The sequence below is a fragment of the Gossypium arboreum genome, chromosome 1 (genome assembly GCF_025698485.1).
Source record: "Gossypium arboreum isolate Shixiya-1 chromosome 1, ASM2569848v2, whole genome shotgun sequence".
Lineage (NCBI taxonomy): Eukaryota > Viridiplantae > Streptophyta > Magnoliopsida > Malvales > Malvaceae > Gossypium > Gossypium arboreum.
The window spans coordinates 44,270,502-44,342,590 of record NC_069070.1 but is presented as its reverse complement, the minus strand read 5'-3'; the positions used below and the strand labels follow the sequence as shown (position 1 = coordinate 44,342,590).

Genomic DNA, 72,089 nt, shown 5'->3' with positions numbered 1-72,089 from the left:
CTTAATGAATATCTGATAGCATTCCAAATGGTTCAATGGTGAGAGTTACAGTTTAAGTTAAATGAGGAAAGTATAACCATGTTGTGACTGGTACAGGTACCTATTTGAAATGTATGAGATGTGAGCTCAATATATGCTATGTGAAATGTATTGGATAGTGATGAGTAAGTTGTGCTTATGCCTACTTTAGTACTATGAGCATGATGATGAATGGTAAAGTTGTTGTTATATTTATTGCATGCAACTTACTAAGCTTTATGCTTACTCCCTCTCCTTTCCATTTTCTTATAGTGCCACCTAACTAGCTCGAGGATCAACAGACGTCGGAGGCATCTATCATACTATCAGCTAAAGCACTCTGTATAATTAGACTTAATATTTTGAGTATGGCATGTATAGGAACTTAGACTTTTGAGTTTTGTGTCATTGTTAATTGGCCAAATGTGATGACTTACTTTAGCATTTGATTCATATTGTATGAGGCCATGAAAAATGGCTAATATTGAAAGTTATTATATGAATGCAAGCCAGTCTGTCATGAATGTGAAATTGTTGGCATGGTTGAATATATGTAATGTATATAGGTCTTAACTATGGTTGTTTGGTTGAGAAATCATATTAAGTTAATCTTTGATATGTTGGTTGTTGTTAGATTGTGTTTCAGGGTGGCAAAGGCTTGGTAGATAGCCTTATGTTGTCCACACGGGTGTGTGTCTAGGCCGTGTGAGACACACGATCAGCCCCATGGGAATTTTGTTCAACCGTGTGTCCCCTGCACGTAAAATTTGCAAGTCAGAATGCATGGTAGTAAACACACGGGCAGAGACACGGCCATGTGTCTCAGTCGTGTAGAGGACACAACCTCTGGCCACGGGCGTGTGCTTTGGCCGTGTGACCCGAATAGGGTGCTGACGTCAGAAACAAAATGCAAAAGTTTTTAGACACGGGTTAAGACACATGCGTGTCATGGCCATGTGAGGGACACGGGCCATAGACACGGACGTGTGTCAGGCCGTGTGAAAACCTCTGTAGGTTCGAATTTAGAATTTACTTCACACGGGCATGGGACACGGGCGTGTCCCTAGATGCCTAGGCCTTGTGTGTCACACAGGCCATCAGCACGGCCATGTTATAATGATCACACAGGCGTGTTGCCCTTTCACACGGGTGTGTGCCCTGTTTCTAGAGTTATTTTTATTTAGTCGGTTTAAGGACCGGAGTTGGTTCCAAATGGTTTCCAATGAAAGTTTGAGCCCTAAGGAGTTTAAACAAAGTTCGAAAGAGCTTTAAATTTGATCAAGTCTTGGTGACTTAGAAATGATTGTATGCATGTGATTAAGTATGGTAATGCCTCATGCCCAGTCCCGGCCTCAGACTCGGGTAAGGGGTGTTACACTATATTGGCCAACAGAATGTTCCAAGTAAACTTTCTTAGTTTTCAAATATACTTTTTAAACCATTAGTGTGAATTGTTATAAACTAGTGAAATCAAATATTTAACTTAATCTCACAGAAACATTAAAATTAGAGAAATCGATGATTTCGAAATTTTATTTGTAAAAGCTTGATTGCAATCAAAACTTTCATAATTTCAATCACATTTCAAGATCATTTATCGTTTTCTTCAAAACTAGAGAACTTAGTTATTTTTCATTATTTTGGGAAAAACATATTAACTTCATAAATAAAATATTTTTAAAATCTCATTTATAAACATTACTAATTTTGAAAACTAAGTGTAATTTTCTTAAAACTCATTTCTCATAATCTCAATAGAAAAATGTAATATTGACATATTTTTATAAAAATCGTAATGAAAAATTTTCCTAAAACCATATATTGTTAAAAATCGATATTCTCTATAAATTTGATAAAACATCAATAGAAAATTTAAAACCTCAAAAACTAAGTCTTATCTTTGTCTAAAACTTATTTTCATTGTTGCGCATAATAATATTTTTTGTTAGGTTTTAATAAAAATCAAGTTTCATGCATAATTTTATCAAACACTAATTTATGTAGTTTTTAAAATTTAATGTCATGCAATCAAGTCATGCAAAATAGAATAAAAATCCCCAAAATAGTGTCCCATGTCCTATGCCACAGTCCCAAAATAAGTATAAACTTAAGTTAAAATACTCCGATAGCCGTATCCAAGTCCTAACCTCGTAGGTTATCTAAAAAGTAGAAAAATTTAAAAGGATGAGCTCTTAAAGCCCAATATGAATTCAACATAATAATATTTAATCCATACATTTCATGAATATAGCAACACTTATATTCAACATCATCTCACATATATCAAGGTGCATGAAAATGTCAATGTAGAGCTTTTGTTAGAAATCAATGCAAGTTTTTTAAAAAAATTCCTACCCATTTCCAATACACACCAATAAAGTGTTCCCTTGAACTTGTCCATCCAATCACACACCACATTGTGGCCAAGCCACTCAATATTGCAGTCAAGCTGCATCGTTGTGGTCAAGCCACTCAATAACATTGTGGACAAGCCACTCGATATTGCAATAACAAAGTCTTCTTCCTTTCATAATCATCCCAACCCTATGCATGTGATATGGCATATGAACAATATTTTCAATGGCATGCTTAACATGCAAGTAGGGTTTGTAATCAACATAGTTGGCATGCTTAACATGTGAATCATATCTCAATTATCACAATAGTGGCATGATTTATATATGTCATGCATAAACCAATATTGCCATAAAATCACATATCATGAGAGTTAATAAGTATACATAATTTCACAAAAATCATTAAGTATTATAACATACATTCAGAAAATAATCAGTTTGAGGTACTTACCTATACCTTCCCCTTATTACAAATTTAGCATCTTTTTATGAATACATAATGTATTCTCAATATTTCACATAATGCGGCTCTTACCAAGTTTTCAATCTTAAATAAATAAGTAGATAATATTTGACAATAAGTCCATATCCAAATTTTCTAATGAGTTAAATCCACACTTGATGATAAGCCTTTTCACTAGATCTAAACTCCAATCTTTAATGATGAGACAAAAAGACAAATCTCCTACTTGATTCTTGTGTTCTTTTTATGAAGAAATTTAATTGATTTCTTATTGGTATAGAGAATCTAAATAATCAAATCAACCTTTCAAAAATAATCACGTAAAAATCAGCCCTTATACACGATTATAAGTAATGGAGAAATTGATATAGGTTTTCCCCCTTGGATACTTGCATTACTAAGATTAAGTTGGAGAGATCAACAATCGTCAGAATAATCATTCAATAGAGGAGATTTATCTAATAAGTTCAACATCCAAATAAAACAAAATAATAGATTAGAACATAGAAATAATCTATGAACTTAAGAGAGTAGGATTAGTAGATCAATTATCACTAAAGAAGTGAAGAGAATATGAAAAATAGTGAAAAACGGTGTCTAACGATGGTGGTGGTGCGGTGATGCCATAGTAGCGGCACGATGGTGATAAAGTATAGAGGAGGCGTGGAAGAGATAGGAAGCTCTTGTGATGCCGTGGTGGTTGTCAGGTAAGAATATGGTGGCCGATGGATGTGTTCTGGTGGCAAATAGTAAAAATAATGGTGGTTGTATGATGAGGAAAAGAGAGAAAAAGATAAGAGAAAAGTGAATCCGGATAATCAAATAAACCTTTTAGCAATAATCACATAAAAATCAGCCTTTACACACGGTTATTGTGACAGCCTTAAAACGACCCTAGTCGAAATGTGGTTTCGGGACCACAAAACCGAGGCATAAAAATAATTTAATATTTATTTTATTGCCTATAATATGTGTTAACTCATGTGTGACATTTTTGATGCTTTAATTTAGAGTTATAAATGTGAATTTCACTAAAAAGGACCTAGTAGAAAACTTTGAAAGTATGATGGGGGAATGTGTGATGACTAATTAAAGCATGCATGCAAAACAATGGCCTTGCATGTCAAATACCCTCTTTTACAAGTGATGGCCGGCCATGACAAGGAGTATGGGCTAAACATGTCATGAAACATGTTTTGTTGGTGCATTAGGGAGAAACAATAAACAAATAAGTATGGGTAATAAAGAAAGAAAAAAAATGTGTGTGTGTGTGAAACCCCCCCATTGCCGTGCATTGTGGAAGAGAAAAAAAAAAATTGTTCATCCATCTTTTCATTCTCTCTTGACCGAAAATACTAGAGGAAGGAAGGAATTTTGCTTCATGTTTGTTTTGGAAGAGGATTAGGAAGAGGTTGGCTATACTTGCATCAAGATTAAGGTATGTTTGAGGTTGTGCCATGAGATTCATGCATGTTTTTAGTTGCTAGCTTGATGTTCTTGGTAGCCCATGGTTCAAATCTTTGCTATGTCATGGGAATGAAATTCGCCAAAGTAAATGTGGTGTTAATGCCATTGCATGCTAAATATCAAGCTTGATAATGATACATGTGATGGGGGATTGAGGACTCTTAGATTTTCTTTTAGCACCTTTGAATGAGATACTAAGTTCTTTGTTTAACCATGACCAAATTGAAACGGTATGGTGTTGTGGTGTATTCGGCCATGGTATATCCATAAGTATGATTCATGCATGTTGCATGGTAAGTAAGATTTAAGCTTTGGATATGTGTATATATTTGGATATAAGCCACTTGAGAATCGGCCCTTGCACCTACATGAATATATGTTTGCACATGATGTATTGGTATGACATATATACTATTTCAAGTGTATATTTGCTTGTGATGATGTTTCGGTTATGAAGTAAATGAGAGATGTGTATTGAGCTACGATATGTAATCGTTAGTTAGTAAAATGTATGCTGTTTTGTGTGGTATTAAGTGTATAATTGGCCTCAACATGGACATGCATATTCGGCCACATGAAGGGAAATTGGTGTGCATGCATTCGGTTAGAGGCAAGCATATTGATGCCTATTCTTGGCTTAGAAAATTCGGCTAAGAGGAATATTAACTAATGTGTTGAGTTCGATTCATGATTTCGTACATATGCGACTTTAATGCCTAATGAGTATATATATTGACTAAGTACCTTGAATTCCTCTTTCGATGCTCAAATGATTAAATCGAATTATTTGTTAAATTAAGCTCAAAAGCAAAGGGGAACTAGATCCGACAAAGGGAAGGAAAAAGTGGTCGAATAGCCATTGAAATCGTTCGACGACATCCTAGGTAAGTCTTCGAGTAATGACCCTACTTGAATTATATTGAAATCATGTTCCTTGTGTGTGTGGCTATTGAGCCGAAATTGTAAAGGTTTGATAAATATTTTGTGTTTGAGCCTTAGTAACGAAAATGAATTATGGATGTGTCGTGAATATTGATATATGTGTAAATGAACATTGGAATGATATCCGGCTAAGTCCCAAGGCAATTGTGCTAGTAATTATATCCGGGCTAAGACCAAGGCATTCGTGCGAAGTTGTTATATCCGGCTAAGACCAAGGCATTTGTGCAAGTTACCAAATCCGGGTTAAGACCAAGGCAATTGTGCGAGTCACTATAACCGGGCTTCATCCCGAAGGCATTTGAGCGAGTCATTATATCCGGTTAAATTCCGAAGGTACGTGATTCGAGAATAAGCAATCTTGCTGTAAAATTTCAGTTAATACGCTTGAAAATTCCAGCAATGAGGTATGTTCATATGAGCTTGAATTAGTTGATTCCTTGAATAATATTCGCCAATCGAGTAATGAGTTTCCGGTATTTGACTAAGGTGATCCCTTATGTATGAACATAGGAGTTGGAATGTGAAATGAGTATGATATTGAGAATTTGTGCATATGAAACTATCTGTTAGCTTTATGAATGCTATGCTTTTGTTGTGCTGGAATTTCTTGCTCAAACTTACTAAGCATAAATTGCTTACTCCGCTTTCTCTGTTTCTGCTTTTATAGATTTTGCTCGTTAGCTATCGGATTCGGGATCATTGAAGTCGAAGTCATCCACACTATCAAAGCCTCCATTTTGGTATAATTTTGGTTGAACTTTGAAATGGAATGTATAGGACTACCCTTTTGTTGAAGGTCATGTACCTTTCGGTTTTGTGTAAACTTGGATAGCCATGTGAAAATGGCTTATATACGTTTTTTAGTATAGTACTATAATCGTTTGTATGTCGATCATTATGAGGTATGGAATTGTTTTGAAACGATTAGCCATTGGAATGGTTAATCATGATCACACTTTGTGCTATGTATGCAAAAAGGGGCAATTGAATCATGGAAATCATGAAATAGGTAAAGCCTACCTTAAAGACAGATGCTGACTGCAGCAGTGATGTGGATGTGAAAAATCACTAAAAATATTAGGAATGGTATTAAATAGTGAATAAATTATGTAAATGAACCTTGATGAGTCTACCTTCATATGGAAGAAACGAAACGGTCATAGAAGTTACATGTTAAGAGATAGTAAAGTTCTTGTGAAACAGGGCCAGAACGGTTTCTGGATCCCCTGTTCTGAACTTAGAAATTTATTGTAAATTAACCAGAGATAATTAGGAGTCATGCCATATATGTATAGATTCCTCTCTGAATCTAGTTTCTATAGAAATAAACGGCATCAGTATTGAAGCCCTGTACAGGGAGATATCCATTTCGTAACGCACGAAGGTCAGTGTAGTCGATCCCTGCAACAGGGGAGACTTTAACTAATAAACTGTACCAATTGGCTCGACTAAAAATTCTAGAAAAAAATCTGTAGATGGACATATAAGTCTTGTTTCAGGGAAAAATTACGAAACAAATTTTCGAGCTCTGAAACTCAAGATATGATTTTTAAGGCAACAGTGATGCAGTAACCAGCTTGTCTGGAAATTTCTAAATGGACTGTGAAAATAGTTAAGTCTGTGTGCACCTTGTGTTCGATTCCGGTAACGGACTCGGGTACGGGGTGTTACAATTTTATTGGTATCAGAGCTACGGTTTAGTCGATTCTAGGACTACCGTAATGCGGTTGGGTCTAGCTATACATGCCATTTTTTTTGTGATTATTTGATAGTGTGGATATTTCTGACGTTTGAATTTGTGTTTATTATAGTAATGGATCCCGATCCCAACCGAGCGATAGCTGATGATGTGGAGAGTGTGGCGCCTGCTCCCGCACAAGGGACAGCGCTAGCGGACTCTCAACCTGTTGCTAGCAATCCGAATGATGAGGCTAGGCAAGCCTTTTATAGCGTGATGAATGATTGGTTCAACCAATACATTCGAACTAATACTGATTGTTCCACAACCTCCATTCCCAACAAACACAAACCCCATACCTACAATGCCTCCGATGAATCGACCAAATAAGGTCGAATAAGCCCCAAAGGGATGAAATCCAAAACATGGGGCTACTGAATTTAAAGCTACGGATAGCGACGATGCCGAGCAAGCTGAATTTTGGTTGGACAACACAATCCAAGTACTCGATGAGCTATCTTGTACACCCAATGAATGCCTAAAGTGTACTATCTCCTTGCTACGTGATTCTGCCTACTATTGGTGGAGTACTCTGACTTCTGTTGTGCCCCGAGAGCAAGTAACTTGGGAGTTTTTCCAAACTGAGTTTCGGAAAAAGTATATCAGTCAGAGATTTATGGATCAAAAACGGAAGGAATTTCTCGAACTTAAACAAGGTTCCATGTCGGTTACTGACTATGAACGAAAATTTGTGAGGCTTAGCCAGATGCAGCGAGAATGCATTTCTTCGTGTCGTGATGTGTAAACGCTTCGAAGATGGACTGAATGATGAGATAAAGCTGTATGTTGGCATTTTGGAAATCCGAGAGTTTGTGGCTCTTGTCGAGCGAGCGTGCAAAGCCGAGGAGCTCAGTATGGAGAAAAGAAAAGCTGAAGTGGGAGCAAGGGAGTTTCGTAAGAGGTCTTCGGGGAAGCCCTTCCCACAGTCATCAAATAAATTTAGAGATGGCTTAGGCCGGTCTAGAGACACTTCGGGCTTTTCTAGACGAGATCGCGATCGACCCCCTGTGACCACACGAGTCACTTCGATCGCCAATGGTGGGAATGATCGACGAGAGAGAACGGAGTGCCAGTATTGTGGCAAATGGCATTCTGGAAGTTGTAGATTCCGTGACCGCTCCTGTTACAAGTGCGGATCAGTTGACCACTTCATTAAAGATTGCCCGAGGTTGTCCGAATGAATGTAGATCGAGTGGGAAACCGGTGCTACCACCGCCGAGGTAGACCATCCGGAAATACGGGCAATGCTAGTGGTGGTCGAGAGGATCTAGAGATGTTACGACCAGATCCGAGGCTCGCGCTCTGCTAGGGCTTATGCTATACGCCGCGTAAGGATGTTTCCTCGGCGGATGTTATTACCGTACATTCACTCTCTTTGATACTAATGTGATTGCTTTGATTGACCTGGTTCTACTCATTCTTATATATGCGAAACATTAGCATCCAAGAAGACTTTACCTATTGAGTCTCATGAGTTCGTAATTCGGTGTCAAATCCTTGGGTCGTTACGTGTTGGTCGACAAAGTGTGTAAGAAATGTCCCTAGTAATTCGAGGTTCTGCTTTTCCGTGAACTTGATGCTTTTGCCATTTGATGAATTTGATGTTATTCTTGGGTTGGATTGGTTGACCGTGCATGATGTGGTTGTGAATTGCAAAAGCAAGACTATTGATTTGAGGTGCGCAAATAACGAGATGATCCGAGTTGAGTCTACGGACTTAAAGGGGTTGCCAGCTGTAATATCATCAATGTTGGCCCAAAAATATGTAAGAAAGGGGTGCGAAGCATACCTTGCGTATGTACTTGATGATAAGGAGTTAGAAATAAAACCCGAATTTGTGCCGGTGGTTTGTGAATACCCAGATGTTTTTCCCAAGAATTACGGTTTGCCACTGCTCGGAGATAGAGTTTGGCATTGAGCCTGTACTTGGGACCACACCGATTTCAATAGCTCCGTATCGTATGGCACCAATGGAATTAAAGGAGTTGAAAGCTCAGTTGCAAGAGTTGGTGGATAAAGGTTTTGCTCGCCCGAGTTTTTCACCTTGGGGTGCACCAGTGTTGTTTGTGAAAAGAAAGACGGAACCATGAGGTTGTGCATCGACTATCGTCGACTTAATAAAGTGACAATAAAGAACAAATATCCATTACCGCAGATCGACGATTTGTTCGATCAACTGAAGGAGCCTCGGTGTTCTCAAAAATAGATTTGAGATCGGGCTATTATCGATTCATGAATCCGAGATTCGGACATACCCAAAACCGCCTTGAGCGAGATATGGTCACTACGAGTTCTTAGTGATGCCGTTGGGCTCACTAATGCCCTGCGGTATTTATGGATTTGATGAATCGGATCTTCGACCGTATTTGGATCGGTTCGTAGTTGTGTTCATTGACGACATCTTGGTCTATTCAAGAGATGAGACCGAACATACGAGCACCGAGATTAGTGTTGCAAATTTTACGGGATAAGCGGTTATATGCTAAGTTCAGCAAGTGTGAGTTACGGTTAGCGAGGTTAGCTTCTTGGGCCATGTGGTATCTCGCATCGGTATTCGAGTCGACCGAGTAAAATTTCAGCCATACTTAACTAGAAGCCTCCGAGAAATATTACGAGGTTCGAGCTTTTTGGGACTTGCTTACATTACCGACGGTTTGTAAAAGGATTCTCGATGATAGCCACACCCATGACTAAACCGCTTGAAAGATGTCAAGTTTGAATGGACGGAAAAGTGTCGAAAAAGTTTCGACCAATTGAAAACTCATTTGACTAAGCTCCAAGACTAGTACAAATTTTAATCGGCAAAGAGTTTGTCATCTATAGTGACGCTTCCCTACTTGGGTTAGGTTGCGTATTGATGCAAGAGGGTCGAGTTGTGGCCTATGCGTCGAGACAATTAAAGCCACATGAGAAAAATTATCCGACCCATGATCTCGAATTGGCTGCCATCGTATTCGCCTTAAAGATATGGCGACATTACTTATTTGGTGAGAAGTGCCATGTGTATTCGGATCACAAAAGTCTCAAATATTTGATGACTCAAAGAGACTTAAATCTGCAATAAAGACGTTGGCTCGAGTTGTTAAAAGATTATGAGCTCGTCATTGATTATCACCTGGGAAAGGCTAATGTGGTTGCGGACGCCTTAAGCGGAAATCACCGCTTGCTTTACTGACGATGAATGTACACTTGTCTATCCTACCCGACAATGTGTTAGTAGCCGAATTAAAGGCCAAACCATTGTTGACTCATCAAATTCGTGAAGCTCAGAAAGTTGATGAGGAGTTGCTTGCAAAACAGGCTGAGTGTGTTTTGAATAAGGAATCGGAGTTTCAAATTGATGATGACGATTGTTTGAGGTTCAGAAGTCGTCTGTGTGTTCCAAAGAATTCGGAACTTATTTCGATAATTCTGAACGAAGCCCATTGTAGCCGAATGGCAATCCACCCGGGGAGTATGAAGATGTACAACGATTTGAGACGTCGGTTTTGGTGGCATGGTATGAAACGAGACATCTCCGACTTTGTTTCGAGATGTTTAATATGTCAACAAGTGAAAGCAGAACATCAAGTGCCTTCAGGATTACTTCAGCCGATTACGATACCCGAGTGGAAATAGGATCGAGTCACAATGGACTTTGTGTCCGGACTGCCATTGTCGGCAAGTAAGAAGGACGCGATTTGGGTTGTTGTTGATAGACTAACTAAGTCGGCTCACTTTATCCTTGTGCGTACGGATTTTTCATTGGATAAACTAGCTGAATTATACGTTTCTCAGATTGTGAGATTACACGGGGTACCGATTTCTGTTGTGTCGGATAGAGATCCGAGATTCACTTCGCGATTTTGGAAGAAATTGCAAAAAGCTTTGGGTACCAAGTTGCATTTCAGCACCGCCTTTCACCCCCAAACCGATGGTCAATCCGAGCGGATAATTAAGATACTTGAGGATATGTTGAGATGTTGCATCCTCGAGTTCAGTGGTTCATGGAAACGGTACTTACCTTTGATTGAATTCGCTTACAACAATAGTTTTCAATCAAGTATTAAGATGGCGCCTTACGAGGCCTTGTACGGCGTAAATGCCGTACACCATTGTTTTGGACCGAGCTCGGTGAGAACAAAATTTTGGAGTGGATTTGATTAAAGATGCTGAATGAAAGTAAAAGTAATCCGTGAAAATCAAGATAGCCTCCGATCGTCGAAGTCGACGCGGATCTCAAACGAAAAGACATTGAGTATCAAGTGGGAGATAAAGTGTTTCTTAAAGTTTCGCCTTGAAAAGATACTCAGATTTGGCCGTAAAGGCAAATTGAGCCCGAGGTTCATCGGGCCATATGAGATATCCGAACGAGTCGGTCCAGTTGCGTATCGTTTGATTTTACCCCCTGAACTTGAAAAGATTCACGACGTCTTTCATGTTTCGATGCTTCAGCGCTATAGATCTGATCCGTCGCATGTAATTAGTCCATCAGAGGTTGAAATTCAAGCCGATATGAGTTATGAAGAAGAACCGATTCGCATCCTAGCTCGTGAAGTGAAAGAGTTGCGAAACAAAAGGGTTCCGTTAGTAAAAGTGTTATGGCTCAAACACGGGATGGAAGAAGCTACTTGGGAACCCGAGAACTCTATGAAAGAGCGATACCCAAATCTATTTACCGGTAAGATTTTCGGGGACGAAAATTTCTTAAGTGGGGGAGAGTTGTGACAGCCTTAAAACGACCCTAGTCGGAATGTGGTTTCGGGACCACAAAATCGAGGCATAAAAATAATTTAATATTTATTTTATTGCCTATAATATGTGTTAACTCATGTGTGACATTTTTGATGCTTTAATTTAGAGTTATAAATGTGAATTTCACTAGAAAGGACCTAGTAGAAAACTTTGAAAGTATGATGGGGGAATGTGTGATGACTAATAAAAGCATGCATGCAAAACAATGGCCTTGCATGTCAAATACCCCTCTTTTTACAAGTGATGGCCGGCCATGACAAGGGAGTATGGGCTAAACATGTCATGAAACATGTTTTGTTGGTGCATTAGGGAGAAACAATAAACAAATAAGTATGGGTAATAAAGAAAGAAAAAAAAATGTGTGTGTGTGAGTGAAACCCCCCCCCCATTGCCATGCATTGTGGAAGAGAAAAGAAAAAAAAATTGTTCATCCATCTTTTCATTCTCTCTTGACCGAAAATACTAGAGGAAGGAAGGAATTTTGCTTCATGTTTGTTTTGGAAGAGGATTAGGAAGAGGTTGGCTATACTTGCATCAAGATTAAGGTATGTTTGAGGTTGTGCCATGAGATTCATGCATGTTTTTAGTTGCTAGCTTGATGTTCTTGGTAGCCCATGGTTCAAATCTTTGCTATGTCATGGGAATGAAACTCGGCCAAAGTAAATGTGGTGTTAATGCCATTGCATGCTAAATATCAAGCTTGATAATGATACATGTGATGGGGGATTGAGGACTCTTAGATTTTCTTTTAGCACCTTTGAATGAGATACTAAGTTCTTTGTTTAACCATGACCAAATTGAAACGGTATGGTGTTGTGGTGTATTCGGCCATGGTATATCCATAAGTATGATTCATGCATGTTGCATGGTAAGTAAGATTTAAGCTTTGGATATGTGTATATATTTGGATATAAGCCACTTGAGAATCGGCCCTTGCACCTACATGAATATATGTTTGCACATGATGTATTGGTATGACATATATACTATTTCAAGTGTATATTTGCTTGTGATGATGTTTGGTTATGAAGTAAATGAGAGATGTGTATTGAGCTACGATATGTAATGCGTTAGTTAGTAAAATGTATGCTGTTTTGTGTGGTATTAAGTGTATAATTGGCCTCAACATGGACATGCATATTCGCCACATGAAGGGAAATTGGTGTGCATGCATTCGGTTAGAGGCAAGCATATTGATGCCTATTCTTGGCTTAGAAAATTCGCTAAGAGGAATATTAACTAATGTGTTGAGTTCGATTCATGATTTCGTATATATGCGACTTTAATGCCTAATGAGTATATATATTGACTAAGTACCTTGAATTCCTCTTCGATGCTCAAATGATTAAATCAATTATTTGTTAAATTAAGCTCAAAAGCAAAGGGAACTAGATCCGACAAAGGGAAGGAAAAAGTGGTCGAATAGCCATTGAAATCGTTCGACGACATCCTAGGTAAGTCTTGAGTAATGACCCTACTTGAATTATATTGAAATCATGCTCCTTGTGTGTGTGGCTATTGAGCCGAAATTGTAAAGGTTTGATAAATATTTTGTGTTTGAGCCTTAGTAACGAAAATGAATTATGGATGTGTCGTGAATATTGATATATGTGTAAATGAACATTGGAATGATATCCGGCTAAGTCCCAAGGCAATTGTGCTAGTAATTATATCCGGGCTAAGACCAAGGCATTCGTATGAAGTTGTTATATCCGGCTAAGACCAAGGCATTTGTGCAAGTTACCAAATCCGGTTAAGACCAAGGCAATTGTGCGAGTCACTATAACCGGCTTCGTCCGAAGGCATTTGAGCGAGTCATTATATCCGGTTAAATTCCGAAGGTACGTGATTCGAGAATAAGCGATCTTGCTGTAAAATTTCAGTTAATACGCTTGAAAAATTCCGGCAATGAGGTATGTTCATATGAGCTTGAATTAGTTGATTCCCTTCGAATAATATTCGCTCAGTCGAGTAATGAGTTTCCGGTATTTTACTAAGGTGATCCCTTATGTATGAACATAGGGGTTGGAATGTGAATGAGTATGATATTGAGAATTTGTGCATGTGAAACTATCTGTTAGCTTTATGAATGCTATGCTTTTGTTGTGCTGGAATTTCTTGCTCAAACTTACTAAGCATAAATTGCTTACTCCGTTTTCTCTGTTTCTCTGTTTTATAGATTTTGCTCGTTAGCTATCGGATTCGGGATCATTGAAGTCGAAGTCATCCACACTATCAAAGCCTCCATTTTGGTATAATTTTGGTTGAACTTTGAAATGGCATGTATAGGACTACCCTTTTGTTGAAGGTCATGTACCTTTCGGTTTTGTGTAAACTTGGATAGCCATGCGAAAATGGCTTATATACGTTTTTAGTATAGTACTATAATCGTTTGTATGTCGATCATTATGAGGTATGGAATTGTTTTGAAACGATTAGCCATTGGAATGGTTAATCATGATCACACTTTGTGCTATGTATGCAAAAAGGGGCAATTGAATCATGGAAATCATGAAATAGGTAAAGCCTACCTTAAAGACAGATGCTGACTGCAGCAGTGATGTGGATGTGAAAAATCACTAAATATAGTAGGAATGGTATTAAATAGTGAATAAATTATGTAAATGAACCTTGATGAGTCTACCTTCATATGGAAGAAACGAAACGGTCATAGGAGTTACATGTTAAGAGATATTAAAGTTCTTGTGAAACAGGGTCAGAACGGTTTCTGGATCCCCTGTTCCGAACTTAGAAATTTATTGTAAATTAACCAGAGATAATTAGGAGTCATGCTATATATTTATAGATTCCTATCTGAATCTAGTTTCTATAGAAACAAACGGCATCAGTATTGAAGCCCTGTACAGGGACATATCCATTTCGTAATGCACGAAGGTCAGTGTAGTCGATCCCTGCAACAGGGGAGACTTTAACTAATAAACTGTACCAATTGGCTTGACCAAAAATTCTATAAAAAAATCTGTAGATGGAAATATGAGTCTAGTTTCAGGGAAAAATTACGAAACAAATTTTCGAGCTCTGAAACTCAAGATATGATTTTTAAGGCGACAGTGATGCAGTAACCAGCTTGTCTGGAAATTTCTAAATGGACTGTGAAAATAGTTAAGTCTCTGTGCACCTTGTGTTCGATTCCGGTAACGGACTCAGGTACGGGGTGTTACAGTTATAAGTAATCGATAAATTGATATGGGTTTCCCCCATAGATACTTACATTATTAAGATTAAGTTGGAGATATCAACAATCGCCAGAATAAAGGAGATTTATCTTATGAGTTCAACATCTAAATAAAATAAAATAATAGATTAGAACATAGAAATAATCTATGAACTTAAGAGAGGAGGATTAGTAAATCAATTATCACTAAAGAAGTGAAGAGAAAATGAAAATTGATGAAAAACGGTAACTAACAGCAGTGGTGGTACAGCGATGTCATGGTAGAGGCACGATGATGATGAAGTGTAGAGGAGGTATGGAAAAGAAGGAAAGCTTTTTTGATGTCGTGGTGGTGGTTAGACGATAATATGATGGTCGATTGTGGTTTTTTGGTGGCAAATAGTAAAAATAATGGTGGTTTTATGAGGAGGAAAAGAGAGAAAAAGATGAGAGAAAAGTGAATAAAAATAAAAATGAGGGTTTAGGAGTGTCTAGGTGCATTGGCCAGCCATGGTATGGTAAGGGGAAGAAAATGGCAATAGGGGGAACAAAAGCACAAAAAGTGGATCAAAGAAGTGAAAAGGGGGCTATTGGGGGAATTCTTACTAGATAAAAGAGGAAAGAATCTTCCCATACATGTTAACTAGGAATGGACGGTAATGGAAATTTTGACCAAGGTTTTATGAGCCAAAAATTTAATAAAAATAATAAGGATGTGAAGAATTGATCATAAGACCTATCTAATTATGCTCTTAACCACTAGGTCAACTCACTTGTTTATTGACATCCTACAACATCTATGTAAAAACATAGTGTGACATTTACTAAAGTTAAAGCAAAATTGTACCAAATAGAAAAACAATGTGAGGGAAGGAATTCAAACTCAGGTAGTCAAAGATAGCTCTACCATTACTTAATCACTATACTTGATACCTATTTATTATCAAATGCACAAAGGTCATCTTAAAAAATATGACCAGGACCACTCTCAGTTTATTAACCCAAATTCTACTAACTCAATTTTGGGGATGTAATACCCTTAGTCAAACTAAGGTATTACACCATTCTCCCCACGTGTTCCTTTGGTCCTGGCAGACCTCTCCATGTTTACTGTCTCGGTAGATTATTTGTTCTATATTCATCGTCCTAGCGGATTACCTTTGTGGATACCATGGAACCTCTTTACCATAGTCTTACACTAATCCGCCATCTTGGAGTACTATCTTATGATGCCATTGTAACGCCCAAAACTCGGCTAGAAGTTTAGTCCAAATGTCAAAGGTCACATTGATAACTGAAGTGATCTGGAAACCATTTTACAAAACGATTTGTTCAAAATTCATTATGAACCCAATTTGCTAATCTCGAACTAGATCGACTAATCATCCAGATTTCAATCAGAAACTTTAAGTTATGTTTAACATATTTGTGAACATAAGTCCGCAATTTAAGAAAACAATCTAAAATAAGAATTTCAGAAAATCCCAAAACGAAACTTAAACCACAGTTTTTATAAAATCTTATAGTCTAAAACCATTTATTAAAACTCAAAACTAGAGAAATAATTTATTAGCTTGTTTAAAACGTTATTGCCCGAGACATCCGGCATGCCATGTCCAACTACAGAAAACAAGAGTACCTGAAAGAGGAAAACGAAGGGGGTAAGCTACACAAGCATAGTTTGAGTTTGAAACACAACAAACGACAAAGTTACAAAACAGAATTTCAATTAGCAGCTCAATAGCTAAAATTACTTACAAAGCTATTACAAATCTGGAATGTAAACACTGAACCAACGTCCTAACCATACGTATCATAAAATGCACATCATATCTTTGTGAACATCTCTTTCAAACAAACAGATGGTCGCACAACCAGAAGTATGTACTGATGCAAAATAGATTAAAAACAAACCCACCCCACCAATCGAACACCACTCCGATCCCCATTCACACAACTAATGATCTAAAGATAGCCCAACCAACCATGCACACCACATAGGACCATGATAGGTCCACCCATCTTACACACCACGACATGTGGAACTAAGCCACGTAAATAACAATATGCAACTAAGCTGACATATGTATCATATTCTTCGGTAAACCGCTATACAGATGTAATGCAGTTGGAACTGTCGAATCAAATCAGACTTCTTTCTTTTTGCAACCAATCCCAAAAACTTTACGCAAATGCATGTATGCAAACAAACTTACAAAAACAGCATATAGACAAACAAACAGAATTAGAGGTGCACACATCCAATCGACCAGGTTCAGAATCAGATATCACGATACACAATTACTAGGCAACATCACATTAACAAATCATTAAACTAGTGAAATGATTACATATAACACATGTGTCCGAGCCAAAATAAAGTCTCTACTACCCTTACTAAGGTCTAGCCAAGGGTCGGAACACATAGACTTATGATCAGGTCAAAAATCTGACACAAAACAATTATTTTCGAAGTAGGGCCATATGGCCGTGTGGAAGTGTCTAGGCTGTGTGGGGGCTCTACGCGCCTATGGGAAGGAGGCACACGCCTGTGTGAAAGGAAGCACACGGTCGAGTACCTGTGACACACGCCCATGTGACCCTAGAACATGACCTTGTGGACAACCCGTGTAACTCTCTGTCCATTTGTGTTAAAATAAGGTGCAGGGAAGACACGAGCGTGTGAAAATCGACTAAAAATCTTCAAATCAGCCACACAGCCGTGTGGCACCAAAATTTGCTTAAAACCCTAATCCCCAATTTCACACAACCGTATGGACCGCTGTGTGTGGCACACGCCTGTATGGCCACCCGTGTGGTCACGAAGCCACCCTAAAATAGCTAGAAAACATGAATTTTGACATCAAATGATCCTTAACCTCTAATAGTTCAGAAACACATTGTAATTAATCAAATTTTATGCAATTTTACAGTGGTACAACATTACGATCACGTAATCACTGAAACACACATGAACTTACTAAACTCCACAACAATTTGATTCCAAGTTAAATAGTTTCCGAACACACACCTTAGATGGAAAAACAAGCATCCAAAATTGTTCGAATCACTCCACCAAGCCGATTTAAAAGCCTCAATTTAACATACCAATTTATAAAAACTTCAGCTTAACAGTAAAAAGAAAATGAAAAGAATTCTATCTAAACCCAATAACGAAACCTACCTCTTTCACTTCTGAGAAATTGAATATAGGTAGAAAAACTCCCTAGAAAGACAACAAATAACGGAAGAAGCAAAGAATTCAAAAAAATTGATTTATTTTAGGGAAGAAAGAAGAAAGTAAAAAAAAGGTTTATAGAAAACTCAAAAATAGGGAACATTCGTTAGTTGAGTTTTTTTTTCATCCCCCAAATAAAATAAATAAAAGTGATAAATTAATATCTCAAACTTAAAACAAATTTAAGATAAAAAGAATTAAATAATCCTTCAAAATACACACATGAGGATTTGAACCCAGAACCCAAAGGAACACTAACACACAACCCCATTCTGACACTAAAACATGGAAACCAACCCAATTGTTCGACCTAGCCACTGCCCCCAACTACAAATCTCAAAACTTCTAACCCCAAAATCTAAGGTGTTACAACTCACCCTCCTTAAAGAAATTTCGTTCCTGAAATTTCCCACTAACAGAACAGTTGTCTAAACACAAAACTTACCACTACTCTCCTGCTGCACACTTAATCCCGAAGCGCTGCCATACCAAACCTTTAAGTCACAAACCCATAACCCGAATGAATAACTCCTAAATCGGATTGACATACCTACATACACGGACGCTCGAACCCAAAACCTCAAACATACAATCAAAACACTTAACCACTGAAGCAAATACATATTTATCCATCTCACACACAAACATTACCCACCCACAGTCGAACGAATCATTCACAACAATAACACACAACGTCAAAATGACCTACACCCAGCCGTGTGGAAGTGCCTAGGCCATGTGACGGGTCTACACGCCTATGTGAATGAGGCATACGCCCGTGCAAAGAAGCATACGCCCATGCAAAGAAGCACACACTCGTGTAAAAATTGATTAAAAATCCCCAAATCAACCACACGACCGTGTGGCTAGACTGTGTGGCACCAAAAGTCCCCTAAAACCCTAATCTCCAATTTCACACAGCCGTGTGGACCGCCCGTATGGCCACCGTGCGGTCACAAAAACCACCATAAAATAGCTTGGAAAACGTGAATTTCGACATCAAATGATCCTTAACCTCTAATAGTTCAAAAACACACTATAGTTAATCAAATTTTATGCAATGTTACAACGGTACAACATTACGATAATGCAATCACTGAAACACACATGAATTTACCAAATTCTACAACAATTCAGTTCCAAGTTAAATAGTTTCAGAACACACATATTAAACGGAAAAACGAGCACCCAGAATCATTCAACTTACTCCACCAAACCAATTCAAAGACCTCAGGTTAACATACCAATTTATAAAAACTTTAATTTAATAGTAAAAAGAAAACGAAAAGAATTCTATCTAAGCCCAATAACGTAACCTACCTCTTTCACTTTTGAAAAATTGAATATACTTAGAAAAACTCCCTAAACAGACAACAATTAATGGAAGAAGGAAAGAATTCAAAGAAATTGATTTATTTTGAGGAAGAAAGAAGAAAGTAAAAAAAAAGTTTACAAAAAACTCAAAAATAGGGAAAGTACATTAGTTGAGTTTTTTTATCCCAAATAAAATAAATAAAAGTGATAAATTAATATCCCAAACTTAAAACAAATTTAAGATAAAAAGAATTAAATAATCCCTCAAAATACACACATGAGAATTTGAACCTAGAACATAAAGGTACACTAACACACAACCAACCACCAGACCAGTAGGCCCATTCTAACATTAAAACGCGGAAATCAACCCAATTATTCGACTAGCCACTACCCCTAACTACAAATCTCAAAACCTCTAACCCTGAAATCCAGAGTGTTACAGCTCTAGTGTCTTTCATCCATGTCTTACTCATCATACTTGGTTGCCATAGCATATTTCATCGACGATCTTACACCTTATACCTCATATCAGGTCACCATGGCGTCTTTCATCCATGGTCTTACGCCTTTACCAGTTTACTGTGTATCATGCTTTCGTGGTGTTTTTCATCCATGGTCTTACTCTACATACCACATACCAAGATGCGATAGCCTCTTTTATCTGTAGGCTTACGTTATATACCGTTGTCATGGTGTCGTATCAAAGGATTAGTGGATACCATCGTCATCGTAAATACCAATCCATATTTCTTTTTTCTGAAGCCTCCTCCCATTACCTCATTTACACCACATAACTTTGATGCCCGAACAGCGCAGTGTTCCCTTCGCAAGGTCTGAAGCTTCACCCGAGGTAATAACTACTGTTCTCTCCCTATTTCCCTTTCTATCTCCATCTAACCATTTGAGGTTTCCCCACAGTTATCATGCAAGCATGCACACAATGTCTTTCAACAAAATGGTATGAAGAACCTCATACCCCTAAATCACACCATGATCATTTCATGCTTATTGACATGCAGTGGCAAAAAATCATTTCATCATGCATACATGCCATACTGGCCTATTAGGGTTCATACCAACCATATTGAAGTATAGAATCTCACCTGGCTTTCTTATTATTAGTAACTCAACTTATAGATCTCGCCCATGTTTCCCTCGCCTTAGTTGCAGTTCCCTATTCCTTTACTGCCAAACTTGGCTCCTCACGATGGTAACAACATGCAAAGCATCCTACAGCTACCTTATATTTTTCATCAAACTATCTGAAGAAGATTATACTTGGTTTAGAAGATGATGAACAGAATTATGAAGAATTATGTTTCCAAATCATCCTATTTATACCCCTTTGGCATAATCTCCACAGACCATTGCTACCACTCAATCCTAATTATTGTGTTTTCTACTACGGAACCAATTGGTTCTAACCTAACGAAACTGGTTTTGAGATTCGACTCTTCCTCAACCAGCCATTTCAGTTTCTAAGTGCCTTATTATTGCCCGTGAATTTCTACTCCTATTCAATTTTATCCGGGTGTTTGTAATATTCGGGTGTGACAACTCCCCTGGCCTTAAAAGAAATTTCATCCTTGAAATTTCTACTAGCGGTATGTCTTGGGTAGCTTTCAAGAAATTAATCATTCTCACGACTGCTTACCTTAACTTAGAGGCAGGTGTCCTTGTAACACCCCTAACCCGTATCTGTTGCCGGAATAGAGTTACAAAACATTACCGGAGCTTTTAGAACATTTACAAATAAATCATGTCAATCGCTGTTCATTTTTTGAGATTATTCAAAATGTCCCTTAAATGGACCATCGAGGCCCAATATAAGCATTAAAATCAAGTTGGGATTTAATCGGAAAGTCTAAGAATTTTTCACAACATTTCAAAAATTTTCTAAGTTACAAGGCTCACACATGTTTTCAGAGGGATCCTCCATATGTTTCTATTATCATAGGCGGTGGTGAACCATATTTTCTCGGGACCAGTATTTTTTTAGGGATGCCACTGTACAAGTGTTCCACCACTCAAGAGGAGATGGTGAACCATTTGATAGCCCATGGAATCCATTTTCCCAATTTTGCATATCATTTTGAAATTGTCACTGGGGAAAGACGCCTAAACCATTCTAGTGAAGGCCTCATTCTACCACTCTATTTGTTGGAGGTTAACTTCCACCTCCCTTTTCATTTTTTCTTTTTTGGTGTACTCAAGGAGTACAAGATTACACCAAGGCAAATGTCTAGTTTATCTTGGTGGACCCTAATAGTGTACTTCCTACATTGTAGTAGTCGTAATGAGTCACCTCTTCTGAGTGTGTTTCAATGCTTTTACCAGTTGAAGATCATGACTCTAGAGCTTTCAGTTAGGATGGCTTATTTCAACCTTCACAAGGGTCGAAAGCCCATACTTAGAAATTGGATTCTAGACCTTTGTTTAGACCGTACGAAATTTATTATGGTGAAAAACACATTCCCAATGATTTTGATTTCCCTACAAGGCAGTCTATTCCTACCGAGTCCATTTGCCACCAGTCCCAATCCTTAGACATAAAAGTCATGGTGGAGAAACTTGAAAGGTTGAGTCCGGGACAGACTTTAGAGTTAAAGAAGCTCTTTACGGTTAGAAATATTTTCCCTATTTCTTAGAAGGTAGAAGCCTCAATGGTTGTCGTGCATCCGATCATTATCATGGCATGAATCCTAGAATTGTTCAACCTGTCGAAGAGGCATGACCATTTGGTGCTAATGACAAGTTAGTTGGGGTTCTTGTTGAGAGATAGAGGGAGCCCATAAATTTCTTCTATACCATCCTCAAGTCTAGGATTTAGGGATGAGTCCTTTAATAGGAATTTAGCTGAAGGCATTGCTAACCTAGTTGTTCCTCTTGCAGGTCCTATTCCTTCCTTGCCTCCATTAGCCTTGCCTCAACCCAGGGTTATGGATATTGAGGCCTTATTTGAGAATGCGAAACAAGCCATGGATGTGGTTGCCTCAAATGCACAAGCTGGTAGCAGTAGCCACAAGAGGTTGAAACCTGAGAAAGGGACTTTTAGTGCTAGGGAGGGTAGTGGCAACAAGTTGCCTGATCACCTCCTTTACACCACCTAACCTTAATGCTCAAACACCGCAGTATTCCCTTTGCAAGGTTTGGAGCTTCATTTGAGGCGGTAACTAATGTTCTCTCCCCATTTCCCTTTCTATCTTTATCTAACCCTTTGAGGTTTTCCTACAGTTATCATGCAAGCATGCACATAATATCACTCAACACAATTGCATGAAGAACCTTAAACCCCTAAATCATACGATGATCATTTCATGCTTATTGACATGTAGTGACGAAAACTCTTTTCATCATGCATACATGCCATACAAACCAAGTAGGGTTCATACCAACAATATTGAAGTATAGAATCTCACTTAGCTTCCTTATTATTAGTAACTCAACTTGTCTATCTCGCCCTAGTTCCCCTCGCCTTAGTTGTAGTTCCCTATTCCTTTATTGCCAAACTTGGCTCCTCACAATGGCAACAACATGTAAAGCCTCATACAGCTACCTCATCTTCTTCTCCAAATTGTATGAAGAAAATGATACTTGGTTTAGAGAAAAAGAATATGGCGAACAGAATTATGAAGAATTTTGTTTCCAAATAGTCTTATTTATAGCCCCTTAGCACGATCTCCACAGAGTGTTGCTACCACTCAGCCCTAATTATTGTGTCTTCCACTATGGAACCAGCCAGTTCTAATCTAATTAAACTAGTTTTGATATTTGACTCTTCCTCAACCAGCTACTTAAGTTTTTAAGTGCCTTTTTAGTGTCCATGAATTTCTGCTCCTATTCGATAGGATCCCTAACTCTTACTCGAGTTCGAGTATTTGGGACATCCAACTGTGACACAAACACCCATTTTCCATTTTCAATTGAACCATTACCTTTTCAGTTTGAAACCTAATAACATGTCATTCGCATCCTAATGGTTTACTAAGTTCACACAGGCACTATTATCGTTTCCGTACCATTTCAAATCTTGTAATATCATTATACACGCATCATTCAATAATATAACTATTTCACGTTCATTAAATATATTGCATCTATTCAAAATAATTATATTTTTCATACTTTATGATTTAGTCCTTTATATGCCAACCTTATCAAACTACAATTAGCATAAACTAATATTATAATATAAATCAAGCATAACATAAAATAATATAGTAAGTTCCATATGAACTTACCTAGCAAAAACAACAATAACGAAACATCAATGACTAATCCATAATTTTGTCTTTTTCTCGATTATCTTTAGATTGATTTAAATCTCGATCTATATAGTAATTAATTTCAATTTATCAATTCCAATTGCCTTACAACATCATATTATAAGCATATGTCGATTCAATTTTTTTTGAATTTCCATAAAGTTTTGCATTCTATTCTATTTAGCCCTTAAAACTGAAATTGCGACATCTTTCAAATTTGAGCTTCGATTTTGAAACCGATCTCAATTTTATCCTTCTATAGCCCTCTCTTCTATAATTATATAAATTTCATAAAAATTTTGAAATATTTTCACTTTAGTCCTTTTATTCAAAATTAACAATTTTCACTTTACAAAATAGTCATTTTTCATATCTAAGCTTGAATACACGAGAATGGCTTCTCTAGGTTTCTTTTGTCTGAAATAGATAAGAAAGAAGAAAAATAAAAAGATGATAACATAGTTTAACTTATATACTTTTTATTAACATTTAATTAATAACATTAGTTTAATTAAACTTAATCCTCATTAACAAACTTATGTTAAATGTCATCCACCACCGTTTGAAAAATTAAGAAGGGTCCAATTGCTCAATTGGTCCTTCAAGTACTTAAAAATCTATAATAATTAACTTTTTCCACTTTTACAATTTAGTTTTTATACCTTAATTAATTATTCAATTAACAAAATTAAAGGACCAAACTTCAATTAAGCTTTATACTAACCTCATAAATATTAAATAATAATATTTACGGACTCAATCATGAAAATGGGGTTCCGAAACCACCATTTCTGATACCACTGAAAAATGGATTGTTACGATACACCTCTTCTATTTTCTCTCCTTTTATCATTCCAATTTGGAACGATTGATATTTATGTATTATGATAGAAAATTATCATCTCTCATATTTTCTTTCTTCTCACCTTTCTTCCCAACCAACTGCACTTAAATTTTCTTTTCTTTTCACTTTTCTACTCCGTTTTCCCATCCCTCCACTTTTCCATCTAACCGTTAAAAACCATTCTTTTCATTATTTTCAATTTTACAAAATATTTTTAGCTAAAACAATAAAAAAATTTATTGTTTTCTAATTTTTATATATTTTATTTTCAATTTTAAAAATTATTTTTAAAATTTTCAACCAAACACGAAAATAGTCCCTATTTCTTGAAACCAAGAGAATAGCTATTTTATGCTTTCTACATAAGTGGATTGAAACTGAAAAATAAATGAACTTTTTATCAATGCAATTTTGTAAGGAAAAAAAAAGCGAACTTCACTAATGTATTGAGGAGAATATTGGATTTTAAAAGGAAAAAAGAAGAAGCTAAAATAGTAAGAAAAAGATTGTACGTTATCACTTTATTTACATAAAGTCTATATATTTATTACACTTAAATCAAAATTAATCTTCACTTCACATCCAAATAAGTATTTAACATCTAATTTATACTTTAATAAACTCTTAACATAAGTTAATTTGTCGTTAGAAATAAAAATTGTTAGTTTAGAACCCTTTCAATATTTTAGTCAAGCAAATTGATTATATATATGTTGGAGTCATCAAAATTGTTGGTATGCAATATAATAAAAAAAAAATCATATTACTCGTGAGGGTTAGCAGTATTAAGAGGGTCAAATTTTACTTTTGAAATGGCAACCTCCTTGAGTGCCCAATTAGTTAGCAAAAGAAAAAGAAAAACAATGATCAGACCCGGTACTACTACAAGAAATAGATCTTATGACTTACTATAACCAAGCATGCGAATATTAAGATTCGAAATTCAAATTTATTAAATATGTTTTGCGTACGTATTTTTGTTTTGGTCATTTAATTTTAAATTTTTTATTTTTGTATTAATATTTAAATTTATTTCTATTTTGGTTGCCCGTAGTTAAATTGATAGCGAAAAATCTTTTTTTAATTGATATAATAAAACATTTAATCCTCAATACTTACATATTCTATCGATATGATCCTGATTCCAAATGATTTAATAAGTTTAACCCTTAACATTTACAAATTATATCAATTTGATTCTGAAACTTCCTAACCAAAGCTTTCAACTTTTAAAATAGAGGCATTCCACATCTATAATTTTGTAAAACCCAAAAAAAAAAACTCTTCTCTCAATTAACAAGTTGTTTTCCGAGCTAATTCCTGATACCAATGAGTTTATCTTGAATCTCCTAAATATAATATTTTATAACCCTTTGATTGATAAAATTGGGGTAAAGAAAATAGAAATACCTTAAAAAACACTTTTAAATTTACTCATATTGTTAACAATATGATATTTCCTTCAAGGTACATAGAAATAGTCCTCAACGTTGATCCTTGAAATTGGAAATTAAATCTAAAGTTAAAAATATGGCATTGAAAAATCAAATTATTCTATCAAAAATTATATAAGAAAAATTCTGAACTTCTAATTTTTCATAAGAAAAATGTGATAATTGATTTAATTTTCTTTTGTTGCATTGATAATGGTTTTTTTTAATTCTATAAAATGATCAATAGATTACTATGTGTTCTATTTACTCATAATTTTTTAAATCTACAATAAGCAATACGTATTACTAATAATCCGATTTAGTGTCAAATAATTTACTAAAATACTTTAAAACAAAATTTATGCTAGTTAGAGTAAAAAATTATTATTTACAAATATTAAGTTATTCATATAGGTTTATTATGTATTATATTTTAAAATTTGTTTTTATATTGTTTTTAATCGTGTTTAGTTAATTTCTAACACTAACTTCTTAAAAATATAAATAAAAGGGTTATGTATCAAATTAGATAATTTCAACCATAAATAAAACATTTAATCGATGTGGAATGCCTCAGAATTAAAAGCTAAAAGCTTTGGTTAGGAAGTTTGAGGATCAAATTGATAGAATTTGTAAATGTGAAGAGTTAAATTTATTGAATTATTTAGAATTAGGATCAAACTAATAGAATATGTAAGCATTGAAGACTAAATTTGTTATTATACCAGTTAAAAAAAAAAGATTTTCCGTTATTAATTTAATGACAGGTGACAAAACAGGATCGAATCCAACCATTAGTGTCTAAATTAAAAAATTTTAAAGTTAGATGACTAAAATAGGAATGCAAGCATAATTGAGTGACCATTTATATAGTTTACCCTATATGTTTTTTATGTTTAACTTTATGCAGGGGGATTTAAAATTTATTTTAAAGGAGTTAGAATTGAAAAGTTTTGAAACATCAAAATATAATTTTATATTTATTAATTTATGATTTTATTAGATTTCTTAAAAGAATAAACATATTTTTTTAGTGACAAATACAATTTTACTATATATAAATTGCAAATTTATTTTAAGAACAAGACTCCTGCCTGCACTTGAATTCACCCTATACTACATGAGTTTTTGTTTTTTTGTTTTTTTTGTTTTGAGTTACTACTGGTACTTTTTCAAGTAGTATTGTCTTAAGGATAATTGTAGTGTATAAATATTTTTACTTTCCTAATTGCTTTGTGACAAATTTTTTATTTTTGTAAATTTAATTTTTTAAAGAATTTAAATTTTTTTTATTAAATTTTAAAATTTAAGTTCAATTATGAATGCTGCTAAAATTCTTTTGTTATGTTTATGTTTATTACAACAACTATTTTTATTACATGATTACTAAGTGATATTTTTATATATCACGTTGAATTTTAAAATTATTATTTTAAAAATATTTAATAGTACTGATAATTGAAACTGAAGTTAAAAAGAATGATTAAATTCTGAATGCACTTGAAACAATTTTTAACCTAAAATTTTGAGATATGAATATAATTTGTTTTTTATATATATATATATGAATATTAGTATATTGCACTGTATAATCCGTGAATGAAGCAGGGATTAGCAAATAAAATAAAAATGCAGTTGGGTGCTCAGCGTTCAAGGCACACCTATTATTTTTGTAATAAAATGATTCTGCCATGAGGCATCATCTACAAGAAAAAAAAAACAATAATTTACAAATCGTATGAGAGTAGGATTGAAGCCAATATATACATATATTATTCTGAAATTCAAAAGCTGCTTGGCTTAAATTATGGTATGATTTGGAGACCAACTAGTATCTTACTTCAATATACTAACCCTTTCTCTCTTGGCCATACATAGAAAGGCCCCATGTGGAATAATATAATAATTACACCAACGACTATACAACATATTCAACACTAATAATAATAACAACATCATGCATTATTCTATCAAAATGATAACAATAATGACAATATATAAGTGGCATTAAGCAGCTTTTTGGGGTATTGGACTTGCAATCCACCATTATCAAAAGAGGTCTTCTAAAGAATTTCATCTTTAATTCAAGTACATCTACCATGCTGCTTCTATGGTCAAAAAGATTTAAAAAAAAAAAAGAAAAGGAAATTTCTATTTGTATAATCTTTTTAATGATTTGTTCATATATTATAATTCAATTGTTTTGAAAACCTATTAAATCCAAAGGATCTATAGTGTGTGTGCGTGTCATAGGGTTTTCACGCGAGATTCGGTTAGATAGAGAGATTATGAATGTTGTCTTGTCTCCCAAAAGGGTTTAGCTGAGCTGCCCTAAATTTAATACTATAATTATTATTAAACATGTCCTTGGGTAGCAATTATAGTAAGAAATTTTATGATGAGAACCAAAGCATTATTAATATTTGAATCAAAATAATATTTTTAAACTATGGATTTATCATTTATTCTATCTCATTAAAATAAAATATCTAATATCCAATTTCTTTCTTTTTATTTTTAAATAAAGATATTAAAAAATTGCACAATTCTAGTTTCAGTAATCTTCTTAAATTTTTTTTCATTCAAAATCCAGATTTTAGACAATATTACACCTCAAAGATATCTTCCAAAATTAAAATTTTTAAAAACTAAATAAAAAAAAAAGCACACCAATGTTTTTGTACTTGGGATGGTTAGTCTACCTGTTTTTAATTCGACTAGTTAATCCAGTTTGATTAAATAAATTATTTCAAAAATCATAAAAAAATATTTTAAAAATAGACAAATAATTTAATCGGTTTATAGTGGTTCGCAAATCAACTGGTTTACCCTTTCTTCAGACTAGTGTATCAACCGGTTATTGATCCAATTGATACAATCGACCAATTTGATCCAATTCAAATAACCTTGTAGAACACATCATATTAATTTTCGTCTTAAAATTAACAAAAGTAAATAAATAAATAATGATTTATTCGACAAAAATAAAAAAATAACTAAGAGTAAAACAATCAGATAAGCACTATTTTTTTCAAATCTATACTCTATTTCTCTATTTTTAAATAATTTTAATGATTTTTCCATTATTTATTTAATCAAATTAACTCAACCAGTTAAACTGAAAATCAGTGGCCTAACCAGGCCAATTACAAAACATTGGCATGCTTTGTTTTATTTATTTCTCTCAAAAATGTTTTAATTTTGGTTAATTTTTTCCAAAACCTTAATTTTGAAAAAAAAAAACAAATTAAAGAAGATTGCTAGAAATTATAATTCAGTAATTTTATATCCTTATTTAAACAATAGAAAAAAATAATGAATGGGAGACAAATAGGATAAGTGATAAATCTATGGTTTAAAAATGTTGATTTTAATAAATAAATAAATAAGTTAATATTTTAAATTTTATAGTTGTCATTATGGTTTGGACTTTATAAATTGACGTGAAACCCTACTCTTATATTTTATTCATTACCCATGCTTACGTATATTTTGGTAATGAATGCTTAGCAACATTACAACTACATGTAGTGATGAATATATATATATATAGTTATTTTAAGCGACGTTAGAGTTGAGAGTAAAGTAAAATGCTGTTATAATTCCATGCATATTTCAGGGTTTGAAATCTGGTTTGTTAATGGAATTTTTATTGTAGTAAAAGTGAAACCATAGGTTGAATTATGTCACTTTTGTTTTTCTTTTCACCTTCCTAGGTTTGGAATCATTTACAGGAGGGATCAACAGTCTTTTTGTGACCTATATTTCAAACCCTTTGGTAGCAAATCTCTTGTTTCAGGCGTTACTATTATGATGATTAAATAGTATTCTTAAAATTATTTGAAATTTTAAATTAAATTAAATATTATGTTCAATGATGAACAAGTGAAATACTTTGATTTTTACGATTAAAACTAAAATAAATTAAAAAAAAAAAGTCAAGCAAGTGTTGTCAAAAAGGAAAAGTACACATATCCCGGTGAGGTTTGATAGAAAATACACATATACCTTTAAGGTTCGAAAATAATAATTTATTTTGCTCAACTTTTTTCTGAAAGTTCATTTACAAGTTGAAATTTAAATAAAAGGATGAATTTATCCTTTAATATTAATTACTATTACTTAATTTATTTTTATTTCACTGAATATTTTTAATTATATAAATAATGAAAACCTAATTGATTTATAATTAAAATTTTATTATAATATAAATATCTATAAAATGTCACGAAATGGATGAAATAATTTTTATTATTATAAATATAATTATAAAAATATTTAACAATATAATTTATTTATAAATAAACCCTCATCAATGTCAGGTTTAATTTCTAAACATTTGGTTTTATCTTCTTCTTCTTTTTTAACTTTTATAAAAATAAGAAATACAAAAACACCATTATGAGAAGACTCAAACACCCTATAGTAATGCTAGTAATAAGGGTTGAAATAGTAAACTTAAAAGCTTAAGATGCTTAGTATTTTAGATTTAAATCTTTTCATTTCTATATTTTTTAGATTTATTTTTTTATAAATTTTATATAAAGGTATGGAAAACTTCAAAACACCCTTTAATATTGTTTATTAATTGTTTAAAATTTAGTTTTTTTATTACTTTTTCATAATTGAGTTGATGTCAATAACACTTAAATAATAGTATAGATAGAAAATAAAAGTTTAAAGAAACTTTTGAACTAGCAAGAATACGCTTTATTGTTATTTATATTACTAAATTGACATGAAAATAATAATTTATTAGTAAATTCTTAATTATTATGTGATAATAATAAATATAATATTAATTAACTATTAATTCATTGAATAAAATTGGATAAGTTAAAAAATAAAACCACTTAAATAAATTATATAAAGATAATACATATATAATTATATGATAATAACAAAACTACTCTAAAACCATGCATGAAGTTTTTATTTTTCACATTCCCTTTTAGAAAATATGATATCATACAATTTTTAAATAATAACAATAATTATAATTATTTTATGAGTGTTTTTATATAAGCTATTAAATAATTTTAATTATATTTATTTTATTAATACTTTTTCCATTATTAATGTTTAATGTTACAATTATTATTTCTTAATTAGACTTTGGCTTCATATTAAATTAAGGTTATTATTTTAAATAAATTATTATTACTCAATTAGTGTTACAATTATATATAAATTAAAATTGAGATTTAGCACTATAAATAGATGTATTAATAAAGCATTTTCATTCAAGTAACATTTAGAGAATTATATATAAAATAAACATTTAGTATTACTTAATAAGTTTTCTTTTTTCACAAAAAAAATAGTTTTGATGTTTATAATTATGTGATATGTTTGATTTTAATTATTTTATTATTATTTGATATTTGATATTAGCATTACTTGTTTAACTTATTTATGATTTTTATCGATAATTATTTAAATTTTATTGAAGGATAATATTTTCACATCAAATTTAAAAATTAGTAGCTTTTACCAGATCTCTTACCTTGCTTATATTTTATTTTGCTGAGTACTACAATGTATTAAATAATTAAAATCTATAATTTTATGTTTATAGATATTAAAATTTATTTTAATATAATATAGTAATAATTTTGTATCTAAAGTTATAAGTGACGACATGACAGTAGAATTTTTCAACGTATAAATTGTACACCTCTTTAGAATATTTTATTATTTTATTCTTAAATATTAAAATTTTAAATAAATAAAATCATTAAATATATTTAACATAAAAGATAAAATAACTATAAATTGATAATTTTAAAATAATAAAATTCCAATTTCAATTTTTTTCTCAGGAAAATATCAACTTATTACATCGGCCAGTTGATTTCAATTTCTTAATAAATCATTTTCTACTTTCATGTTTCTTTTAGTAAATATGACAAAACACTATTAATATAATATTTAATTTAAAATATATAAATAATTATAATTTATTTATTAATAATATGAATGAAATTTTTTGAGAAATTACTTTAGACATAATTCTACTATATTAAAAAAAATCTTCATCGAATAAAAATTTATCTTGAATAAATAATTGGACTGGTTTAATTTTTATTAACAATAATAATATTGATAATGGTTTAATTAATAATAATTAAAATAACATATTAAAATTAATTTATTTATAATTCTACCAAAACATAAATATTATTAAGTCACTTATGACATTAAAATAAATAATAAAATGTTTGTTGATCGACTGAATAATGTATCTATTCAACTTAACATGTTTATACATTAAATATGTTTTATGAATAATTATGAATATTCTTATTATTATGGATATTAAAAGTATTAAGCATATAATCTAAATATGCATGTAGTCTTGTATTTTCAAGTTTCTTTTCCAATAAATACCATAAACTATTATTATACTAATTAAACTAAAACTATATTTATTTTATTAATAATATCAATTAAAATAATTTATTTAAAAATTACTTTAGATATGCTTCTACCAAAGCAAAAATATTACTCCACACTTACAACATACAATTTTTTATTTTAAAATTCAATATAATAATATTATTTAATGCACTTATAATATAATTAATTTATTTACACTGATTTTTCATATATATCAAAGATATAAAGATTGAGGAGTAAAAATATGGATTTGAAACATGTTTAAGTTTTATACATTATACAAATATAGATTTATAGAATATTTTATATATTTACTTATATTTTAATAATGATTACTTACATTAATTATGTAAAATTAAATAATTAAATACATATATTTATGTGCAATGAACATATGTAAAATACTAGTTTTTCAAAGTATGTTTTTTAAAATTCATGTATGGTAATTTATTATATTTTGCTTTTGTCATTTTCTTTATTTTTAGTTATAATTCATTAAATTAATTAATTATTAAAAATTTTAATAATAAAATTTTTTAATACAAACAATAATCCTCTCCAACCCTTCAATAAGAGGATAAATGCACTTCAATACGCTTAAACTCACATCCTTCGCATAGGTAATAGTGTCAATGCTAACTGAGATAAAACTCATCATAATAATAAAAGTTAAATAAAAATAAATAAAATGCTATTTTAACAATTTAAGTAAATTTTAAAAAAGATTGATCAACTTAATTAAGTTTATCTCGTACACATATATATATATATATATATATATATATATATATATTACAATATCTTAAGCTTCCACTGACAGAAAAACTATTAGGTGGACCTTTCCCACCACATAAGCAATGGTTCCATCCAATTATATAATGACATGTAAGATTATTTTTACATGTCATTGCTGATTAAGAAATTAAAAAAAATGTCCAGAAAAATTCTACTTTCTCCAACCTTCAACCATTCGACATCAAACTCTAGATAGTCATCAAAGTTTGGTTTTTTTTTCTTTATTTTCATTTATAAATCTTAAAGTATGGGAAGAAGCAAAAACAAAAACCACTACGATTAAGACCCAAAATAGTGATTCGGGATATATTAGACAAATTACAAAAATTAAGGATTTGGTCTAGGGTTAAAAGGGTTTTATTTGAGGCTTAAGGTTAGGAAATAATTGAGGATTTTAAATTTGATAATTTACATAAATTAAGGATTAGGGATTCAGCTTCAACATAAACAAATAACAAAATGAGATTCTATTTCTTTCTCAATTTCTACCATAAATTAAAAAAGATTTTCCATAAAAATTTCACTTTAATCAAAAAGATTGTAAGAGTATTAAAGGGTGCATGGATGAAACTTTCTTTTCATTTGATATTTTTAAAAACAAGGATTCTTTTTACTCTCTTTTTTTTTTTTCATTTTTGTTGTTTGGAAATGAGAATGGTTAAAGGAGAAAACAAAAATTTTAATTTTCTTAGTCATCAAATGACATGTAAAAATAATCTTACATGGCATTATACAATTGGATGGGAACATTGCTTATGTGGTCAAAAAGGTCCACTAATCATTTCTCCAGCTGACATGAAAGCCTAATATTTTGATACATGGCATACCTATTTTGTTAACATATGCCAAATCTTTATATACTTAATTTTGATCTCATATCTACTAGTGAATACCCTCTTACTTCACACTTATGCTATAAATAAGTGTAAAACTTTTATTATTTTTATATGTTCTTTAGAGTTTCTTGAAAGTTTATAGTTTAAAATTTTTATCTATTATTTATATATAATATATTATTATATGAAATAGAGGAATAATAATATTTCTATGGGATAAAAATAATTTAGAATTATCATTTATTTTTTATTAATATAAGATATTTTAAAAACATATTTAATATAATTAATTTATATGATGTTTTAAAATCCAACTTTCTTCACGGTGAGAAATAAAATAAATTACACTTCTTATTATATTAAAATATGTTTTTGTATTAATACTTTTAATTTATACAGAGAACTTAATTTGTCAAACTCCAACTGAATTAAAATGTGAATTTAATGATAATATAATATAATATTTTATATTTATTCACCATATTGTGTATTTATAAAATATAAATTAATTAATTAATTTAATTTCATGGGACAAATGTATATATTAATTAAAATATAAAAATATTTTTTAATTTTTAATAATTTTATGAACAGACTAAGAAAAAATATACACATAATTTTTTTAGAAAATTTGTTAAAACTAATAAGTGATATTATTGTGTGAAGTGTAAAATAGATACATAATGATAATAATAATAATAATAATAATAATAATAATAATAATAATAATAATAATAATAATAATAATAATAATAATAATTATTTAGACAGAATTGTTTAATATTTATTTTTAACAAATATTTCTAAACAATTTAAATTTTAGTAGCTCTTATTTTTTAAAATTTAACAGTTTGATTTTATTAAAAAGTACTTAAATAAATTCTTTTAAACATAACTGAAAATATGTAATAATATAATGTTTTTTAATTCATAATAAAATATTATACGTAATAATATGATGTTATATGTAATTTATTCTCTTTCATACGTAATAATACATTAGTTTGTATAATAAATTTTAAATCGTTATATAAAAATAAATGATTACTCTCATAACTCACTTATTCACTATTTTAATGAAAATCAATTTTAATCCCATATTGGTTAAAGAAAATTCTGCTGCTCACATTTACTTTATAAATAAGTAATAATTTCTTTACTATTTTCATTGAAAAAATTAATTTTAACTCCACATTAACTAGATAGCACTCTCATATCTCACATTTATCTTATGAATAAGTGACAGTTTTTTCACTACTTTCATTAAAAGATTAGTTTTAATCCACATTGATTAAGCAATACTTTATAACTCACTTCTTCGCTACTTTCATTAAAAAGTTAGTTTTAATTCCATATTGGCTAAGAATACTCACATAACTTACTTCTTCACTATTTTCATTAAAAAGTTAATTTTAATCCTATATTAACTAGAGAATACTCTTAATTCCACATTGAGTAGCTTACTCATCCACTATTTTCATTAAAAAATAATTTTTATCCCTTGAAAATTAATTTTAATCCCACATTGGCTAAAAAATACTTCCATGCTCACACTTACCCTATAAATAAGTGTCAATTTATTCACTACTTTTACTAAAAATTAATTTTAATCTCACATTAACTAGAGAATACTCTCATATCTATAGTCAATTAGTTAATCTAAGTGCCAATTTCTTTCACATGATAGAGCTTATAATTTAAAGTTATCTATATATTATTAATATGAATGGTGGTGATTCTAATATAATGCTAATACTAAGATTTTGTATAGTAGTATTAAGATTTTGCATATAAATAGTAGTAGTTCCATTACAATGCACTTAGTCACCAAAAGTTGACAATTGGTTATTGTAACACCCTAAACACAACCTAAACAGAAAGGCTAAGTTTAGAATGTCACGATGTTTCACCATAACACAATCATACTTAAAGCAAGTCTTTCACCATCATAAAGTTATAAAACATTCAATATCCAAAACATAGTCAAATCCTAGAAGTTTTAAAAACAATACAGAATTAAAACATAGGTTCACACACATATATAAGTCTGATAGATGACCGAGTCCCACGTCTGTCAACCGCTTATTCCTGAGAGTTTCTTGAAATTCATTCAAGCAATTAGTGTGTTGCATTGTAAAACTTAACATAAACAAACTAGCCTACTTACAAGAACTCAGATATTATTGATTATTCAGATATCAATTCGGTCTCCTTAGACAGATCAATGACCTAAACGGATCCAGACAGAACAGTCTTGATACGTAGCAAATAAATACAGATGCACGTATAACACTATTAGGATTAGGTGCACATGTCACACAGTACAGATATAGATGCAATTTTCTATTCCTTCCGCTACACACCATCTCCATCTACCCTACACACCAATAGGTACATAATACCCATCTATCCCTACACACCTCATAGTGTCAGTATGATACGTTGCAGTGTTTACAGTCTTACTACCAGATTAGATAATATCGTGGGTGGTTTGACCACCAGTTCAGTATAGAATACTTCCTTCAAACCATAACTCCCGCCCTATGCAGATGCAAAACATGTAATAGATATCAATATGTATTTTAGATGCAGATAAATCACACGTTCCAATACAACAAAGTATAAATAAAACTAGTTTATAACTACAATAAAGCAGACCATATAGCTCAATACAGTGATACCTGTCTTACATGTAGTTTACACTTATCCCGTACAATAATACAGTGTTACCAAAGTTAGCGATTTAGGCTCACACGCCCAAACGATGGCCCGTCTCACTCTATACGGCCTGCCACACGGTCGTGTGGTCACTCGTGTGCCCAATTAAGCAAATTAGTAAGTCACACAACTTGGGTACATACCCGTGTGCTAGACCATGTACCTCACATGGCTCAGCACACGCTCGTGTTCCCTGCCCATGTGACTCCACATCTTAACTCAAGGAGTTACACAGCCTGGACACACGCCCATGTGCCTTGCCCGTGTGACCCTAATACAAAGTTAGTAAGTTACACAGCTTACATACGCACCTATGTGTCTCACTCGTGTGACCACTATATCTCATTTTCCACACACTGCCTTTCACACTCCTGTGTGCTTTACCCGTGTGACCACAAATCCGCAATCAGGGAGTTACACGATCCGCTACACGGGCTCCCACATGGCCTTGTGGCTCACACGGCCTGCACACATGCCCGTGTGGCAACCCGTATATGCCATTCACAGTCTCATTTTGGCAAAGAAAAAACACAGAAAAAGAAGGGATTTTGATACCTACCTGTTACCCAACGCTATAGAAGCACCCAATTACAAAATCCAAGCGTAAAACAAGCCCCACACACTCAAATCAACAACACATTAGTAAAGCACGCAAGTATCGACAATTAAGTTCCATTGAAACCTTTGACTCACTACACGAAATGGGTGTAAGTCTACTTACCGCGGATTCCTGATACACGCTCCATTCCTAAGTAAAACGAAAGGCACTAGACATCCATTAAATCTCCCCTAGCATATTGAAACACAATGCCAACAAGATAATCAACTTCAAGTTTTAGGAAAAATTTACAATTCGCACAACAATGCAATATAGCGAAAACAATTGACTCAACTTACCTTAAAAGCACACCGAACAAGCAATAACACAACCCAATACAACAATCGTACAAGACGAGTAGATCAAACAGGAAAGTTTTAGGAAGAAATTACTAACTAGAAGAAAACAAATTTACAAGAAAAAGAATAAAGAAATAAAAAAAAAAAGGTTTAAGTAACAATAGAGGGTGAGAGCATTTAAAATTTCAGTTTTAGTGGAAAAGTGCAAAAATGTAACATTGTTGCATATGCAGAGACTCCAACACAGAACCAAAGACTAGACAGATGTTTAACCAGTTAACCAGCAGGCTCATATTCACTAATACAATCTAATAATTAAAACTCAAATTTTGGGGCATTACAACTCTCTCCCCCTAAAAGAAATTTTGGCATCAAAATTTTAAATAATTCAAATAGATACAGATACTGTTGACGTATCGAACCTTCAAGTTCCCAGGTGGCTTCTTAAGTACCCTGATTCTACCACAAAACCTTTATTAAAGGTACAGTCTTCCTCCGTAAAACTTTAACATCCCGCTCTAGAATTTGAATTGGTTCTTCCTCGAAGGTCAAATCAGGTCTCACCTCAATTTCCTCTACAAGTGATGACGTTACGAACTAACTAAAATCACGACAAAGGCAAGCGCACCTATCGAATGGTGGTATAACTATGGTAAGTCGGGAATATCGTATCCAGGAGGACTAAAAGTACTAGTAGTTACTATCTTTTTATTATCTAGCTGAATAAATTGAAAGGATTTATTTTAACCTAATCTTAGCTAACCTAATTACTAAGACGAAATAGAGAATAAAGTAGGAAAATATTTGAAAAAAAACCGATAAAAGAGACATTACTCAGGAAAGAATCCAACTAGACTTTACTTATTATTCTAAATCTGAATTAAACGATTTATTCACTTGTCTCGATCCATAGAAATCTCTAACTTATGTTAACATCTCTTTCAACTGACTCTAGGTTAATTAGTTGAAATCTCTTTCTAATTAAAACCCCTATTGTCGCATTAACTCAATCTATGAATTTCCCTATTAGATTTAACTCTAATCCGGTAGATTTATGTCATCCTATTTCAAGTATTGTATGCAACTCTACTTAATTATGCCAGATCTACTCTTAAACAGGGACTTTTACTCCACTGAATAAGCACATCAATCATGAATTAATATCCTGAAAACATAAACATGAAATAGGAACACATAATTGAGATCAAGAACAAATATTTATCATATAATTCAAAAAAATCAAATAATAAGATCTGTTTTAGGTTTCATCCTCCCTAGGAATCTAGGGAATTTAGTTCATACTTTGGAAGGAAAGCATCTCAAAATTAGGAAAACAACAAAACATAAAGAAACCCAAAAACTTCGAAAGAAATTGAATAGAGATCTTCAGTCTTAAAGGAGATCCTGCTTTTGAGTTGGATCCGTTGGCTTTCTTCGAGTCTTTTCTTTGTTCAGCTCTGCATGCCCCCTAGGTCCTTTTCTAGTATGTATTTATAAACTTTAGAATACTCAAAAACCCTAACAATTGGCTTTTTTTGCGTATTAGGGAAACAGGGTTAGAAATCGACAAGGGCTGGCACATAGGCTTGTGGCCAACCCATGTGGATCACATGAGCGTATGCTCAGCTCGTGTGAGAAAAGGCTTGGCCATGTGGATCCTTAAAATAGTCCGTTTTGTCTGATTTTGGCCCCTTTTTCGTTCTTTTTGTTCCCCTATGCTCTCCTAAGTATAAAACATGAAATTAAAAGATTAGGAGCATCAAATTCACTAAATTAAATAATAAATCATCCAAAAACGCATTAAGAATAGGATTAAAATATGTTACTTTTATGGCTTATCAACAGGAACAATATGGGAAGGGTCGGACTAATACTTTCGCAATATTGAGACATGAAACGCGTTGTAGATCCAATCAAGTTCAAGTGGCAACTCCAACTGATAAGCAACCAATCCCACTCGTTTTCAAAATAGGTAAGGTCTAATGAATCTCAGACTTAACTTGCTTTTACGTCTGTTATAGGCCAATTTTGGGCCATTCATAAATTACCCAACCCATTTACAATATGAACCCACCCACCTAACTTACCCAATCAAACCCACCACCCAAACAATTACCCATTTACCCCTTTTACAACCCAAACCCCAAAACAGATCAACTAAATCTACCCAATAAACCAAAACCCACACCCAAATCCCATTTCAGACCCAAGACCCAACCTAAACCCACTAATCCTTAAAACCACTAAACCCAATACAAAACAGACCCACTAACCCAATACTAACCTAAACTAACCAAGCCCAATACCCTAACCCTAATCAGCTCCCACTTGCACCTAGCCCCATACCGTCTGCCTCTCCATGTCAGCCACCATACCTCTGCCACCACCACATCCACCTGCTCCACTTGCAAAATCAAACAGAGCACGCAAGCAATAAAATATAGGGAAACAGATTTGTACAAAGGCTATAAAAGAGCCATCAAAAAAGAAAATGTAGGGATTCAGTAGTTCAAAAGCACAAATACAAAAAAAAAATGATTCAACAAAAAAAGGATAACATATATACTATATTGTCGAACACAAAAACAAATGATTCCAGATCACCAAAGCAGAGAATAAGACCAAAACAGAAGACAATCAAAAGTAAGAATAAAAATAAAGAAACAACACAAGGTGATTAGCATCATTTTTTTTCTTTTCCTCTTTTGAATTTTTTTTATTATTTCTTTCTTTTTTCGTTTTTTATTTCTTTCTTTTTATACACATAAATATATAGTATTAAAAAAAAAGGGTTGCCTTTTGAACTTCTAGCCACTGCGCGCGGTGGCTGGCGTAGGCGAAGGAGGGCGCCGGAATCCCACCTGAAATCGCAAGAGCTGAGGGGAGGGGAGAGCTCTCAATTTGTTTTTCAGAAACACAGAAAAATGAAATTTTTTGAAATTTTTTTGGGTTTTATAAACCCGTGAAACGACACCGTTTTAGTTCAAAGGCCCAGGGCACAAAACGACGTCGTTTTGCCCCGGGCCAATCTGATTCAACCTGACCCGCAAGGAGGATCCGCGTGTTTTTGCGGAAGGGTCTAATTGCGCGAATGACCCTTCCGCTTTTCCAAACTTTTGCAATCAGATTTTTATTTCTTTTAAATTGGCCTAAAATTTAAGCGCGTTTTTAATTTTATCCCGTACTAAACGCTACGTTTTGAGAGGGCGGGATAATTTCACTTTTAATCTCTCCCTTGTTTTGGCGTGTTCCAATTGGTCCCTTTTCTTTTATATATTTGTTTTCGAATTTGCCCCTCATTTTCTGTTCTGTTTCAGTTGTGCCCTTTCTTTTATATTTCACTATTATTATTATTATTATTATTATTATTATTATTATTATTATTATTATTATTATTATTATTATTATTATTATTATTATTATTATTATTATCATTAATGTTTCATTATTACTAGTTATTATTATTTCTAGTATTATTATTATTTAATATTAGTGTATGTTTTATTAAATATATATTTATACATGGTATTATTTTTAATTACTTCATTTTAATTTTTATTATATTTGTTTTTGATTATTAATATTATTACTATATTTACTATTAGTATTAATGATAGTGTATATTTTTATTTTTTTATATTTTATATGTATATGTATATATTTTTGTACATAGTATTATCTTTTAATTACTTTATTTTAATATTTGTATAACATGTTTACGTATATATAGCGTTATTATTTTTATTTTCCCTATACATATTGTCTTTTATATGCTCTCATTATTACTATATCTATTATTTATTAGTATTTTACTATTAGTATTAGAAAATATATGCATATATCATGTTTTCTTTATACTATATTTTTAAACACCATATGTATTGTGTATATTCTTAATACTATATATATAGTATGTATTTTCTTAATAACCATATTATATATATATATATATATTAGGTATGTCTTTTAAATATTACTATGTATTTTTAAATATATGTATATATGTGTATATTTATGTAATGTTATTAATGGTTGTTTCTTAATATTATTATTATTTCTCATATGTGTATACTACGTAAATATTAATACTATATAATATATATATTTTTATTATATATATTACGTATATGTATCTTTTCAATATCATATCTTTATACATGTCATGTATCTATTTTTAATGCTATGAATATACTTTTTATTTTTATTATTACCTATATATCTTAGTACATATATATATATTTACATATTATTATCATCGATTATTTTTGTTATTCCCGCTTTCAATACATATTGTATATACTTTTAATCTAGTATTACACGTTTTTGTATATATGTCCATTACCATTTTATGTTTACATTATTACTATTATTATCATGTTTAATACCATATGCATTATTATTGTTTTACACCATTGTTATAGCATATACATTGCTAATGTTTTGTATATTATTTGTTTCGGATATTCTTAAATTTTATTATTATTTGTCTGTTCCGAATATAGCCTATTTGTTCACATCCTATTTCAACATCGATATAGTTTCCTTTTACTTCCTTTATCTAGAAATATTTTCGTTCTTGTTTTTAACTAATCTCAATAAATAAGGCAACGCGCCGATTTAATATAAAGCCGTTGATTTCATCGCTATGTTCGGTGAATATCATCGGTTCATGTTAAAAACGGAACGCCCTTCTCAAAAGAAATTGAAACCTTTAAAAAATTTCTCGTGTTTTGATCAGATCACGACTAAATGTTACATTGAACTCGTATTTTTGAAAATCAAGATAATATTGAACTCGTATTTTTGAAAATCAAGATAACACGTGTTTATAAGATACCAATTTTGGGCGTCGTGAGGGTGCTAATACCTTCCTCGTGCGTAACCGACTCCCGAACCCTACTTTTTCTCTGGATTTTAACGTAGACCTAAACTCGGCCTTCTTTCTGTTTTAAAAATATACGATTTATTAGGTGTCCGATCACACCTAGGAAAAAGGATCGGTGGTGACTCCCCTTTTTTATTTTATTCAAATCAAACTTCAGTTTTCAAGTTTTCACTAAATCGCCACAATTAGCGACCAAGCCAAGCTAAAATTTTTACGTCGCTACAACGTCCAAATCGGAGGACCTTTTTCCACAACGATACTTTCAGAAATACCTGATCGCCCATAAAGTACTCAATATCCTTTCTTTTTAAGTCAACATATGACTTCTGTCAGTCTAAAACAGATTTTAAATGATCCCGAATCAATTTAACCGTATTCTCAGTTCCAAACACCAATTTAGGACCCAAAACCTAGCGTTCACCTAAATCTATCCAACACAAAGGAGTACGACACTTACAGCCATACAAGGCCTTGTAAGGTGCTATATGAATGTTAGACTGATATCTGTTGTTATACGCAAATTCGACTAACGGTAGGTGATCCTCCTAATTGCTCCTAAAGTCAATCATATAGCTCCTAAAGTCAATCATATAGCTCCTAAGCATATCCTCTAGTATCTGAATCACCCGTTCAGATTGTCCATTAGTCTTAGGGTGATACGTAGTACTAAAATCTAATCGTGTACCTAAAGCCTCGTGCAACTTCTTCCAGAACCTAAAGGTGAAACACGGATCCCTATCCAAAATGGTCAAAACTAGAATCTCGTTTAACCTCACAATCTCAGACACATATAGTTTAGCTAATTTCTGTAGCGAATAATCGGTTCTGATTGGTAGGAAATGTGTAGACTTGGTAAATCAATTGATGCTAACCCACGCCGAATCCTTCTTAGTTGGTGTCAAAGGTAAACCACTAACAAAATCAATTGTCACATGCTCCCATATCCACTGGGGAATTTTAGCCTACTGAAGCAACCCTGAACATAACTGATGTTCAACTTTAACTTTCTAACACGTCAGACACTAAGAAACAAAAGTAGTCACCTCCTATTTCAACCCAAGCCACTTGTACAGCTCTCGATAATCATGATACATCTTATTCCCACTAGGATGCATAGCGTAAGGGCTACTATGCGCTTCTTGCAAAATTGACTGTCATACGACCCTTAGGTACACAAACCTGACCTCTGAAGCACAAAACCCCGTCACTGTTCAAACTAAATTCAGAAACTTCACCAGACTTAACATGATGTAAGCACTAAATTAAAGACTCATTATCCAGTTGTTTGGCTCTAATTTGCTCAACCCAAGTTGGTTTAACTTGTAACTAAGCTAACAGGCTCCCATCATCAAATAAACTTAGTCAAGTGAACATCGCCCGTTAGTCAGATATTGCTCAATGACTAAGAGCGTCAGTCACCACATTAGCCTTTACAGGATGATACTCTATGGTACAGTTGTAGTCTTTAAGTAGTTCTATCCACCTATGTTGTCTAAGATTTAACTCCTTCTGAGTTAACTGGTACTTGAGACTCTTATGATCGGTGTAGATGACACACCTCTCAACGTACAAATAATGTCTTTAAATCTTCAAAGCAAATACAACCGTAGCTAACTCAAGATCGTGAGTGGGATAATTACCTTCATGCATCTTAAGCTGATGGGATGCATAAGCTATTAATTTATCGTCTTGCATCAAAACACAACCTAAGCCGACGTACGATGCATCACTGTAAATTGTAAACTCTTTATCCTGTTCAGGCTGAACTAGAATAGGAGCTTGGGTCAAAACAGACTTAAACTTCTCAAAGCTCATCCTCCTTAGCCAACTTAAATGGAGTATTCCTCAGACCACTTAAACGGAGTACTTTTACGCAGCAACTTAGTTAGGGAAGATATTATCAAGGAGAACCCCTAGACAAATCTCTGATAGAAATTTACTAAACCAAGGAAACTTCGAAGTTTAGATACATTCTTCGGCTATTTCCACTCGACTACGGCCTCAATCTTCTTAAAATCAACTCAAATTCCACCAGCATCATAACATGCCCTAGAAACGCAACCTTAGACAACTATAACTAATACTTACTAAACTTGGCATAAAGCTGTTCTTCACAGAGGGTCTGTAGTACAATTCGAAGATGCTCGTAATGTTTGGCTTCAGTCATTGAGTATATAAGAATATCGTCAATGAAAATGACTAAAAATCGATCCAAATACAGTTGAAATATTCGATTCATCAAATCCATAAATGTAGCCGGAGCATTAGTTAACTCGAAAGGCATAACCAAGAACTCGTAATGTCCGTAATGAGTCCTAAAAGCAGTGTTGAACACATCCGCCTCCTTAACTTTAAGTTGATGATAACCTGAATGGAGATCAATTTTGGAAAGTACAAAAGCTCTTCGGAACTGATCAAATAAATTATCGATTCTCGGGAGCGAATACTTATTTTTTACTATTAACTTGTTCAGTTGATAATAATCAATACATATTCTCATTGCACTGTCTTTGTTTTTGACGTACAGCATCGTGCTCCCCAAGGAGACATAGTTAGCCTAATAAACCCTCGATTAAGAAGCCCCTGAAATTGAGCTTTTAGCTCAGCTAGCTTCTTTGGTGCCATGTGATAGGGTGCAATCGACATCGAAACTTTTCCCAGTATCAGATCGATACTAAACTCCACCTCATGGTTTAGTGGTACGCCCGACAACTTATCGGGAAAGACGTCCAGAAAATCTCATACAGTCTGAAATCATAAAGAGATGCTTTAGCTGAATTAGAGTCAGAGATAAAGGTAAGGTAATCTTCGCACCCCTTTTGAACTAATTTCTCAACTAAAAGAGCAGAGATTACATTGGTAAGGTAATCTCGTCGTTCTCCTATCACGACTATTTCACAGTTCTCTTCTATTCTAAAAGTTACCATCTTTAAAGTACAGTCAAGACTGACTCGGTGCTCAACGAGCCAATCCATACCAAGAATCAGATCAAACTCCTCATAATGTAGTTCCATTAAATAAGCCAAAAACACAACTACCTGAATCTCTAATGGTACTTGTGGTAAACTTTGTTATCCATCATAGACTGACCTAAAGGACTAACAGCAGAAATCCTACTAACAGTATACTCAATAAAGATGTTCAGTTTCACAGATACAATACTGCTATGTAAGAATGAGTAGATCCTATATCAATTAAGGCAAAATAGGGTATAGAGTAAATGTAGAATGTACCTATAATAACGTCAGCATTGTCCTTGCCCTCATGGCGTCTAGCCGCATACACAAGTATAGGCTGCCTAGCCTAGCCTCAGTCTAAGTTGCACCTTTGTCTGGTGCTCATTGACCCCTACTAGAATTACTGCCACTCCTACCAGCACCCCAACCTCTAGGTGGTTGTGGAGTTCCCCTCGGAAGTTGAATAGTACTCACAACTGTAACTAGTATCAAAACTAGCACCTAATCAGGTCGACGAAGGCAATCTCGAACTTGGTACTCCATTGACTCGCAACAAAAACAAACCTCAGACTCCTCTATCTCTCGCTCGAATGGCATTTCCCATAATCAGCGTAGCGCGAAATCACATTAGAAGCAATCGACGCCTTATTCCTAGGAGGCCCATCGACTTGGCCAGTTTCTTGGGGTGCTGAATGGAACCAGAATGACTAAAATTTTTCTTCTCCTTACTTTGAGTCCTTTCTCGATCTTTTCTTCACCTGACTTACTTTACAATTTTGGTCTTATCAACTAAGACCACAAACACTCGCCCCTTCCGAAGAGCTATTGGAACATGTAGATCATATCGCAGTCCTTCCTCAAACTGCATGCATTTGTCCTCCTTTGTAGCAACAAGTGCTCGTGCATACCTACTCAACCACAGAAACTTGGCCTCGTACTCAGCTATGGACCTCTCCACCTAAATCAGATTCATGAACTTGCGTCTACGAGCTTTAGTGTAGCTTGACTCGACGTACCTACCCTGAAAATTGCCCTTCAAGTAATCCCAAGTGATCAGTTCAGACTGAGTACCTTGCTTGACAGTCAACTACCAAGGGTAAACCTCGTCTCGGAGGAGGGATACTGGACCTCTTAGTTTTTGCGTTCGTATACAGTCGATGTCATTCATGGTGTACTCGGTAGCTTTGAGCAAGTACTTAGCCACCATAGAAGCGACTCCAGTAACGCCCTTGAATAATTCAATGTCGTTCAATAACCGACCATCGAACTCCTAGCTTAGTACGGGTCCCAGCGACCCTTTCTAGAAATACGGGGTCATCCTCAATTAACGCAGTCTGAGACCCTGTCTTAATAATAGAAGTACCGACAATCTCGCTGGTCTCCAAAACAGGTATGCTATCCATGGAGGATTATTCGATTCGAGCTCCCCCACGATGCCCAGTTGCCTGCGTAACCTTTGTCTACGACTTCCTCGTGAACTCAAACTTTTCAATGTCCATAATATCAAAAATGCATAGTTTAATTCAATATTCCCATAAAAGTTTATTTCAAATTGTAGAATTAACCAATAGAATCAGTTATCACTGTATAATAAGCACGCACACATTAAAAGGAATACTTACAGGTGGCGTCAGAGACTCGATCATTTACTAAGCTTAGTTATTTAGTTCATGCCATAAAATACTTTATATATATATATTTAAACATCTTGTATTAAGCAGAGACCCAATTACACAGTCTAAGTGGTGATTACTCTAGCTCTGATACCACTAAATGTAATACTATAAACTCGACCTATACGAAAAGACTAAGTTTAGAATCTCAAGATATTTCACCAGAACACAGTCATACTTAAAGCGAGTCTTTCACCATCTTGAAGTTATAAAACATTCAATATCCAAAACATAGTCAAATCCTAAAATTTTTAAAAACAATATGCAGTTAAAACATAGGTTCACACACATATATATAAGTCTGATAGATGACCGAGTCCCACGTTTATCGGCTGCTTATTCCTGAGAGTTTCCTGAAATTCATTCAAGCAGTTAGTGTGTTGCATTGTAAAACTTAACATAAACAAACTAACCTACGTACAAGAACTTAGACATTATTGATTATTCAGATATCAATTCAATTTTCTCAGAAAGATCAATGACTTAAACAGATATAGGCACAACAATCCTGATACATAGCAAAGAAATACAGATGGACGTATAGCAGTACAGATACATATACAATTTCCAATTCCATCGGCTATACAACATCTCCATCCATCCTACACACCAATAGATGTATAATACTCATCCATCCCTATACACCTCATAGTGTCGGTATGACACGTTGTAGTGTTTACAATCTCACTGCCAGATCAGATAATATCGTATGTGGTTTGACCACCAGTTTAATACAGATTCCTTCAAATCATAACACCCGCCCCATATAGATGCAAAACAAATAACAGGTATCTATACATATTTCAAATGCAGGTACAATCACACATTCCAGTACAACAAAATATAAATAAAACTAGTTTATAACCACAACAAAAATAGACCATACAGTTTAATACAGTGATACCTATCTTACAGGTAGTTTACACTCGCCTCGTATAATAATTATGGCGTTACTGAAGTTAGCGATTTAGGTTCACAAGCCCAAACTGTGGCTCGTCTTACTCCACACGGCCTAACACATGATTGTGTGGTCATTCGTGTGTTATATTAAGCAAATTAGTAAGTCACACGGCTTGGGTACATGCTTGTGTGCTAGACCATGTACCTCACATGACTCGATACACGCTAGTGTTCCCTGCCTGTATGACTCCACATATGAACTCAAGGAGTTACACGGCCTGGAGACACACTCGTGTGTCTTGCCCTTGTGATCCCAATACAAAGTCAATGAGTTATACAACCTGCACAGATACCCATGTGTTTCACCTGTGTGGCCACTGCATCTCATTTTCCACAAAAGGCCTTTCGCACGTCTCTGTGCTTTACCAGTGTGACCATAAATTCACAATTAGGAAGTTACATGGTCTGCCACACGGGCTTCTATATGGATGTGGTTCACACAGCCTGTACACAAGCTTGTGTGGCAGCTTGTGCATCATCGATAGTCTTGTTTTGGCCAAGAAAAAATGCAGAAAAAGAAGGGGTTTTGGTACCCGTCTATTACTCTACGTTATAGAACCTCCCAATTGAAAATTCCAAGCATAAAAGAAGCCCCAAACACTCAAACCAACAACAAATTCACAAAGCATGCAAGTACCGACAATTAAGTTCCATTGAAACCTTCGATTCACTACACGAAACCGGTGTAAGTTTACTTATTGCAGAATCCCAGTTAAGTAAAACGAGAGGCGTTAGACGTCCCTTGAATCTCTCCTAGCACATCGAAACACAACACCAACAAGATAATCAACTTCAAGTTTTAGGAAAAATTTCCAATTCGTATAACAATGCAATATAGCGAAAACAATTAACTTAACTTACCTTAAAGCACACCGGAACAAGCAATAACACAACCCAAAGCAAAAATCGTACAGGACGAACATATCAAAAAAGAAAGTTTTGGGTAGAAATTACTAAACAGAAGAAAACAAATTTGGAAGAACAAGAATAAGGAAATAAAAAAAAATGTTTAAGTAACAGTAGAGGGTGAGAGCATTTAAATTTTCAGTTTTAGTGGAAAAGTGCAAAAATGTATTCCTTGTTGCATACGCAAAGACTCGAACACAGAACCAGAGACTAGACAGATGCTTAACCAGTAAACCAGTAGGCTCATTCTTAACATAAATACACCGAATTCAACTTAAGTAAGGAATCCTAAGTTAAAGGTTTAAGTAAGGAACTTAACAAAATTCCAAAATTTATGCGACTCGAACCTTAGACCTTGAATGAGCAAATAGAGCACACAACCACGAAAGCTGACACATATTCACTGACACAACCTAGTAATTAAAACTCAAATTTTAGGGTGTTACAGTTATGCGCAAATATTTTATATATAAAAATATGAATTAATTAAATATATTTTTAATTTAAATAAAATAAATACATCTACATATAAGTACTAATTTACACTATTATTAATTAAATGCGTATTTATTATTTTATAATTATAATCGATATTACCATCCACAAATATAAATTTATTTAAATTTACTTTTTAAATAATTTATTATTAAAATTAAATTTTGAAAAACTATTATTAAGATTATAAATAATTTATACAATAAAATAAACCCGCCCATAGCAAAACTAGTTTTTAAATGAACTCTCATCTATAATCATTATATTGTTATGAATATCTTATTAAGTGGAGGTCCATCATGATCAATATAAAGTATTGATGTACTTTAAATTCTAATAGTTATTAGAATTAGATCTCTACTTCTTTTATACTTATTATATCTATAAATAGAGATTCTGATGAAGCATTGTAATAATCTATTTGATCAATAAAGTAAATTTTCTATTGCTTTCTTTGTTCTTTATTCTCTCAATCCCTCTTTATTTTATAACACATTATCAGCACGATTTTCAATTTTTTTTCTAAACCCACCTTGTTCTTATTTTTCTTTTGATGCACCTCGAATTTTTTTTTGAAACCCATACCTCAATTGCTTTTTATCCCTTTCTAATCTCCCATGGAAATACTTTCATTATTTTTCTAACCTAGCATTCAAATTAGTTGCTTGGCTACCCCAAAATTGATGAAAAAAGATGGTTTCAAACTTGTGTAGCAATTTGCTTAAAGTTCTTGGGAGAATTTGAATTTAATTTCTCTATCGACTTAAGGTAATCCTAAATTTTATATCACAAATTGTTTTATATTATTTCCTATTTTCATTCTTAAATACATTATTATAATTATATTTGAAAAATAATTTGATTACTATTATTTTACTATTTTTTTTTAATTTTTTTTTAGTGATTATAATGTTAAATCTTGCAAAACTTGAATTTGTCGCCCTAGACATCTTAGGCAAAAATTATTTGTTATGGGTGTTAGATGCTAAAATTCACCTAGATGTTCAAGGTCTAGGGAATACTATAATAGCAAATAAAGAAGCTTCTAACCAAGATAAGGTAAAAGCAATGATTTTCATCCGTTATCATCCATATGAAGGATTAAAAGTGGAATACCTCACTATGAAAGACTCTCTTGAGTTGTAGAAAAATTTGAAAGAACGATTTGACTATCAGAAAATTGTGATCCTCCCTAAAGCTCGTTATGATTTGATGCACTTACGGTTGCAAGATTTTAAGGTTGTAAGTGAATACAATTTAGAACTTTTCAAAATTAGTTCTCAACTAAAATTATGTGGAGAGAACATAACTGATAAGGACTTGTTAGATAAAACCTTTTCAACATTTCATGTTACTAATGTGCTCTTGCAGTAGCAATACCATGAAAAGGATTTTAAAAAATATTCTAAATTGATTTCATGCATTTTAGTGGCTGAACAAAATAATGAGTTGTTGATGAAAAACCATGGAATTCATCCCACTGGTACTGCACCATTCCCTGAAATAAATGCTGCAATACACAATAAATATGGAAATGAAAAATATAGGGGTCGCGATCATGATCGTGGACGTGGTCGAGGACATAATAGTGACATTTCTAAGCACCAGAAAAAGAATAGCAATGAAGGACAAAAAAGAGATGGTCAAAATAATCCTTCAAAGGTTATTAAGAAGTTTTGTTACCAATGTGGTATAAGGGCCATTGGGCACATACCTGTCATATGCTTGAACATTTAGTGAAACTTTATCAAGCATCTATTGAAGAGAAGAAAAATAATATTTAGACAAATTTAATATCCCAAAATGATAAAATGGAGGAAAAAGAGGAGGGTGATGTAATTCATAGCCTTAATGATATAAGGGGGCATTGGGCATATACCTGTTACACGCCTAAACATTTAGTGAAACTTTATCAAGCATCTATTAAAGGGAAGAAAAATAATATTTAGACAAATTTTATATCCAAAAAATGATAAAATGGAGGAAAAAGAGAAGGGTGATGTAATTCATGGCCTCAATGATATAACTCACCTTGATGTAGCAGTTTTTTTTAGAATCGTTAGAAAAGTTGGTGTTATTTTAACATTTTATGTTACTTTCAAATATGTTTCATTTTCTTCCATAAATAATAAGCTGGTGTTATTTTGGCATTTTATGTTATTTTAAATATGTTTATTTTCTTGATTCAAAAAAAGTATGTTTATTTTTTTTGCAAGTTATACATATTCAATAAATATTTGCAACGTTTCTAATGTTATTTTTATTTATTTTTATGAAGAATATGAATGATCAACAAAATTTTGTTGGATCCAAAATCAATAGAGACATGTGTCTTGCTTGGTAGTGCTACAACACATATGATACTCAAAGAGAAAATTATGCTCATATTAATACAATATCGGATAGTTCAAAACTTATTGAAGGCTATGTAAGAGCTATTATATTATTACCTAAAGATACAAAATTTGTCATTGACAATGCTTTATTTTCCATTAAGTCTAAAAGAAATTTATTGATTTTTAAAGATATTCGTATTAATGGATATCATATTGAGACTATGAATGAGAAAAATATTGAATATTTATATATTACAAATGTTGAATGTGGAAAGAAATATGTTTTGGAAAGACTATCTACTTTTTCATCAGGTTTATATTATACACATATTAGTGCAATTGAGGCACATGTTACTACAAACCAGAAGTTTGTAGAACCACATACTTTTATTATTTGACATGACTGGTTAGGCCATCCCGGATCTATTATGATGCGAAAAATAATTGAGAATTCAATTGGGCACTCATTAAAGAACCAAAAGATTCATGAATTCAAAGATTTCTCTTGTGATGCTTGTTCTCTAGGTAAACTGATTATTAGACCACCACCAGCTAAAGTTGGGATTGAATCTTTCGCATTTCTGGAACGTATTCAAGGTGATATATGTGGGCCTATTCATACACCATGTGGACCATTTAGATACTTTATGGTATTGATAGATGCATCTAGCAGATGGTCACATGTATGTTTATTGTCGACTCGTAACCTGGCATTTGCAAGTCTACTTACTCAAATAATTCGATTAAGAGCACAATTTCCAGATTATGCAATAAAAACAATCCATCTTGATAATTTTGGTCAGTTTACATCTTAACCTTTCAATGATTATTGTATGTAAATTAGGATAAAAGTTGAACATCTTGTAGCTCATGTTCACACACAAAACGATTTTACTGAATCGTTTATCAAACGCCTCCAACTAATAAATAGGTCATTGCTTATGAGAACAAAGCTCCTTGTTACAGCTTGAGGATATACTATTTTGCATGCAATAACACTTATGCGCATCAGGCTAACAAGTTATAATAAATGCTCCCCATTGCAATTGGCTTTTGGTTAAAAGCCAAATATTTACCATCTTAGAATTTTTAAACGTACAATATATGTTCCAACTGCTCTACCACAGGGTCTTTGGAGGAGGTTGGGAATATATGTTGGTTATAATCTCCTTCTATAATTAAGTATGTTGAACTATAAACTGGAGATTTATTTACTGCACGATTTGTTGATTGTCACTTTAATGAAACAATATTCCCAACATTAGGGGGAGAGAAAAATACAGTTGGTAAAAGAAATTACATGGAATGAATCATTATTATCTCAATTAGATCTTTGTACAAGTCAATGTGAACAAGAGGTTCAAAGGATCATATATTTGCAAAACATCGCCAATCAACTGCCAGATTCATTTATTGACCTAAAAAGAATTACAAAATCTCACATACCAGTTAAAAATGCTCTAATACAAATTGATATCCTAATAGGGAAAATTGTTAGTGCAAAAGAAAATAATCCATGCTTAAAACGTGGAAGACCGGTTGGTTCCAAAGATAAAAATCCTCGTAAAAAGAAAAGAGCAACTACTCAAGGTGATTATATTATGGAGACATGTTCTTAAGAAGAGGCCAAAGATATTACTAATCATAATCATAAACCCCAGAAAGGATTGAGGTACCTGAAAATGATGATAATGAAGAGATCTTGATAAATTATGTTACTTGGAGGAAAAGATGGAATCGAAAAAATATAGTTGTCGACAACAATTTTGAATATAATGTTACTATTGAAGTAGAAAAAGAAAATGATGATCCTGAGCCTAAATCTATTAAAGAATGTAGAAATATAAAAGATTGACCAAAATGGAAAGATGCAATTCAAGCAGAATTGAATTCACTTTCTAATCGTGAGGTTTTTGGACCTATAGTTCAAACACCTAAAGGTGTACAGCCGGTAGGATATTAATGAGTATCTGTACAAAAACGAAATGAAAAAAAATGAAGTCATAAGACATAAAGCACGACTTGTAGCATAAAATTTTTTGCAAAGGCCCGACATTGATTATGAAGAGACATATTCTTCTGTGGTAGATGCAATCACATTTAGATATCTTATTAGTCTAGTAGTACTTGAAAAACTTGGCATGCATTTAATGGATGTTGTACAATCTAGACGTATGTAGTTCAATCGTCTTAGTGAATACTTATTAAAAGAAGGTTACAAAAATGATCCAATTTGTCCATGTTTCTTTATAAAAAGGTTTGGATTAGATTTTGTGATAATTTCTATTTATGTTGATGATCTAAATATTATTGGAACTCCTGAAGAGCTCCAAAATATAGTAAATTGTTTAAAGAAAGAATTTGAGATGAAAGATCTTGGAAAAACAAAGTTTTGTCTTGACTTACAGATCGAGCATTTAAAAGATGAAATTCATGTTCAACCAACTTATACGAAAAATATATTAAAGAAATTTTACATAGATAAAGCATACTTATTAAGCACTCCGATGGTTGTGCGATCGTTAGATGTGAATAAAGATTAATTTCGTCCTTGCAAGAATGGTGAAGAGTTTTTTGGCCCTGAAGTACCATATTTAAGTGCCATAGGGACATTGATGTGTCTTGCAAACAACACAAGACCTAATATAACTTCCACTCTAAGCTTGTTTGCAAGATTTAGTTCTTCTCCAAAATATGTATTTAGATATCTCAGAGGGACTATTGATATGGAGTTATTTTATTCAAATGATTCAAAATCCCTATTAGTCAGCTATGTTGATGCAAGATATTTGATCGGTTCCAAATAAAGGTCGATCTCAAACAAGATATTTATTTACATGTGGGGGTACTGTCATATCATGGCGTTCAACAAAGAAAACATCAGCTGCTGCTTCTTCAAATCATGTAAAAATAATTGCAATGCATGGGGTAAGTTGAGAGTGTGTTTGGGTAAGGTTATTGACCCAACATATCCAGAAGATATGTAATTTACTTTTACAGGAAAAAATGCCAACTATCTTATACGAAGATAATGCAATATGTATAGCTCAATTGAATGGTGGTTTTATCAAAGGTAATAGAATGAAATATATTTCACCAAAATTATTCTTCACCCATGATCTTGAGAAAATAGATGATATAAATGTTCAACAAATTTGTTCTAGTGATAATTTAGCAGATCTTTTTACTAAGGCATTTCCAACTTCAACATTTGAAAGACTACTACACATGATTGAAATGTGTTGACTTAAAGATGTAATATAATGTTGCCATTAGGAGGAGTCTAAAAACAAGTTGTACTCTTTTCCTTTAACCAATGTTTCCTGGTAAAGGTTTTTAACGAGGTAGCTTTTAATAGAAGATTGTGTACTCTTTTTCCTTCGTTAGATTTTTAATCTCACAGGATTTTTTCTAATAAGGTTTTTGTAATAGCCCAAATTTATACGGGCTTGCAAGAATTAAATTAATTAAAAAAAATTAAACAGTCCCTTGATAGTCCATTTACAATAGCCCGTAGGCCTAAAATTAGAACTACCCAGCAGACCCATTTATGCCCTACCCCTGATACTCTAAACCCAAGATTTAATCGGCCCAATTGGCCCAATCTGCCTTCAACTTCAGGGAACCCTAGTTAGGGTTTGCGCCGCAAGCATTCCAAGCGATGTGACCCTTCAACTCGTGACGTTCTAGTAGCCTCCATCAGCGCCGTAACTTCAGCGCCACATCGCGCCATCATCGGCGCATCTTCTGTTGGGATTTCTTCACTCACCTGCAAAAGGAAACAAAAAGGGACAGTACCAACAGCATATGGCAAGCAATCGAGCAAATAGGAACATACCAAAGATTTATGTTGTAAACAGTGGCTATAAAAGCCTGAATCAAAACAATGTAAAAGGACGGGTTTTTTTATAGATACAAAATATATAAAAAAGAGAAATCAAAGAGAGGTGATACTCTTTATCTTCTTTTCATTACATATTTTTTGATACAAGCATATAGTGAAAATACATTATAAAGATGGTAAAAAAATTACCTTTTCGATTCATTTGTTAAAAAGGGAGTCAGAAAACTTTAACCGCAAGCACGGTGGCTCAGATGGTGGCGCGTGAAGCGCGTGTGGCCGAAGGCGGTGGTGCTCTAGGACGAGCCAAGACGGCCACTGGCCAGAGCTCTGAGAGAGTTTTAGAGCTCTCTTTCTTCCTTTTCTTTTTTTTTTTTCTGAAATGGTTTCTAAAATGATTTTTGAAACAAAAAATGATTTATATAGTGCAATGGATACGGCGTCATTTTGGTTTAGTTCAATAAACATTTAAACGGCGTCGTTTCAACAGAGGATCCGCGTGTTGACCCGATGACCCGAGGGAGAACCGCGCGTTTTCGATAAATGGGCAAATTTCCCAATTGATCCTTCCAGTTTATTAAATTTTATAATTTCATTTTATTTTATTTTTAATTTGGCCCTAATATTCTATATTAGTTTTAATTTAATCCTAACGGCCTTTAAGATCCATTCTGGAAAAGGTGTCGTTTTGGGATTAGGGTTTAATTACCCAATGAGTCCCTCGACTTTTAGCTGGAGTTTTAATTAGGCCCAGTTATTTTATTATTTTGGCATTTTGCCCCAAATTCTTTAATTAAATTCAATTTTAATCCTTTTTATTTTAAATATTTTTTATATTATTTATTTTTATAAATATTAGTTATTATTTTTATTTATATATATTATCCATTATATTATATTATTGTATATTTTATCTATAAATTATATTTTATTATATATTTCATTATAGATATATCTTATGCATATAATCCCATTTTAATATCATCTATTATATTTCTATTCTCTTAAAAATCTTAATGTTTTGTATTACTTATTTAAAATATTTAAAATGTATGATATTTCTAATTGTTTTAATAATAAAGTTTTTTAAAAATATTTTCCTATGTATATTAAATTGTTATATATTATTATATCCTTTTCTTTTATTTTTTACTTACTTAAATATGTTAATTATTATATATATGTTTTTAAATATTATCATTTTTTTCCTCCGCTTCATAAATATCGATTTGGTGTTTTAATCATTCGTATTTATTTTTTTAAGTGTTATTTTGTCACTCCTTATTGTTATAAATTTTGATTTCCACTTCTACTTTTATATTCTTTAATTTATTATGAATTGTTTTTGTATTTCTATTTACTAATATTGTATAGGTTTATCTTTTAGCATAATCATCTTATGATGTGTATATTTCATTATTTTAGGTTATTTCTTATTTGCCTATATTATTATGAATTATAACATGTTGTAATTTATTATCTTTGGTATATTTGTCTTGTGATATATATTAACACCATTCTTCTGCATGAGTAAACGTTAAATAAAGAAATTCATTTTTGCCAAATTACTCAAAAGTTTTCAAAATTAAAAGGCAATACTTGGTATTTGGAAGCCTCAAGAAAGGTAGTGCCCTAACTTACTGGGTTGCGACTTTTCTCGTTGAGTTCGAATAGTCAAGTACCCTTCTAAGTTTTTAAGGTTTTCAAAATACGAGCAACTGTCTTGGAATTTCAAAGTGTTATGTCCTAACTTACTGGTTATAGCGTTTTGTCGTTTTAAGATAGGGATTTTCAAAAGGGCTGTCTTAGCTCCGAATGTCTTAAAGATATTGCTTCTTAACTTGTTGGATGTAATATTTTGATTCATTTGATACAAGTGAACCCTAATTTTTCAAAATTAAAATATTCTAAAGAGGATCAGATCTTAAAAATTTTAAATCTTCGACATTAAAGACACTTGATAATCAATTAGGTACCAATTTTTGGGCGTTACGAGGGTGCTAACCCTTCCTCGTGCGTAACCGACTCCCGAATCTATTTTCTCGACTTTCGTAGACCAAAATTAATGTTTTAAAACAAAACATTTTATAAGGTGATCTAATCACACCTAAAAAGATTGGTGGCGACTCCCATTTTCATTTTTCTTAAAGTCGATTCCCATTTTCCAAAACTCAATTTAAAAATGGTCTCGACAGTTTTAATGAGACACATTATCTACCAATGGACATTTAAGGGGAAGTGTTATGAATATCTTATTAAGTGGATATCCATCATGATCAAGATAAAATTTTGATGCATTTTAAATTTTAATAGTTATTAGAATTAGATCTCTACTTCTTTTATACTTCTTATGTCTATAAATAGAGACTTTGATGAAGCATTGTAATTATCTCTTTGATCAATAAAATACATTCTCTATTGCTTTCTTTGTTCTTTATTCTCTCCATCTCTCTTTATTTTATAACAATATTTAGATTTATTTATAATTTTTCCTTTATTTCTTAAACTTTGTTATCATTAAAATATTTTAAATACCGTTAATTATTTTAAATAAAAATAGTTTAAAGAATTTACTTCTCAATTAATTATAATTAAATTAAATAAGTTAATTTTAATTGAAGTAAAAATAATATAATTTAAGCTTATTTTATAATAATTCAATGTGATATTTTTTGTAATTAAAAAAAGAAGAAAATGAAAAATAAATATAAAGTAGACTGTTGATAGCAAAAGAGAGAATAATTTTCGTTTTACATAGTAGATAAATCTTAAGAGTATATATTTTTTTGTGAAAGTTGAAAGGATTTTAAACATATTTGCTTGGATGCACTTCACTTTTTCATCATACTTTTTAGAGCTAATCCAATTAGTTTGGTTAGCAGAGAGAAAAAGAGGGAGCAAATGGGGGCATCATCACTTCTCATGCAAAATATTCTTCCAGCCATTAACCACAAGAGCTAATTGATTGTTGTTTGTTTGTGGGCCTTCATTTTTATTCTCCCACAATTAATTTTCTTTAAAAACAATAAAATTCAATGGTTTATATAATTAATGTTTTCTCCCAAGTGGACCATATTCCCTTATCACCAATTTATGCTTTTCCTTCATTATTTCTTATTACGGCATAAAAAAAAAATCTATACATAATCCTTTTTACTTGTATTTGATTCCATTGGTTTTACAACTTTTTTCCAATAATTAAGATAAACAAGTCTTGAACTGGAAAGGTTTAAGAAATGAAAAAGTTTTACATCAATGAGAAATTTTAGATTCGAATTTAGTCTGAAATAAAATACATTGATCCAAAAAGATTGAATTGAAGCCAAGATTGGAAATGCATGGATGCCAATGGGAAACAAACAAAATGGATCTGTAATGTTAAAAGTTACATACAAATGGGACTGAATCTTCTTCATCTGATCATACATTTCTCAAATATGAAACAGAAAAACATTCTCTCTGACAAACAAACACTGACTCTTGGATCAATGATCACTCAACCCATGCGTACTCCAAATTTAACATTTTCCCCCCTTATTTTATGTAAAGACAGAGCTTGTCTGTGGGTCCTTTTCCTTTTGACCATATGTCAAATCAATGCTTTTGATTTTGATGTTTTTCTCTCTAGTCTACGTTTTCTAGTACTAAACCCAAATCCATGAATGTATGGATCAATGCAATGGAACCGTATTTGTTCAATGTATACCTCACATTCCACCATCATTTCCATCTGAAGTTCCCATTTTATTTTCTTCATATTGCTTTCCCATGTTCCCCTCCCTCCTTTCCTTTCTTTTTTCCCTTTTTCTAAAGCTTCTCTTCTGCTTTGCACTCACAACAGTTTCTCATCATATTCACCACTCCCACTCTCTCTTCTAAACATTGCACCCTCTCCCTCCCTCTTTCTCTCTCTCAATTGTGTGTTTCTTCAATGGAGGGGAAACCATTTCAGCTTTCCTATCATCTGCCTCTCATACTTATCTTTACAGTGTATATCTCAGTTTCAGCAGCGGAACAAACGGTTGTTCCATCCATCAAAACCGATGCAGTAGCTTTACTTGGGTTCAAAAAGATGATCGACAACGACCCGACTGGAGTTCTATCAGGGTGGAAGCTTGAAACCAGTCCATGCCTTTGGTATGGAGTTAAATGCTCATCGGGTAGAGTGGTTCAGCTTGACCTTAACCAGTGTAGCCTCTATGGCACCATCTTTTTCAACCCTTTGGCTTCTCTTGATATGTTATATTCTTTGGATTTGTCTGGGAATATGTTCACTGTAAATTCAACGACTTTGCTGCTCCTCCCATATGGATTGAAGCGTCTCCAGTTGTCTGACACTGGTCTTTTTGGTCTATTCCCTGATACCATTTTCTCCAAGCTTCCAAATCTTGAATACGTGAATTTATCCCATAATAATCTCACAGGGACTTTACCTGATAATCTTTTTTCATCAAATCCTGATAAGTTGCAGGTTCTTGATCTCTCTGCTAACAACATCACAGGTTCTATTTCAGGGTTGAAATTAGAGAATTCTTGCAATTCCTTGCTCGTCCTTGATTTGTCTTCAAACCGTTTTGTTGATTCCATTCCTGTTTATCTTTCGAATTGCACCAAGCTCACTGCATTGAATCTTTCACTCAATTCTCTCACTGGGGAGATCCCAAGCTCTTTAGGGGAGCTTAAAACCTTACAAAGGCTTGACCTTTCTTTTAACCATCTCACTGGTTGGATTCCTTCCGAGTTGGGGAATGCATGTGACTCACTTTTGGCACTCAGGCTTTCTTTCAACAACTTTTCAGGCCCAGTTCCCAGTTCATTATCTTCATGTTCATATCTTCAGATTCTTGATTTATCTAATAACAACATAACGGGCCCCTTTCCAGATTCTATCCTTGAGAATCTTGGTGCATTAGAGGCTTTGTTGTTGAGTAATAACATCATCATTGCGCCATTTCCTTCTTCGATTTCATATTGTAAGAGCTTGAGAATTGTGGATTTGAGTTCCAATAAATTCTTTGGGACCATTCCACCTGATATATGCCCAGGAGCTGCCGCACTTGAAGAGCTGAAGATCCCAGACAATCTCGTTGCTGGACAAATTCCGACTCAATTGTCACAATGTCCCCGGCTGAGGACAGTTGATTTTAGTTTGAACTATCTCAATGGATCGATCCCAACGGAGCTTGGGGCGCTTGAGAATCTAGAGCAGCTGATAGCATGGTTCAATGACTTGGAGGGGCAAATCCCAAAAGAATTGGGAAAATGCAGCAAATTAAAAGATCTGATCCTTAATAACAACCGACTTAGTGGTGAGATACCTATGGAGTTATTCAACTGCAGCAATCTGGAATGGATATCTCTCACAAGCAATGAACTCACGGGTTCAATCCCACGAGAATTCGGCCTTTTATCAAGGTTAGCTGTTCTTCAGCTAGCAAACAATAGCTTGAGCGGCGAGATACCAGGAGAGCTAGGGAATTGCACTAGCTTGGTTTGGTTAGATTTGAACAGCAACAAGCTGACCGGAGAAATCCCACCCAGACTTGGCCGGCAGCTTGGGGCAAAGTCCTTGAGTGGAATTCTGTCGGGTAACACTCTGGTTTTCGTGAGGAACGTGGGGAATTCGTGTAAAGGAGTTGGAGGACTGTTGGAGTTTGCTGGGATCAGGCCTGAAAGATTGTTGCAGATATCCAACTTGAAAAGCTGTGATTTTACAAGGATGTATTCTGGGCCGGTGTTGAGTCTTTTCACACAATACCAGACGCTGGAGTATTTGGATCTCTCTTACAATCAGCTTCGTGGGAAAATCCCAATCGAAATAGGTGAAATGGTGGCTTTGCAAGTTCTTGAACTAGCACATAATCAGCTGTCTGGAGAGATTCCCTCGTCCCTTGGCCAGCTGAGGAACTTAGGTGTGTTTGATGCATCACATAACAGGTTGCAGGGCCAAATCCCAGAGTCATTCTCGAACCTATCGTTCCTGGTGCAGATTGACTTGTCTTACAATGAATTAACAGGGCCAATTCCACAAAGGGGTCAGTTGAGTACACTTCCAGCAACCCAGTATGCCAATAATCCAGGACTTTGTGGAGTTCCATTGCCTGAATGCCGTAATGGAAACAATCAAGCTGCTACAAATTCAGATTTAGATGGTGGCAAAAGACGTAGGAAGCCTGCTGCTGTTTCATGGGCTAATAGCATTGTCCTTGGGATCCTTATATCCATTGCATCTATCTGTATTTTGATTGTATGGGCCATCGCGATGCGTGCGAGGCGGAGGGAAGCCGAGGAAGTCAAGATGCTTAACAGGTTGCAAGCAGTTCATGCAGCTACAACATGGAAGATTGAGAAAGAGAAAGAACCGCTGAGCATCAATGTGGCAACGTTCCAGAGACAGCTGAGGAAGCTAAAGTTTTCCACACTCATTGAGGCTACCAATGGTTTCTCAGCAGCAAGCCTCATAGGTTGTGGTGGGTTTGGAGAAGTTTTCAAAGCCACTTTGAAGGACGGCTCGAGTGTCGCCATCAAGAAGCTTATTCGATTGAGCTGCCAAGGTGATCGAGAATTCATGGCTGAAATGGAAACTTTAGGAAAGATTAAACATAGGAATCTAGTGCCATTGTTGGGATACTGCATGATTGGAGAGGAAAGACTGCTTGTTTATGAGTTCATGGAGTATGGCAGTCTTGAAGAAATGCTCCATGGAAGAGCAAAAGCGAGAGATCGACGGATTCTAACTTGGGAAGAAAGGAAAAAAATTGCCAGAGGTGCAGCTAAAGGACTCTGTTTCCTCCACCACAATTGCATCCCTCATATCATACATAGAGATATGAAGTCAAGCAATGTGCTATTAGACCATGAAATGGAAGCCAGGGTCTCAGATTTTGGGATGGCAAGGCTCATAAGTGCCCTTGACACTCATTTAAGTGTGAGCACACTTGCAGGCACACCTGGTTATGTCCCACCAGAATACTACCAAAGTTTCCGATGTACGGTAAGGGGTGACGTCTATTCATTTGGAGTTGTCCTGCTGGAACTCTTGACAGGGAAGCGTCCGACCGATAAAGAGGATTTCGGGGACACCAACTTGGTTGGGTGGGTAAAAATGAAGATAAGAGAACAAAAACACATGGAAGTGATAGACCCAGAAATATTGTTGGTGACTAAAGGAACTGATGAAGCAGAAGCAGAAGAAGTTAAGGAGATGATGAGGTACTTGGAGATAACATTGCAATGTGTGGATGATTTCCCTTCCAAAAGGCCTAGCATGTTGCAGGTGGTGGCAATGCTAAGGGAGCTGATGCCTGGATCAGCTAATGGAAGCAGTAATAGTGCTTGAATAATAAGGTAATGTTTATTTGATCATAATGGTTTATATAAGAATTAAGAAGATAAAAAGTTTGTAATATTTGTTGCTCTTTTTAAGAATTTTGATGTATCTAATTTTGCAACTCTTCGCTTATTTTTTGCTTATGCAAATTATAAGAGCTTATAATTATAGTATAGATGGAAAACCACTCTCGATACGGTTTAAATTGCAGAAAATCCGTCTGTTAATACCAACAGGTTTCATTTCACCTATTATTTTGGAAATGTTCTAACCAAGGAACTTGGACAACACTTGGGTTTCTGAAGATACATAAATATACGAGTGTATATGGGGATTCATTTGTTTTATTTGTAATGAACCCAATATAGTAGATGATTAGCTTCAAATCTCTCCATCCCAAAACTCTTCGACAGTCTTGTGAGGGCCATCATCTGATACAAAATACCCTGCTGCATATATTTGCACTGTGGAAGTTGGCTTATTTTATGCAACTCATCATAGCTTCCGGTAAAAGATACAAGGTTTTCTTTTATCCTTTGAAACATTTTTTATATTGTTGTTGCAAATTAAAAGCCATAACTAATCAAAAGATATGTTGATTATTAGTTAAAAATTGTTATATGTAACACCCCTTACCCGTACCCGAGATCAGGATAGGGTACGAGGCATTACCAGACAAACATACAAACATCCAACTAAAATACGGGTTATAAAATTTCATTTTTATTTCGAAACATTCATTCACATGCACATATCATAAAGCAATGGATCAAGCACGCATAATCAATTAGACTTACAACCCAATAATCGAATATAAACCACATTACATGGCTATATAGATTTAACCATAATAAACTTATACGTTTGGCTAAATCATACTAACTATCATACAGACTAAATCTCTATACATGCCACTCACTTGAAAACACTTGAAGTTTATCAACACTTCACATCAACGTTCTGATAGTGTGATGCTGCTTCCGACAATCTTTAACCCCGAGCCAACCTGCCAATACTAAAAGAAATGGAGAGGGGGTAAACTTTATGCTTAGTAAGTCCATATGAAATTAATAAGCAATTTACCAATATGTTTCCTTAGGTAAAACAACTATAATTACACTTTTATTCATATTCTGGTCAAGCTGTCTACTCGAGTCATAGTCGGTAATTTATTTATAACTCAAGCTACAGGATTCCAAATTAAGATTCGTTAATTTTTTCAGATACTAGACTCACATTTATTCTTACCATAAAAATTTCAGAATTTTTGGTTGGGCAAATTAATACAATTTATTTATTGAAGTCTCCCCTGTTTCACGGTTCAGCAACTCTAACCACTCTTCACTAAAATTTAATTATCTTTTGCTACCAAATTCAAATGAGGTTCTCGTTTATTTCTTCTGAAAATAAATTCAATAAGGAATTCAACCATATAAATTATGTTCCTTAACTATTTTTTTTACAATTTTTAATGATTTTTACAATTTAGAACAGGGGATCACGAAATCAGTCTGAACCAGTCTTACAAAAATATAAATATCTCAAAATACGGAATTTTTTTGTTTTCTTTGTTTCTTTTATATGAAAATAGATTTAATAAGCTTTAATTCCATATCTTATTCCACTTCTAGTTCAACTTTTACCATTTTTTGTGATTTTCCAAAGTCACTCCCCTACTGCTGTTTTAGACTATTTAGCTCAAATTTCATTCCTTCACTAAAATTTCTTATTATCAACTTTCAAGATAATACTTATCCATTTTCATCTTATCAAAAATTCAATCACGTATCTAACTCATAATTTAAAACTCATATATTCATATTCCAGTATTATCCCACATTTTTTTTCACGTTAAATTTTATTTAGCAAACTTATTTCTCCCGGTGAACACTTTGGAAAATAACAATATCTGGTGGTTTTAGCACATAGCTCCACCTTCAGTAATTAATGCCCAACTTAGTGGTATATGCACATAGCACCACACTATTGGGCTAACATGTAATTGTGACATAAGCACTTAGCGCCACTTTTCAAATTAACATGTATAATCGTGGCATATCCATTTAGCACCACGTTACATGTTTAACTGTGGTATATCCACTTAGCACCACGTTAATGAATCGATATATGTAAACGTGGCATATCCACTTAGCACCACGTTACATGTATCAATATGTGTCATGGGGAATATCCACTTAGCACCACATTTTTTCATTCCGAAGGTTCAACCGAGATTTCCTCATTTAATCTCAATTCATCAACCACAAATCACCGTTTGTGTCCATTAATTGAACAATACTAAAACTTATATCACATGTCACAAAATAAAATATTATAACATAATAAAACAATACATTATTTACATATAAACTCACATCTCATATACTATCAAAGAAATAACATTAAAATACACATTGCATTATTAAAAATCATATGAACTTACCTCGTATACGAAAATGACCATTTTTACCATTTAAGTCAACTACTTGGTATTTTCTCGATTTTAGCCCGAATCTCAATTTCCTTGATTTAACATTACAAATATAGCTCATTTATTACTCACATTATTCAAATGGGTCCATAAATCATATTTTTATAAATTTGCATTTTGACCCCTAAACTTTTGCATATTTGCACTTTTTTCCCAAGGTTCGAAAATTTAAATTCATCCTATTTTCTTATGTTTTACGACATGCTGATCATTTTTCCCTTCTATAACAACATCAAATTCTCACTCTAACATGTACTTATGAACATTATATATTTTTACCGATTATATCGTTTTACTCGTTTTCACGTAAAATTACTTAGCAAAAGTTGTTTATCTAACACCCAACACTCATTTTCTACCATTAGACATCAAAATGCATGCATGTCACAGATGGGTAAATTTTTAAACATGAACCCTAGCTCAAATTAATGGTAGAAATGGGTAAATCGAGCTACGAGGATTTCAAAAATGCAAAGAACATTAAAAACGGGACAAAGATAGAATTACAATCAAGCTTGGAAGTTTTACAAACCCTAGCCATGTCTTCCATCTCCATATACGGTTATGGCATGAGAAAAATGATGAAGAAGATGACATCTTTTTCTTAGTTATTTTGGCTTTATTTTCTAAATTACTAAAATACCCTTAATGAAAAATAAATAAAAACATACCATGCCATGTCCATTTTTGTCCACTAATTACAAAATGGGCTATTTACCATTTAAGGATCTCCAATTTAAAAACCCATTACTCACAAGTACTTAGTACCTTTGTGAACTAGAACACACATTTTGCAACCTTTTACAATTTAGTCCTTTTGACTAAATTGAGTGCCCAAACGTCAAAATTTTCAAACAAAATTTTCATGTATTCCGTGAAATCGTAGACCATAAAAATATAATAAAAATAAAATTTTCTTCGTCGGATTTTTGGTCCCGAAACCACTATTCCGACCAGGCTCAAAATCCCTATGAAGAGATATAACACTTTCTATGAAGTGAAATTTCATTTGTATGACATACCTAATAATATAGAAAGAAAGTTTTTTTCTATTTTTTCAATTATTCTATAAAAAATTAATGCAAATTAAAATTTTTATAAAAATTAATATCCTTACTATGCTTCTCTTATTATTCAGTGGACTGTTTTTATCGCTACAAAAAGTAGACAGTTATTGGGATTCATTTTGTCGTTCATTTGCCAATAACTCTTTTACGCACCATAATATAGATAGGGTGAATAAAACCTTAAAAAAAGTGATATTAATACACACCTTAAAGCCCTTGTTAATTTATCATAAATTTATTTCATCGCCACACACCAACACTTTGTTGAAGCTCTTCTCAAGCACACATACTCTTTGCTCATATGCCCATCTCATGCAAACCTGTTTATTTTCATTCCGAAACAGTCCCCTATTTATTAGTGTCAGCTTTCTTAATATGCTAACGGAAGGGAAAAACAAGAAATAAATGGTGTCTGCCAGGGGTCTAATATATATAATACCTAAGCAAGTGATTGTCCCTTGGCTTGGGCAATTTCTTTGGGATTCCTCACATTCCATCACCCGATTTGCTCCTCGCGCTATTCATTTGGCCCCCAGAGGAGAGTAAGCTTCGATAAGTATGCCATTCTCCTCACAAAACTTCCTCAGCTTCTTTTGTTGCTGTTAGAATTAAATGACCATCCTTATTTAAATAAAATACAGTGGTAAAATAAAATAAAATAAAAATCCATATAGAACTACACTTCTTTTATTTTATTTTAGAATAAGGTTTTTTAAACCTTATTAAACTCCATCTATTTTATATTGATTAAAATAAGGTGTTTCCGTCCTACTAGAATATGGCTTTACAAGCCTATAAATAGACATAGTCTATTCTTCTTGTAATTATTCAAATTCGACATAGTGAATTTTCTTCCCCTTTGCCCATGATTTTTTTTCCTGAAAAGGGTTTCCACGTAAAAATTTGTGTGTTCTTTATTTTATTTTACTTTATTTTTCACAGTTGCCACAACGGGTTCATCTCCACCTTTCACCCCAAATCCAACATCATGAAACAAAATTATTTGGAAATTAAAGTGACCCTTACTTGGTTCACCGCTGGTGGGATTTGGGCAGTGGAAAGGATGGTCTGGAGTTTCTTGCATCACAAATTGCTTACACCTAGAGATTTGGTTAGCCCAAGAGCTTGACACTCCTCCATTGCTTCCCATTTAGATTTTAGATCTATGGGACCAAGGTCCTCCTCCTTGAAAGGAAATTCCCATTTATCCGGCTTCAAACTCACTGTCCAATGAATTAGATAGAGATCAAGATACTCCAGCTTCAAATTCCTGTAGAGATCATGATAATACTCTAGAACGACATATTTAATGTGCTAATTGCATGTTTATTTTGAGTATGATCCTACTAATTTGGACTATTTTATGATTTTTTTATCTTTTAGGGACTTAATTGAAGGCAGAAGTAAATTTAAGGGCGAAAAATGTGAATTTAGAGATAAAGTGGGCCAACATGCGAAGTAGGAGAGAAGTGGTGCCAAAAAAATGCAAGCATGGACGACATAAGGGCTAAAATGCAAAAGAAGAGATTTTATAGCACAAGACTCTATTTAATGTTTAATTATATTAGGATAATTATTAAGGATAATTATTTAGATTTAAATTTAAGATTTATTTTTATCTTTAATTATCTTTATTTATTTGTATTTATCTTTTAGAATTTAATTAGGAATAGGTTAGGTTTCTTAGTACTATAAATAGGGGATGAAGTGACACAAATTTTGTGCATCTTTTTGACTATAAACACTCTCTCCCCCATAAATCTAGTTTGTTCTTCCCATATTTTCTTTTAATAAAAATTCACTTCCCATTATTTTTATTTGATTTTCCCCAAAAACCATGAGCCACTAAATCTAATCTAGCCGAAGGTTGTCAAAATTCCCCAAAAAGGTTTATGAGGCTTAGAATCTGTGCCTAGTCTTCTCAATAGGGTATTCATCGCTTCTCCGCATTCCGAGGCTGACGCTTCCGTCTATGTCCCTTAATAGGTGATCTTTTCAACTTGTGTAAGGAATGGTCGCTTTGTATGTTTTGGAAAGGTTGCACAGTCGGTTCATTGGCTTTCTGCGTCAAAGGTTGACGAGTCCAAGAGACAAAATGGCGTGGTGTTCGCCATTGGGAAGTGATGATCTAGCAGAAGATAGTCCTACAAAAGCGATTGTTGGCTAGAGTCAGGTTTCGCCAAATTGTAAGCCTAAATCCTTGGAGTTGGTGGTCGTAGGTATCTTCTTCCACTATAACTGGCTTATTCTACTTGAGAAGGATTACTTAAAAGCCAATGATTGAACCTAAGGCGAATCAAGACAACAGGAGGCTGAAATCTCGCCACATAAGAAACTCTCTCTTTTCCCAAACTCAGTTTATTTTTATATTCTCCATTTTAATTTTGGCAACTTATTTAATTTCGCAGTTTCAATTCGACTTCCAATTTTGTTTTTATTTTATTTTTCCAGATCAAAACTTTTAATTCTGTTTTTTTTTCCAGGAACGCAAGTTTTCTTAGGTACGATTTTGCCCAGGATTTCAAGAAACAACCATTCGTGCAATCTTGTTCCTGAGGATTCGACCCTACTTCCCCTTTACTGTTCTTTTTCATTATTTTGTAGGAAATAGGATATATTTTGTGCTCTCAACGACTGCATCAGATCAAGAAGCATTAGTAAACCAATAAAAGGACACATAGTGAAAACTTTTCACATGAAGGGAACAGTAAATACTCGAGTGTTTGCTTGAGAGCTGGGAGAACAGAGTCATGGTATGCATCACTACACCGGAGCTTGGAAGTGATAGAGTTCATTCCTAGATTTGATTAACCCTAGACGAATAGCATCAGATATTGCTTCACCTAAAGGCTGCTCAGTTTGGTAAACAACAACCGTATTGTAGTGGCGGTACCCAAGTTTGATAGCTTCGAGATTGGTTTGTTTCAAGGTATCAATGGAGGCACCAAAAGGGAATTCAGCAGTGCCAAAGCCTAGAAGGGGAATGGCTTTCTTAGAAGTCGAATGGAGAGGGAAAGTGGGGATGCTTTAGCCTGCAATGGTAGGTCTTGTTTCCATCTCCTGCCTATAAACAACTACGATGTCCGTCAATTTGTAATATCCTTTAGCAGGGCATGGATGTTGGAAGCCATATATGTAAATATTAGAACTTAGAAGTTTCATGGGCATCTATCACTGTTCACGTCATTTTCTCCACCGCAATTGTGATTTTCTATTTTTGTCAGAATTTCTCTTATGACTGTCTATTTTTATTGGAGTTTTGATTTTCTTTTAATATACTCAATTTCGTAATTTAATCAATTTATATAATTTGATTATACTTTTAGTCCCAATCATTGAAACAATTAAAAGTTGATGTGAAGTTTAAAAGAAAAACTCTAAATTCAAACTTTCCTGCATCTTTCTATTATTATTATTATTATTTTATAAAGGGTAAACTTGAAAAATGGGTATTTATTCTATTTTGATTACTGAATTATTAATTTTTTGATTTAATTACTAAACTTTTTAAAATAAAATATTTTAATAAATTTAGCCCTCTAATATTTACATATTATATAAATTTGATCCTAAATATAAAACATTCAATAAATCTAACCTCAATTTTAAAAAATTTAATCATTTTAATTTAAATTTTAAAAATTCACGTAACTTTATTTAGATCTAAACAATCCATTTCCTATCTTTTGTTTTGAAACTAGAGATGGCAACTTGAACTCACTTTTTTTTTTTTGTATTTTCAGTATAGAAATTTGATGTTTGATGATTTTTTTTATTGTTATAATCTAGTTAGTTGGTAGCTATAGCTTCTATCAGATATTTATAATCAACTTTGCTTCATCAATTGTTACTTTTAAATATCATTATCATATGGTGTTCTTTTCATTTGTTTTTTCCCTTTTCCACGTGTTGGGTTGGTAAACAAAGTGTATGAAAAAATTTTATTTGGAGTAAGATAAAGTTATAAATTTTGAAATCTAAAGTTAAGATTTTTGGGTTAAGAAGCTTAAATTATTTATTTTTGTAAAGGAGCACAAATTAATTTATTAAATTTTTTCAAATAGAACTAAATTGAAAAATTTTGTAAGTTTTGAGGGCTAAATTTATTAATTTTTAGAGTTCAAGCTAAATGAAAAATTTTGTAAACATTGAGGTCTAAATTTTTGAATATTTTATATTTATGATCAAACCGATATAACGATAAACATTGGAGGACTAAATTTTTATTAGATCAATAAAAAAATTTAAATTTTGAGTGATCAAAATATTTTATTTCAAAAATTTAGTGATTAAATAGGAAAAATTAATAATTCAATAACCAAAATAAAAAGAATACAATAATTTAGTGACATTTTTTTATAATTTAGCCTTTGAAAGATCACTCGATTTCATAATTGGAGCGTTTTTAATATTCCTCACCAACTTATTAAGTTTTTTCGCTGTTAGTGATTTTATCTAAGATATAATAGTTATAATATAAAAAAATATAAATTAAAATAAAGAAATGAATATCCAAATTAAATATAATACAGCTATACAAATCATAATAAAGATATAAATATCCAAATTAAAAAAATTCACTGGTCTCTATTACGTGATAGTTGGCTTTTATTATTATTATTTTTAATTCTAGAAAATATTTTATCTCCTAATATAATGACGTGTGAAGGTTGTTTTGACTCAGCTAAGGCTTATGATGTATACTCATTTTTCTATTTTATTATTTTAATTTTTGGCATAATTTGATGCTTAAAATATCATTTTGCTATAGTTTTTACTTAACTTTTCTAATTGGATTTAATAAAAGTTCATAGTTAATCATATAACACCTCTTATCTGTTTCCATCATCAGAATAGGGTTACAAAATGCTACAGCAAATAACATTTTAGGAACATGTTATTTTAATTCAAAATTTTTTAAAACAATCATTAAATATCAATCATTCAATATAAAGCAAGTTATACGTGCAAGATCTGACTTAAATCAAGCTTACGAAAGCTCTAAAAACAATTCAGAACTAAACAGGGACTAAATTGAGACTTTACATAAAAGTGGAACAAAAACACAAAAATAGGGGTTACACGGCCGTGTGGCCTAGCCGTGTGATAGGCTGAGACCGTGTGATGTGGAATCACACAACCATGTACTCTAATTGTGCTAAATATTGAAGCCGAGTAAATCTAAGTCACACGACCAAGTCGCCAGGTCGTGTAACAAACTGAGGCCGTGTTAATAATCATGTATCTAAACTACCAGTGGCACACGACTGTGTCAACCAACCGTGTGTGACACATAACCATGTGACAAATCGTGTATGCCAGAAAAGGTAACTAATACACAATTTAGCTCAATCATACACAAAGATCCATAATGCACTACATAACCAATTTCAATGCCTACTCAAACATACACATTTCATGCTTAAAATATAGTTTATAAAACATTCTTAAACCTAATCAACATGTCTTATTTGGCACCACAATATAACAAAATTAATTCTATCCATTCAAT

General features: G+C 33.1%; 1 protein-coding gene and 1 pseudogene across 1 annotated transcript; one reads left to right on the top strand and one right to left on the bottom strand.

Moving 5' to 3' along the window:
* The first annotated feature begins 59,368 nt into the window (after positions 1-59,368).
* On the top strand, positions 59,369-63,234 carry LOC108480815 (serine/threonine-protein kinase BRI1-like 2). The gene has a single exon (XM_017783925.2). The coding sequence runs from the start codon at positions 59,621-59,623 to the stop codon at positions 63,026-63,028; it is 3,408 nt and encodes a 1,135-aa protein (XP_017639414.1). The 5' UTR covers positions 59,369-59,620; the 3' UTR covers positions 63,029-63,234.
* A 166-nt stretch (positions 63,235-63,400) lies between these two features.
* LOC108481061 (non-functional NADPH-dependent codeinone reductase 2-like) lies at positions 63,401-69,764 on the bottom strand (annotated as a pseudogene).
* Positions 69,765-72,089: the final 2,325 nt, after the last annotated feature.

What these genes read in the sequence shown, in the direction of transcription:
- LOC108480815 (XM_017783925.2), top strand. Translation starts at nt 59,621, where the DNA reads ATGGAGGGGAAACCATTTCAGCTTTCCTATCATCTGCCTCTCATACTT.